This window comes from Neovison vison, chromosome 4, assembly GCF_020171115.1.
Source record: "Neovison vison isolate M4711 chromosome 4, ASM_NN_V1, whole genome shotgun sequence".
Classification (NCBI taxonomy): Eukaryota; Metazoa; Chordata; class Mammalia; order Carnivora; family Mustelidae; genus Neogale; species Neogale vison.
The window spans coordinates 163663095-163735183 of record NC_058094.1 but is presented as its reverse complement, the minus strand read 5'-3'; the positions used below and the strand labels follow the sequence as shown (position 1 = coordinate 163735183).

The 72089-nt window shown below is 36.4% G+C and overlaps 1 protein-coding gene across 1 annotated transcript; it reads left to right on the top strand.

Moving 5' to 3' along the window:
* The first annotated feature begins 13752 nt into the window (after window positions 1–13752).
* Window positions 13753–40643, top strand: SEM1 (SEM1 26S proteasome subunit). Its single transcript, XM_044246083.1, has 3 exons — window positions 13753–13965; window positions 33505–33598; window positions 39708–40643. The coding sequence occupies exons 1-3, from the start codon at window positions 13890–13892 to the stop codon at window positions 39748–39750; spliced, it is 213 nt and encodes a 70-aa protein (XP_044102018.1). The 5' UTR covers window positions 13753–13889; the 3' UTR covers window positions 39751–40643.
* The last annotated feature ends 31446 nt before the right edge of the window (window positions 40644–72089 follow it).

Below are 72089 nucleotides of genomic sequence, written 5' to 3'. Positions count from 1 at the left end.
GCGCCTGGGTGGCTCAGTGGGTTAAGCCGCTGCCTTCGGCTCAGGTCATGATCTCAGGGTCCTGGGATCGAGTCCCGCATCGGGCTCTCTGCTCAGCAGGGAGCCTGCTTCCCTCTCTCTCTCTCTCTGCCTGCCTCTCTGCCTACTTGTGATTTCTCTCTGTCAAATAAATAAATAAAATCTTAAAAAAAAAAATTAAAAACTTAATGATAACTACGTGAGGAGATATGTTATTCTGTTTAATTGTAGTAATCATTTCACCATGTATATGTACACCAAATTATCATGTTGTGTACTTAAATATATATAGTTGCTATTTTAAAAAATATATAAATTACAAGATTAAAAACTTTTTGCTTCAATGGACACTGTCAAGAAAGTGAAAAGACAACCCACAGAATGGGAGAAATTGCAAATCATATATATCTAATAAGCAACTTGTACCCAGAATACATAAAGAATCGTTCTACCACAAAAATAAAAAGACAACCCAATTTAAAAATGGGCAAAGGATTTGAATAGACATTTCTCCAAAGAAGATATACACATGTCCAATAAGCATTTAAAAAAAAATGAACATCATTAGTCATTAGACAAATGCAAATCAAAACCATAATGAGACAATACTTCATACCCACTAGGATGGCTGTAATCAAAATGACAATGACAAATGTTGGCAAAGTTATGGAAAAACTGGAGTCTTCATACATTGCCAATGGTAATGTAAAATAGTACAATGGTTTGGAAACAGTTTGATAATTCGTCAAAAAGTTAAATATAGAGTTACCATATGAGTCAGCAATTCTATTCCTACTGGATTCACTCCTAGTTATATCCCATGAAAAAATGAAAAAAAAATCCACACAAATTCATAATAACCAAAAAGGGGAAACAACCCAAATGTGCATCAACTGAGAAATGGACAAAATCTGTGCACCACAAAAAATGGTACAATTTTGTATTATTTGGCCATAAAATTAAGTATAAGTAGATGTTAAAACATGGATGAACCCTGAAAACATGATGGTAAGGGAAAAGAAGTCAGACAAAAAGACCACACATTATATTACTTCATTGCATGAAATGTCCAGAATAGGCAAATCGATAGAGAAAGAAAGTATATTAGTGGTTGTCAGAGCCTGGGAGAGAGGGAAACGGAATGCTAACAGGTACTGAGTTTCTTTTTTTTTTTTTTTTTTTTTCAGGTACTGAGTTTCTTTTTGGAGTGATGGAAATATTTGGGAATTAGATAGCAACAATAGTTGCAAAATTGTAAACATACTAAAACCGTGGAGTTGTACTCTTTAAAATGGTAAACTTTCTGGTATATGAAATATCCATATTTAAGGTAAAGAAATTATGGTTCGAAAAGGCTGAAGACTCCATTAACATTGGAGGCTGGTGGTATAAGTGCACTGAATTAGGCTAATGGTTCTCAAAATGTGGTTTGCAAATCAGCAGCATCAGTGTCACCTGGAAATTCGTTAGGTATGCACATTCTCAGGTTACACCCCAGATCAAATAAGTCAGAACCTCAGGAGAGGGAGCTCAGCAATCTGTGTTTTAACAAGTTCTACCGGTGATTTTGATGAACATTCAGGTGTTGAGAGTCACTGGATTAGTTACAACTTTAAAGCCTTCCTGCTCTCCTGGTCGCTAGATGTGTAGCCTTTGGCAAGTTTCTTGACCTTTCAGTGCCTCAAATTACTCAACCAGAGAAATCATTCCTCACAGGGTTATTATGAGCACTAAATGTTTAAATACAAGTAATCTGCTTGGAAGAGAGTTTGCCACTCAATGAGCAGAGTACTCATAATAAGCTATTATTATGCAATAGTACTGAGCTGACACAGGAAACAAATACAGATCCCCTCTCTTGGGGAAATTAAGCCACAGATCTAAGTTTAAATTTTCTAGTAGCCATATATAAAAAGTAAAAAGAACTAAGATAAAGTAATAGCATATTTTATTTAACCCAATGTATTAAAAGTATTATTATTTCTTGGGGTACCTGGGTGGCTCAGTGAGTTAAAGCCTCTACCTTCGGCTCAGGGCTCAGGTCATGTTCTCAAGGTCCTGGGATGGAGCCCTGCATCAGGCCTCCCTGCTGAGCAGGGAGCCTGCTTCCCCCACCCCACCCCGCCACCTCTCTGCCTACTTGTGATCTCTGTCAAATAAATAAATAAAATCTTTTTTAAAAATTTAAAAAATAAAAATATTATCATTTCAACATGTAATCAACATAAAAAATGTTTAGATAGCTTGCATTCTCTTTTTCAAACTGAATCATCAAAATCCTGTATATTTTTTACTTAGAGAACATCTCAATTTGGACTAGCCACATTTCAATTGCCCATGGCTGATGCCTGGTGTATACGACCACAAAGCTCTTAATTCAAATGCAGTGCTCTTTTCCTTGCCTAAAGTTCCTAAGACTTCAGCATGTTGTCTGCCTGAGGGGAATAACTAGATGGGGAAAAGTCACAAAGCATCCTTTCTTGACATATTCCATCTTAAAAGGTGATACTGGTTTGCAGATGAGCCTCCAACCTATGTCCTCAACTGCATATTGTTACACAAGGATGATCTGGTGAACTGTCTGAGGTGAATCTTAAGGGAGAAACATAGTAGGCTGCAGGCTCTCCTGTACTGCTCCCTCTTTTATCCATAGAGTCTAGAAAACTTGTCAGATACAAAGCAGGCACTCAGCACAATTTTTTCAATTAATAAATAAACATTAAGAGTGCTTTTCTAACTTAATTTTTAATTTTATTATAATTTTTCAAATACCTGAAAACATCTAATAATTTCTTTCATAATGTCTTTACTTCTCATAAGCAGATCCAGTTTTTTTTAAAAATTGATTTGCTTATGCTTCTCCTTACATTTAAATATTCATCAAGTGCTTAATAAAGATTAGGTTTCAAAAGCATGAGCCCATAATAGTATTGCTGATATTAGGGGTGTATTTTCTGTTACAGAAGACATATTTCATATATATGTAAATAACATACAAATATCACAAATATAATTTTGTCTGGATTTTTTTATTGTGATCTAAGAATAAACAGAAGGAAATATCCAGAGTTTCAGTATTGATGAGCATTCCTCATTCTCAGTAGTAGTAACTACAGGACATATTTTTACATTAAGGGGCCATATGCCTGGATAAAGCTGACATTACTACAGCAAGTAACCTGCAGAAACACTGTTGACATGTGGGTGGAGTGGTTTCCCAGGGAGGATGCTACCTGGCATGAATTAGTTTCTTACTGAGTTCCTAGGACCCTAGAAGCAAGATGTTGTGGGTAGTTGACTCAGAGTAAAAGACAAGGTCCTAATAACAACCCAGAAGGCTTCTTTGACTCACTCTGTCCTTTTCCTTATGCTCATTTTCCTCCAGCCACACTAGCCTCCTTCCTGTTCCTCAGATACACCAGGTTTTCTCCAACCTTCCTGCTATGTTGAATGTTCTCCCCCCCGCCACAAATCTACCTGGCTACCTCCTTTCACTTTCAACCTTGCTCAGATGTCACCTCCCTGAGTTCTATCCTGATTGCACTATTAAATACAATCACTTCCCCACATTCCACCCCAACCCCTCATTTTCTTAAGCCTACTTTTTACCCCACTTAGCACTTACCACCCCTTAATATATGACACACCACCTGTGTCGTTCCTCATACTAGAAGATAAGTATCTCAAGGTCAGAGATCTTGTCTGTTTTGTTCGCCTGTACCGTTTCCTAGAGTAGTGGCTGGTGTACAGCAGGCACTCCATAAATCCTTGTTGAATGAACAGTTCACTCACAGAACAGATTCTTTAATAGATTTTTATTCCGTTTTCACTTTTTAAGCCCGCTCTGGTATTAAGATCATCTGGGAGGTTTTGCAAGCCTGACTGAGAAGTTGAACTCTCCCCACTTTTTGGTTGGGCTTGCTCACTGAAGGGTCCTGTCTCTGGAATTCATTTCTCTGGGCAGGTTGCCAGAGCCTGAATTTGTCGTCTTTGGTGTATGATGCAAGATTTAGGGTTTTTGTTTTTCTTTTTGGAGGGGCGTGTTTTAATTTTGGCTACCTTTATTGTTTTGTCTGGGGTTTTATTCTTGTGCTGAGTTTTGTTTGTCTGAGTTGATCAAGCAATTTAGCAACTATTCTTCAGAGCTATGGAATACTAGAAATTAGAGCTGGAAAAGACCTCATGGTTGATCCAGTCCATCCCCCTTGCCATTGAAGTCTTGCTCTCCATAATACAATGTCCCTGGCTTTGTTCAATGAGGTTTTAAATGTCCTCAGAGATTCCTTTAGGCGCCGACTCAACTAACCTAATACTCTCAACAATTAACAAAAATTCCCAGAGTATGTCTAAACTCTCCCTTTCATATTTTCATTTTATTTGTATCTGTAGTCCAAGGTAGCAGGCCTTTTCTCTTACAGGATTTTACATCTTTCAAAGAAGTGTGGACTTAAATTTCTGCTCTTAACAGTTCTTTAGTCGAACTCTACATGTGTTCCTACTTTTCTTCATTCTCTTCAATGTTGGTTTTGCTTAGTAAATTCTTTCAAACTCCTCACCTTGATTTTTAGTATGTGTAGTTTCACTAGTCATCCACTGAATGACTGTAAAACAATGATTTTCCTTCTGAAACCTTAAGACAATGCACTGCCATCTACCATATGAAATTGCAAATATATCCAGTTTGCTGCCATAATCAAGCTAGGCTGTTTTTATTTTATTCATCAGAATACTAAACAAGTTCTGTGCAATGCTCTTCCCTTGCCTTTAAAATTTTGATGGTAATTGTGTAATATCAGACATCTCACTTAAGCCCTTTGTACTTTTGTTTTTATATCTGCAAAAGGAGAGAATAACAGCAGCAGCCTCCTTTGCTATAATCTTACGAAAATAAAGATGTTATTATAGGGCTAGAAAGAGACCTTTCAGAGATAAAAACCTTTCATTTCCTAGCTTTCAGACAGAATCACACAGGATAAATTATTTTCAATACTATGAAGTTCAAATGGCACTCTTTTTTCCCCTGATTTATAGTAATTTATGCTAAACCAGTGCAACTCAAACTAATTGAAGTGAAGGGCAAATTTCACAAGTTTCCAAATGCCATGGACTGATTTTTGTAAAATACAAAAATCACAGAGTTGGGTGAAGTGGCAATGTCAAAGTGCTCTAAGAGTCACTTTTTGTATTTATCTTTTCCTAGACAGGCACTGGTCCACAGACCCTATTTTGAGTGGCCCTAACAATCATTTTCCTCATTTTCAGATTCAGGTACTTTATAAATATTTCTCTTCTGAAGATTAACATAATACTTGCTTTTACTTTTCAGCTTGTTTTCTGCCTCACTTGAAAATCAACTTTTAGAAAACAGAAGAGCCAATCAATTAATCATTTTCCCAAAACATTTGGTTACATATTTCCCATTTATTTTCACTTTTCCAAAGTGTAATAATCCCTAGTTTACTTCGTAAAATCAAATCTAATGAAAAATACTTTTACAAAAGAAAAAAAAAAAACACAATCTCTTGGGGTTATACCAAGTCAGTACTCTACAGGATAGTCTCTTGGTCAAACAACGCAGCAGCCTCACTTCTCAAACTGCCCCTCGTCTCTAGCAATCCTGACCGATGCTAGAGCAACACTGTTAACAGCAGAAATCCACCAACCCAAGAAGGTAAAAAACACTCTCACTTATTCCACCCTGCCTGGCACTCTGCCATTAACCTGCACTTTTTGGATTTAAGACATAGATTATATGTCAGCAATAACTGGAGTAGCTATTACATAAGCTGGTTATGAGATGCCATGTGCTTTCAACTGGCATCTTTTATAGTTTGGACATTACAAAAATTTAGCTTTAGCACTCTTTTCTGAAATAAGCTTCTCTTATTTTTAGTGGGTTTTAATTACTTTGAGAGGGAATTAAATAAAAATATACTGAAATATCATTTCTCCAGGGAATAAAAAAAATAAAGTTTATAGGAAAACATGAAATGTGAGGAAATATTAAATATAGTAAACTGCACAAATGTAATATATAACTTACACATTGGGCTTTTTATGATCTAAAAATCTATTCCAAGAAAAAGAAAAAGTGAAATTTGAAGACTTAGGAGCTTGTTTCAAAAAATACTAAAAATAAGTTCCAGCTGGTGTGAGAACATGGCAAAGGTATAACATGGTACCAGGGTAAATAATAGCACAGGATGGGTGAGGCACTGGAGAGGGAAACTTTAAATGCAGAACATTTTATACTGCTTTTAAAAGGGATTTTTACAAAAGTAAGAAAACATATACACACACATCAATAGCAGAGAAAATGTACTAAAACAATATATCAGATGATGTTTTCTTTACACAATTTTCCAAGGGTAAGCACATGGCTAATATGGATTAATCACTAATGAATTTAATGAAGTGAATAGATTATTAGGTCCTAGAGCCAGTTATTTCATTTTCTAATGTTTCAATGTGCCAGATGTTTCATAAAAGTAGTTTTTACTATTTAAAACGATTTATGAAGCTAGAATGCCCAACTTTTATTTCTGTGTTAAAATGTAAGAGTTAAAAATCATTAACAAACAGAATTTGCAGTTCAGTTAGCAGTCACTGAATGTAAAAAGAGTTCTTAAAATGCTCCTCTTCAGAGCCATTCTCGTTCCCATAGAAACCAATGTGAGATCCTGGAAAACAAGGTAAGTTCTAAAATAATCACCATTATAAATACCCATTATATAAATGTAAATACAGGCAATTGAAATGATTTAGATGATTTTGAAATTGCATATCATTTCCCAAACCATAATGATTCCTTCAGAGTGGTTCTTGTCTGTCATATAAATACAGCATTTACAAAATTTTTAAAATTCTTATGATTTACTTGTAAGACCATAATCGCCTTTTCAAACAAGTCTTGGGCATGCAAATATCGATTTTTGAACATGTATTTTGGTGCAAGATGGAAATTTTGGCTGGGCTCTTCCTTTGTGGTAGATTACGTACTTATCATTATTAGTATTTCAATTTTATATAACCATTTTTTTATTCATTATTAATTGTTCTACAATGAGATCTAGATTTTTGGAGAGTTATTTTACAATTATAATTTTCACATTTTTACTTATGCAAGCATTTTGTCACATTAAAAGAGCCAAGAACTCTTCTTTTATTGAGATAGTAATTCTTCCGAGAGTCCAGAAACAGCCACTGAGTATAGAGCACTCATAATATTAATGAAGATGTGAGTGTGTGTTCACAGATATATACGCCTCTAACAGATAAGCTCCTAGGGATAGGAACAAGAGCATTTCAGGAGTAAAGCTCTAATAGCAAGAAACAAGCATTTTAATTTAGTATGGCTGTTGAAGGAGTTCTGAACATGCCACCCCAAAACATGTCACTTTGGTATAGTGATTATTTTGAGGGAAAGGCACCTGAAAAACAACAGATATAGGGGGAGGTTTCCTTTGAACTTCCTTTTTCGGCCTAAAGACAGCACCTTCAAAAGGAATTCAGTTGTCATAAATCCCCTTCCTGGGACTGACTCCTACCACTGGGAGGGAACTAGAAGTCAAGTCAACACACAGACACACTTAGTCATAAATTATCATATTTCCTATCTATTCTTCTAACAGCCCATTCATCTTTCCTAAAAATAACTTCCTCTCCCCTAAATTGCCTATATCCCCTCCTTCCACTGTTAAAGATGGCATACAAGCTCTCAAATCTCACCACTTCTTTGGGTATTCACGTTTTCTTTTCCTGTGAGGCCCTGGTGTGCATAATAATAAAAATTAATAAGTTTGTTTACCTTTGCTCCTGTTAATCTGCCTGTTGTCAATTTATTTTATAGACCCAGTTATTGAACCTAGGAGAACAAAGGGAAAGTCTTTTCTCCCCTACACCATTAAAAGAGCAAGTTATAGACTACTCATGCAGTATTGTTAGCTGGATCAATGATCAGAAAGTCAGGTATTTTCTCTTCATTTCATCTAAACACTTGCTTCTTAAATGTAGTCTCCAGGCCAGCAAAATGAAAGCTTGTTAAAAATGTAGAATTTCAGGGGTGTCTACGTGGCTCAGTGGGTTAAGCCTCTGCCTTTGGCTCCAGTCATGATCTCAGGGTCCTGGGATGGAGCCCTGCAAGGGGCTCTCTGCTCAGCGGGGAGCCTGCTCCCCACCCCTACCCACCCCCCCGCCTGCCTCTCTGCCTACCTATGATCTCTCTCTCTAATAAATAAATAAAATATATTTTTAAAAAATGTAGAACTTCAGGCCCTAGGTAGACCAGCTGATTCAGAAGCTGCATTTTAATAAGATCACCAGAGCTGAATGCATATTAAAGTTTAGAAACATAGCCAGTCTCAAATATTTGCTCCAAACAAATTCTAGCTTTATTCCAGGTGAACTGATGGAAGCTAAAAAACCTACTAGGATGTTAGCTCTAAGAGGGGAGGGGCTATGTCTGCATGTGGCATCTGCATATCATATAGTTTAGAGCAAAATCCATAAACAATTGTTAAATAACTTTGAGAAAAGAGAATGGAAAATATCCCTTTATTTCAAAAATGACATATTTCAGGTTTTATGTTTAAAAAAAAGTTCTTATATTTCATTTTGTTTTTACTCACTCCCCCAAACCAAACCATTAAACATACAGTATCACATACAAAAATCAACTCAAAGTGGATGAAAGATTTAAATGTAAGACCTGAAGTTGTGAAATTCCTGAAAGAAAATGTAGTCACGAGCTACATGACATTGGTCTAGGCAGTAATTTCTTGGATATGACACCAAAAGCACAAGCCATAAAGCAAAAATAGAAAAGAGGGACTACATCAAACTAAAAAATTCTGCACAGAAAAAAATAATACACAGAGGCAAGCTACAGAATGGGAGAAAATATGTGCAACCTATATGTAACTAATAAGGTGTTAATCCCCAAAATATATATGAACTCCTTACAATTCAATAGCAAAAACCCCAAAAACCAAATTAAGAAATGGGCAAAGGAGGGCACCTGAGGGTGGCTCAGTCAGTTAAGCTTTTGACTGTTGACTTTGGCTCAGTTCATGATGTGAGGGTCATAAGCTCAAGTCCCACTGAGTTCTGCATTGGGTGTGGGGCCTGCTTAAGATTCTCTCTCTGCCTCTGCCTCTCTCTCCACCTCATACATGCATGCTCTCTTGCTCAAAAAAAGAAAAAGAAAAAGAAAAATATGAGCAAAGGACTTTAATAGACATTTCCCTAAAGAAAACATACAAATGACCAATCGGTATGTGAAAATATAAACAACATCATGAAACATCAAGCAAATGCAAATAAAAACCACAATGAGATATCACCATCTCATATCTATTTGTCAGGGTGGCAATAATAACAATAATGATAATGATGATAATAATAATAATAAAAATAATAAAGAAGTAACATGTATTGACAAGGATGTGGAGAAATTATAACGCTTATGTACTGTTCTGGGGAATGTAAAATGATGCGGCCCCTATAGAAAACAGTATGAAGATCTTCCCAAAAATTACAAATAGAACTATTATACAGTCCAGCAATTCCACTTCTGGGAATTTATTTGAAGATTTTATTTATTTATTTGACAGAGAGAAATCACAAGTAGTCGGAGAGGAAGGCAGAGAGAGAGAGAGGGAAGCAGGCTCCCTGCTGAGCAGAGAGCCCGACGCGGGACTCGATCCCAGGACCCTGAGACCATGACCTGAGCCGAAGGCAGCGGCTTAACCCACTGAGCCACCCAGGCGCCCTGGGAATTTATTTGAAAGAACTGAAATCAGGATCTCAAGAAAATATCTGCACTCCCATGTTTTTTTGCAGCACTGTTCACAGTAACCAAGATATAGAAACAACCTAAATTCCCATTCACAGGAAAAGGGATGGAATATTACTCAGCCTTAAAAAAGAAGGAAATTCTGCCACATTCAACAACATGGATGAACCTGGAGAACATTATGATAAATAAAATATGCCAGTCACAGAAGGACAAATATTGCATGATTCCACTTACATGAGGTGTTTATAATAGTCAAACTCATAAAAACAGAATAAAATGGTGATTGCCAGGGGTTGAAAAAAGAGAGAAATGGGGAATTGCTGTTAAAGTTTCAATTATTCAAAATGAGTAAGTTCTAGTGATCTGCTGAACAGCACCATGACTATAGTTAATACCGTATTGTGCATTCAAAAATGTAAAAGGGTAGATATATTAAGTGCTCTTACCACAATAAATTTAAAAAAGTAGATCACAGCAGGGCTTATAGCTAGCTGTAGGTGTTCAGAGCCTGACCTCACAGTTATAGTCCACTTTTCTTAAAGACCTTCAGGATCTGTTTTAGGGGAAGGTGAATAAATTTTAAAGGCCCAGAAAGAATGAAAATGTGAACACAGAGCTATAGATTTATATGAAATAAAAGATGTTCTACAGAAGATATACCGAAGTCTACTTTCTATATCTCATCCTTTCTACATTTCCCTGCTTTTAGGTCCCTTGTCACAAATCGCATATGGTTTAGTATGCCCCACCCTTTCAAATTTCCATTTTCTCCTAACAGAGTTACACTTGCCTTTATCACAAATATATGTGAAATTTTGATGATCTTGTTGGTTAAATGCCCGAACATTGTGACCTGGTGGGAAGAGAAAGGTCCTGAAGGTCTGCTTTATGGATTTAATTTCATCCATGACCTGTCCTTTGGACACTTAGAGGCTCCAGCAAACAACTGTGTTCTGGAGGTTAGAAAGGACAGATTAAAAGATAGATAGGGCACAGCAAAAGTTGAGTATTTCTTGATGACAAGCACAGCTGGAATTAATTTTTTTTCTAATCTCAAGAAGTGGTGTGAATTGCTAGAGGGTAGGAATCAACATCGTCATTCTTTTGATTTCAAACTATTACTATTTATTGCTTCAAACTCTTACTATTTATTGTTCATCGTATGTCAGGCATCCTTCTGAGTGTGTTTTATACGAAATAGTTTATTTAATCCTTCCCACAACCTCATGGAGAAGGTAACTGATTACTCCCATATCAAAGATGAGTGAACTGAGGCCCAAGAGAAAAAGTAATTTTCTAGGGCCCCATAGCTGGTAAGCAGCAGAGCCTGAATTAACTTGAGTGATTCCGTCACCAAAGCTTTTTACATACCCCGGAAGGACATCCTAGAGACTTGATGTGTAGACGTCTCCTCAGTTCTTCACGGCTGGCTAATTAGCTGTACCTTCCTGAGGTCAAATGAAGTGACTCTGAAATCAGTCCTTCCTCCAGATATCAGGCATTTAGCAGTCCCTGGCCATTTCTTCCTGGATAGAGATAAATATAGAAAGATCAATCTTACAGAATCCATTCTGCTTAGTCACTGATAGTCATTCTATAGGAAACTTAAGGATTCAGGTATTTGTGGTATAACTATAATTATAAAGATCCCAAACAGGACTTTGAGGAAAAAAAAAATTTGCTAGAGACAAATTCAATCATCTACTATAAAATATGCTGCTATCTTGATTTCTTGTGAAGTTAAATATAATCGACCAATTACAGATATGATATATAGGAAAAGGCATAATTGTGACTGCAGTGCTTCTCTCTAATGTTATAGAGGGTTTCCTTGCTACTCACAGCTAAGACAATCTTAAGATGCCATTTTCTTCCTCATTCTACCTCTTTGCCCTCTCTACTTTTGTCTACATTTATGTATTTCTGCCATTTTCCTACATATGTACATGTTCAGTAGTGTTAGAAAGAAATGATTTCAGGGGTTCTTGTGTCAACTATCTGTCTCTACACACTGAGGTGTTTTTTTTTTTTTCTTTATCCTTTAAAAAGCCAAATTTTTAATAGCACTTTTAAAAATTCAGATACACTTCACATAAGATAAAATTTATCATTTTAAAGTGTACACTTCAGTAGTTTTTAGTATATTCACTGTTTTGCAACCATCATCATTACCTAATTCCAAAATATTTTTATCATCCCACAAACCTCATACCTGGTAGCGGTTAGTCCCAATTCCCCCCTTCCTCATCTCCTGGCAGCCATTAATTTTTCTGTCTCTATGGATACATCCTCAGGCAAATCTTTTATCTCTGTGCAAAATGGCTGTCTCAGATCTATGACTGGTTTTTTATTCTTTGCTGCCTAAATCAAACTGCCTGCCCAAAACTTTACCTTGGTGTGTCGTTCCCAGTGGCATATGTAATATATATGATAGATAGCATGAAAGTACAAAATTTTAAGAGGTCCCATCAGAGTTAGCAAATGCTGCCATACTTAAAAATTTTAAGATTTTATTTTATTTATTTGAGAGAGAGAGACAGTGAGAGAGAGCATGAGCGAGGAGAAGGTCAGAGGGAGAAGCAGACTCCCCATGGAGCTGGGAGCCTGATGTGGGACTCGATCCCGGGACTCCAGGATCACGCCCTGAGCCGGAGGCAGTCGTTTAACCAACTGCGCCACCCAGGCGTCCCCATACTTAAAAATTTTAATATGAAGAAATATACCATATATTTTCTATATTTCCACAGTCCACATTTACTTAGAGTTTTAGTTTACTTCTAATTTTAATTCCAATTTTAGATTTTCCTCATCTTTTCCTTCTCTTCTTTTGGTGTTTATTCATATAACATGTCAAATTACATACATTTTGAACTTAATTTGAAGACTGCTAATGTTTTCAGTAACCACTATAAATCAAAATAGTATTAATAAGGGCCATCTCATTTTTTAAAAAATATTTACATCTCATTGAGGTTCCCAAATTCTGGTCCATATCTGTGCTATATTTACTTGCTGTATTTTCTGTACATCCATACGCTCTGTTCATTTCTCGGGTAATTTCCATTTAAAATAGAAATTCAAATGTATAACTATGTTCCACTGTGATTTATCCGTTTACATGTCTCTGAGTGGACTCTGAACTCCTGGAACAGAGGGACTTTGTTTATACCTGTTTGATTTCCAATATGGTGCCTGGTGCATGGCATGAACTAATACACCTACTGTTGTTGAATGAAGGAACACGATTTAAATATACAAGCAAGCATATGTGTCAAAATTTATACAACTAATTATATGTTATATTACATTATAATATTACATACACATGTAAGTTTTATAAGCTCACAGCTACATTAAAAATACTTAATATTTGAAAAATTCAAAATGATGTATGTGAACACCATAAAGTATTAAATATATCGATTTTTACATTGTTTGATTTTATAATAACCTTAAAACTAGTTATTTCACACAGAAACACACAGCATAATTGCAAGATGGAGGAACGACGACAAAGGGCAGAGTGGAGATGCAAGTCAGGTAAACAAACCTGTATTTGGACTGTGTAGCACTACTTGACTGACTTTGGCTATTTTTTTCTGAATCTGAATTTTCTGTGACGTGGAGATATTTAATACGATGCTTAGGGATCGGTTTAAGATTGGGGCTAATCAATATGAAGGGCCCGACACTTAGCAGGCCCTTCGGGAATCTTATCGGGCACTTTATCCCTCAGACTTAAGTAAAGGTGTTTAATTTTTCTACACATTGTGAGTCTTTTCCAATGAGGAAAACCTACCCGGATGCCAAATTTGCCAATTCAGAGAGCCCCGATAAAACAATAAAGGCATAAAATGATCCAACTCTTAACTCCGACGGATTGCTACACCCGCAGGAAGCGCTGGGCGGACCTCCAGTATCCCAGCATTCCTTGCGCTGCTCCCGTTGCTCTTCTACCGCGTCTCGATGGTAGAGCCGGCCTCAGAGGCTCCTCGGCGTTGGTGCCTTCGGTGAGCAAAAGTGAGGGTTGCAACTTTCCTCTTGGCCTGAGAGGTTTTTGGCGCAGAGCGTCGTCATGTCAGAGAAAAAGCAGCCGGTGGATTTGGGTCTCTTGGAGGAGGACGACGAGTTCGAGGAGTTCCCTGCCGAAGGTAACCGGCCAGGCCCCGGCCTCTGGGCCGCGCGGACGGTGACTCAGGCCTCCGGGTAGAGTCGGCGCGGATGCTTGGGCTCGGCCCGGGGGCGCCGGCGGGAAGTCCAGAGCCCTGCGTCCGGCTCTCGAGGCTCTGCACGCGCGACCTTCAGTGCGACCGGCTTTGGGTTCGGCGTGTCTGGGTGGGCCTCGCTAGTGAGGCTGAATGCCTTCTGCTTCCTCATTGGGAGGAGCCATGGTGACCCGAGCCTCTAGCTCCGAGTCCGGGATGGTTGGTCTTTTTTTATTTATTTATTTTTTTATTTTTAAACCCGCCACCTCGTTCATATCTACATATATCTCTTTTTTCTTTATTTTTTTGTAGTGTAGCAGCGTTCCTTTGTCCTTAAACCACCCAGAATTCAATTGCTGTATCTGGTTAGGCCAGTATTGCTTACTTTTAGGACTTCACAAATGAAGCCACTTAAGTAGGATCAGGTGTTGGTGGGTAATAACACGTTGTTACCTTATCCTTGTTTCTCATTTTTGATCACTTCAAGCTAACAGAAAATCGTAAAGCTTTACATTTTTATTAGTTTCATGGTTACCAAGAGTAGTTTTCTCATTGTAAGTGATAGCAAATAGCTAACATTTATCGAGTAATTACTTGTCTAAGTGCTTTGCTTGTATTCATTTTAACAATTCTAGCAACTACGTACCAGTATTACCGTTTTTCAGATAAAGAAATTGAAGTTTGTAACTATTAAAGTTTGTCGAATGTCATATAGCTGGCTAGAAGTGATGGATACCTTCTAGGAATGATGTACTGCTTCTGTTTATCTTTTTATAAATAAAGACCAAAATTTATTAATTGTTGTTGCCAGGTAGGTTTCCAGAATTACTTCCTTTATTATTTGTTATGTGTAGGATAAAGATTTGTTCTTGTAAGTAAAGGCTGCTATTGGTGGCCTTTCTGAAGGTGGTAGGAAGAGAATTGTGATTAATAGTGTACCGATCTGTTATGCTAAGCAATTACAACTTCGCTAAAATTGTCCTAAGGTGTATACCCCATTGTGATCCTATTGTGCATAAAAAACCACATAGCTTGAACATTTTTTCTTCTTATTTATGGTGTACTCTGTTATTTTGCTTAGTGGAAGAAGACATTAGTGTTCATAGGACTCCTAACACTAACCCAAAGCACATTTCAGTTATGGGATTCATTATATATTGAGAGGATTGTTTTGTGTTGTTGTTGTTGTTTTGGTAGTGATTTATCTGTCCAGACATGTTTTCTCTCTCTCTCTTTTTTTTTTTTAAAGTAAGATTTTATTTATTTATTTATTTGAGACCGCACAAGTGGAGGTGGGGGAGGGACAGAGTGAAGACAGAGAAGCACACTCCTGGCTGAACAGGGAGCTGGAGCAGGTTTGGATCCTAGGACCCAGGACCCGAGGATCATGACCTAAGCTGAAGGTAGATGCTTAACCCACTGAGCTACCCAGGCCCCCCAGACTGTTTCCTTTACCTCACTGTCAAGTTGGTTTGTAATCTAATACTGAGCTCTTCAGTAGAGAACTGGCTTATTGAGGGCAGGATCAACTTTTTACTCAGACTTCATATTTCATATCGCTTTTACCCATGTTTATCACATACAAGGTAAATTGTTTACATTATATAGTGTATATTGTATACATTGTACATTGTATACAGTGTACATTGTATAGTGTATATTGTTTACATTATATAGTGTAACTGTCCCTACAGCTCTGAGGAAATCCATGCTTAGATTTCAAAAGCTTGCCATTAAGTAGTCAAGCCAGGATCTGAAAGGTCTGTGTGACTCCCCAACACAAGCTTTATTTTTAACATTTAACAAAGTGCCTGGCACATATAAGTGGTTAATAAATGCTTGTTGAGGAGCACCTGTGTGGCTCAGTCATTAAACCTCTGCCTTCGGCTCAGGTCATGATCCCAGGACGCTGGGATCAAGTCCTACATCAGGCTCTCTGCTCAGTGGGAAGCCTGCTTCTCCCTTTCCCACTCCTGCTAGTGTTTTGTCTCTCACTGTGTGTCTATCTGTCAAGTAAATAAAATCTTTAAAAATAAATAAATAAATGCATGCTTGTTTAATGAATAAACTTGCATTTTAAAGTAAGTAGGTGAGGGACATCTGGGTAGCTCAGTTGGTTAAGCCACTGCCTTTAGCTCAAGTCATGATCGAGTCCTGCTTTGGGCTCCTTGCTCAGGAGGGAGCATGCTTCTCTCTCTGCCTTTGCTGCCACTCTGCCTGCTTGTGCTTCTCTCTCTCTCTCTCTCTCTCTCTGACAAATAAATAAATAAAATCTTTAAAAAAAAAAAAAGTAAGTAGTTGAGAATTGACTGCTTAGAGAGTTCTAGAGATAACTGAGTACCCAATGATACACATGATTTTTCTCAGCAACTTTGATTTCATCAGCTTTTTGCAGAATATGTAGTTTGTTCTTATTCGAAGTTTATGTTGTGAGGAGCAATTTGTTCAAAGTCTTGGTAGTTATATAGTAAAGAATTCATTAAAGTTAAGAGAAAAAGCAGAGAATGTTTTTTAGGAAGGAGGGTCTTAGGGAGAGAGAATTTTAAGCAGGCTCTATGCCCAGCACAGAGCCTGATACAGGTCTTGATCTCACGGTCCTGAGATCCTGACCTGAGAGTCGGTTGATTAACTGATGGAGCCATCCAGATACCCTGAGAATTCTACTTATTTATTTACTTATTTATTTTTCAGACAAGAGCCTGTCGAGATCAACCAGTTTATTAAAATTAAGTAACTCAGCACTTAACTGGTCTTTATAGGATATTTGTTGTCTTCAGGTTTGAATGTGTAAAACCTAATTTATTTAGGAATATTTCCATTTAGAATGAGAAATAACATTGAAATGCCATTGTTTTGCTTAGGTTTCTGTGTTTCTTCTGTGGTTCATAATTTAGACAGGTTTTTCTTTCATGTTAATTTGAATTGAGATTTTGGTGGGTACAAAATTAGCCCAATAGGTGAAACCAATAAATATTTACTAATAAAAACTGCTCTTATAAAAAAAACAAAACTAAGAGAAAAAACCTGGGAAAATATCACCAAGGAATTATTGAATTATTTCCCTTTTGAAACTATATGTTTTTTGTTCATTTTTTATGGCCCAGTCATGTTTCAGTCTTTATTGCTGTTCATTGTGATCCATAGACCAGCAGTTTTGGCATTAACTGGCGGCTTATTAGAAATGCAGTTTCTCAACCTAGGCCTACTGAATTAGTTTGGACTTTACCAAGATCCTTCAAAGATTTGTATGCACCTTACAGTTGGAGAATAACTAAATGGCCCATTTTGAATTTTTTAGTATTTGAATTTTCAGTTCAATGATTATGACCTGAATTATTTTCCAGGTTCTCTGCTTTCTTTGGAGATTCTCTTTCTTGTGGTTGTCTTTATAGTAAATGTGCCATTGTCAAACACAGTAACAGATACAACATAAAATGGGCTATAATCATCTTTTCTATCTATAGGAGTTCTGATTTTCACAGGCCTTGTTGCCTCATTGCTCCAGAAAGTGGGTGATGGGGGATACCCATTGTGTAGGGTAGCTCGCAGTTACAAGAGACTGCTGCATGAATACCTTTACTAAAGATTGGTATCCCTGGTTTGAGTAATGGATTATCCATCTTTTGGGGGAATGTTGTTGCTACATCTCATCCCAGATAAGAACTTGTTTGGTAGGATGTCATTCAGTCATTTTAAGGAAGGGGAATTTCTGTTTTAAAACGGAAGCTACGGTAATGTGTTTTTATGGAGCCTCTTTGTTTCTTTTGAATAGTTCTTCAGTGTGAGGTATACTGGTGGTGGGAGGGGTGATTCTCTGAAGGTCCAGAGAAACAAATGCTTCTTTTTTAAAACTTGTTATTTAGTCTGTGGATCTGTGTTACATTGGCAGTTCCTCACAGTTACTCTAACTGGTGGGTATATAATCTGGTCATTAAGAACTGTTTAGGGGCACCTGGGTGGCTTATTGGATTAAAGCCTCTGCCTTCGGCTCAGGTCGTGGTCCCGGGGTCCTGGGATCAAGCCCCACATCGGGCTCTCTGCTCAGCGGGGAGCCTGCTTTCCCCTCTCTCTCTCTCTGCCTGCCTCTCTGCCTGCTTGTGATCTCTCTGTCAAAAGGATAAATAAAATCTTAAAAAAAAAAACAAAACTGTTTAAAAATCATGTTTAGGATCTTTGTGAAATGCGCTCTGCAGCTTTTTGGCTATTTAAACTGAGAATAGGCTTTGTTCGGAAGACACTTAACATAGTGTGTGTGATTGATTATAATTAATTTTGGAGGCTTTGGCATGGTTAGAACTGGAAAGCAACTTAAAATCTAGAGAAGATAAAACTTGTTAAGCTCACATGGCTAAGTTGGTAGTACTAGAGCAGGGTCTAAAACTGAAATACTTTATAATTTATTTCAAATGTCAAAAAAATTTTCATCAGAGAGATATTAAAAGGATACTTAAAATATTTTCATTAATCACCTTCCTCTGACAATCAGAAGTGGGTGAGAAAAGAAAAGTGGAAAGAACAAGTGGGCCTTTTGGTTCTTTTAATCTCTTCTTTCTGTGCCAGAATTGAGAGGGGTTTTTTTGTTTTTTGTTTTTGTTTTTTTTTTTTTAGGGGAAAACTTTTTAGAATATTTAAAAGGAAACTGAGTTTGCCTCCAGAAGTAATGATATTTACAAGAGAATTCTATTATATTAAGTATTCTATAATTTTTCTATGATCAGTGAAACTGCTTTGTTATCTGATGAATTCAAGAACAGTGTACTACCTGCCTTCCAGCTCTCCTTGAAAAATTGCTAGGTAAGAGACTGTTACTGATGGAAATCTGTCTGTTGAGGCAGACAATAAACAAGCTGGTGGTTCCCTCTGGAATAACTGAGCTACTCTCACCTAACAAAGTAAGACATCTTACAGTGGTTCTTATCCAGGGAAGTATTTTTGGACATCACATTTACCTGACAGATGCAAATGTGAAGTAATGACATTTAGGGGTAGAGGAGGATTTTAAATGCTTATTTTGTATAGACCAGTATTGCATAAGAATTGTCCAGTGAAAAATGTCATGGAGAAATATTTACATTGATTGGATACCAATTGGACTAAATCATCAATGGGATTCCTGAAAATTGTAAATATAAGGATAGATACAACTGATAATGTGTCATATAATATATTAGTTAACTAATGCTCAGAGGACTCTGCTATTTTCAGTTATTAAATGTAATATAGTGGACACATACATAAAACTATCACACATTTAAATTAGTTACGTGGTGGTGGCAAGAAATGGAGAAATTGTGTTACTAAAAATAAAAAATAAATATGATGAATGGCAGAGTGCTTGTTGCATGTCCATTCATGGTAATTATATGCAAGAAGAAAGTTTTTGAACCCTGGGGTAGAAAAAGCACAATGAATCTAAGATCAGACCTAGTTTCAGAATCCATCTCTCATCAACTTGTAGCTTATTAGTTCATGTTAGTTACTTAATTTCTTTAAAATGCTTTTATAGTATTACACATATGATAATTGTATAAGTAGCTGCTTATAGCAAAAATTTAAACCTATAAAAGGGCATAAAGTAAAAAGTAAAAGCATTTACTTGCCTTTCCCCCAAATCATTCGCCATACTCCAGGGATAGCCACTGTTAACTAGTTTTTGTTAGTATCTTCCCAAAATTCATGTATATATTGTGTGTGTTTATATATATATTTTTAAAAAATACAGAGGACCATATTATATATAATATTTTTCATTCTAGAGCAATTCTCACTTTGTCTTTGACTTTCATGATTTTGACACTTTTGAAGTTTACAGACCAGTTATTTTGTAGGATGTTCCTTACTTGGGTTTCTCTGATGTTTTCACCTGATTCAATTCAGGATCTACACCTTGGGTATCAGGAATATCATAGTTGCGATTTTGTGTTCTCATTACATCCTGTCAGGTAGAATATGATTCACATTTGTTGTATTACTGAAGAAGTTCACTTCAATCACTTTATTAAGGTATTTTCTATGAGGCTCTTCCAAAATTAGATTACTCATTTTCCCTTTGTAATTAATAGGCATTTTGTGAAACTATGAAAATACTAAATTCCACTCATTATCAAACTTTCAGGTTATTAATTTGGTTATTTATATCCATACAGACTCGGATTATCATTTAAGGGGTTATAATATGGTGCTATTATTTATTTTGATCCTCAGATTGTCCTATATTTGAACATGGGGAGCCCTGTCATACCTAATGACCTTTGACATTTCGCCGTCAATTGTGCGTTTCCAAGCATTCTGACACAAAAAAATATTCCAAGTTATTCTTGTTCTTTCCCTGCTCTAATCCTTGAATCAGCTCTTTCTCCAAGGAGCATTTCTTTTAGTGGAGAATAATAATCAGAAAGCAGGATCTTAACTCCAGCTGTGCTAGTTGCTTTGGGGACCCTCTCAGTGGAAGGAACAAAGTACACAAATGTGTGCATAAATTTATACACTTGTATTTGTATATGTGTATATATAAAACCATAAGTTCACACAGTGTCTCCAGTTACAGTTCAGCACTACGGGGTTCATTCTAGCTCATTTTCTTTCCATATTTGTATCTCCCTTCCCTAACAGGGAGAAATCTGGCTTTCACTGTCTTAAATATATTGTCTGTTTGGTCATCCTGCTCCCTAGCCAATCTTTGTTGACCCCTTCACCCACAGTTACCTTCCTTATGTCGCTTGGGCTTCAACATTCTTTGCCAGACCACCCTCTCCCCTCCTCACTAAAGCACCGCATGACTTCTTCTCCGTGTTCACTCTATGTTCTGCCTCTGTAGAAATGCCCTCTTGGCTCTGCCACCTCATTTGCTACCAGGTGCATTTTGAATTTTGACATAGAGCCTTAAATTGCCTTTGAGAATGGCTATACCAATTAAAATTTCTATCACAGTTTACTTTTTCCCTCATAAGGTTGCCTATTGTCCATATTTAGCATTTTAGTCATTGTGAACCTGATGGATGAAAAATGAAATGTCATCATTTTGATTTTGGGATTGAATTAAGTGAGATTGACTGTTATTTTTTCCTTGAATTTTTACTGTCTTTTTTTTTTTTTTAAGAGTTTATTTATTTATTTGAGAGAGATAGCGTGCCTGCACACAACCAGGGGGAGTGGCAGGGAGAGGGAGAAACAGACTCCCAGCTGAGCAAGGAGCCCTATGCAGGGCTCGATCCCAGGACCCTGGGATCATGACCTGAGCCAAAGGCAGATACTTAGTGGATTGAGCCACCCAGACACCCCAGCTGTTACAATCTAGGGGCCATAGCAAAATACTGTAGATTGAGTGACTTAACAATGGAAGTTTATTTTCTCAGCATTCTGGGGGCTGGAAAGTCCAAGATCGAGGTGTTGGCTGATTCAGTGACTGGTGAGAACTCTCTTTCTGGCTTGCAGACTGCCACCTTCTTATTGTGTCCTCACAGGGTGGAGAGAGAAAGAGTGAGCTGTTGGTGTCTCTTCCTGTAATGCAGTAATCACATCTTGAGGACTCCACCCTCATGACCTTACACAATCTTAATTACCTTCCAAAGACCCCATCTCCGGATACCATTACATTGGGGTTAGGGCTTCAGCGTAACTGTTTTGAGATGGAGGAGGACACTCACATAACAGTGATACATATGAAATGGCATAGCACAGAGTTTCACACAAAATGGTACTCAATAAATATTAGTTCCCTTTTCTTCCCTCCAGTCTCCTTAGGGAGTTGGATTTTGGATATTTGGTATTTACTTAGAATTTGAATTGACAGATATTTTATTTGTAATTTTAGGAATATCCAAAATAAAGCTTGACTTCGTTGGTTATTTAAAAATTGATTAGTTTTTTAGTATTGAAAACTTTTAAATTAATTTCCAAAAGTGCTCTAAAAATAGTGTATTCATATAAAATATAAAGATACATAAAATAATAGCAAACAGTTGTTTAAGGAAGCATACAGATGTGCAGGAGGTATAAAGAAATACAGTGAAGTTAAGAAAACAAAAAATCAACATACTGGTGCTTGGGGACACCTGGGTGGCTCAGTGGGTTAAGTGTCTGCCTTCAGCCAAGGTCGTGATTCCAGGTTCTAGGATTGAGTCCCACATTGGGCCCCCTGCTCAGTGGGGAGTTTGCTTCTCCCTTTGCCTGCTGTTCTCCCTGCTTTTTGCTCGCTCTGTCTGACAAATAAAATCTTTAAAAAATTCTTAAAAAAAAAAAAAATATATATATATATAGTGCTATACACATACACACATACACACACATATGTATATGTATGTGCTTGGGAGGATTTAGTGAGAGGTGTACTCCAGGATATTAAACAGTAAAAATTACTTTGAAAAACTATTTGGATTAGCTGTTTCACTATCCTGTAGAATAAACAAGCAGTAAGCAATTGCAGCTTCAGTATTTAATATTATTACTGGATTGTTGTTAAACATCACTCAGTGAAAGATGTGATGAATTGTTGAAAACATTGAGGAGAAAATAAAAGTTTCAAAGAATACATTTAAACTCTTGTGAAGTATTAAAAGTTCACCAAATACATTTTTTTCCTGTGTTGTGTACATGTAATGTTTGGTAGAAATAGTATTGTCTTTATTCTGGAACATGTTTTCCTTCTTACTTTCCTTACTCCACAACTTCCTGTGAGGTGATTGGTGCATAATAAATGATTTATTCATTCAATATGTATTTGTTGAGTGCTTCCTATAAATGTGGTAGTGAATGGTGCAGAGAGAATGATGTTAGCTGCCGTTTATCAATAGTAAGTGCTTTAGATACATGGTCTCATTTAATTCACATAGCAGATTTATAAAGGTTTTATGCTTAGGGCTCTGCAAAATTTGGTAATTTACCAAGTCACAGTTAACTAGATGCTGTACTGAGGCAAATTTGACTCCTTAGGTGATAACTTACCTTTGAACTTAGAAATACCATGGAGTCAGGGCACAGTGATTTTCATAGTAAGCTTGAGGTTTTTAGTATTTTGGAGGTGCTTATCTTGGGAGTGGAACTCTAAGCCCTTCCCTCAATACCCCCAATTAAATCAGAGCAATTTTGCTTTTGCGTATCTTTATCTGTTGGGCTTCTGGGTAAGATTTCATTGAGTTTCCTTCCAGTGGTGGGGGCCGGGATAGGGAGGGCAGGGAATTAAACAGCTGGTAGTAAAGTGTAACTAACAGAAGTTGAAAAGAAGGGGAAATCATTTCCAGTTCTGTACAAGCTGAGAAAGCTTTGAACAAAGCTTTCGAAAGACAGAAGTGTAGAACAAGGGTTTCCAAAAGAAAGGGAAAAGAGTAGATACTTGGAGGTGAAAAAATAATATGTGTGTTTTATTTGACTATGAAATAGTGGTTGTAAATGCAGGTAGTTTGGGGCCTAATATTGTAAAATTTTAAACCAAAAGTCCAGTTTGGACTTTATCCTTAGATACATGAGAAGTAGATTTTTTTGTTTGTTTGTTTGATATGTGTGGCCCTCCTTTAAGCTGTAGGTAGTTTAAGATCAACTCAGCTAAATTAATTTGGAAAGATAGAAAAGAGACTGAGTCAGGGAAGCTGATTAGCAATATGTTGAAATAGCTTAACTGAGGATTAAGGGCCTAAGAAAGGTTGTTATTAGGAAAGAAGTGAAGAGAGTGACACAAGAATAAGCGAGCTTTGGCAACTGGTTTGATAAGGACTGTTGGGAATAAGAAATTGGAGGTTGTGATTTTGCACTTGCATGTCTAGTGGAAGACAGGTGCTGGGGTTCCCATCTTAACTCATTAATATGGAGGATCAGAATGAGGGAATTGCGACAAGTGTGGGCATGAGGCCTTGTTAAAAATGAGAGTAGTGGCTTTCGGCAATGTACAGAGAAAAACTCTAAGCGCTAATAAAGAGAAGCAAAGTCAGCATGACTTTATTGTGGAACCATTCTCCCAGAGGCATGTATTTTTAAATTATCGATGAAAGGAATTGTGTTTGAATTTCCTTCTTTTAAAATATATGAAAAATTATAAATGATTATTTAGCTTATTTTGAGCCTCTTTCAGACTGCTGACCACAAATAACTGAAAGCTTACCAGTAGTCTGGTAGCAACATCATTTATGACTTGTATTTGGTTGGTTGGTCTAAAGTTCCTCACTGACATTTTTGGTCCTTATTGGAGAAAATACAGTAATAATATGGTGCTGTGCTAGGTACTGATTTTTTAGCTGTTGAATAGACATTAGATCTCTAGGGTATAGTTGTTTTTGTATCATGATAACCTGTAAAACTTAAATTTTTGTTTTAATCTATTTTATACAGTTTAAGCAGGGACATGTATATTCATCTCAAAATGACTAGATTTAGGGTGCCTTCATTGTTGAATTCATGAGCAGAATGATGGTTTTGTAACTGTTGCTGTTCACTTTCACTTACCTATGATGATAGGTAGTTCTCTGTATACTTTACTCTTTACAATTAAGAATTTTTCAAACTTCCATATGTTTTTAAAAATCTTTTTCTTCATATAATGTTCTGCATATAAATGCTCAGTTTTTATTTGAAGACACTTTGTTGAAGATTAGTTTGTTTATACTGAGGGTAGCTTTAGTATTAAGGATTAAATGAAAATTTGATGCTCCTATACATTGGTATAGAATAAGGCATTTGCAACCCTATTTAATATAACGAGAATTTCTTTTTCACTTTTCTTCAAATAGTATACTTTATACTTTTAGGGAAATTTTGGAATGTGTATTAGAGAGTGGGGAGAGTAATTTCAAAAATACTAAGTTGAGAGAATTCCCTTTCCCATACTTAAATTTCAAGGTGATACTTAGAAGAAGTATGTAGGATCTTTGATGGTTCAGATTTGTGAAACTTAAGGCTAGTCACAGATATAATTCTCACTGGCAGATGTGAACAAAGCCATATCAGGGGGAAAGTCTTAAATAATTTTCTAGAATTCCTAGAAACTTATGTATTAGGCATCTGTTACTGGTTACTTCCAATTCTTCTTAAAATATGGTATTTTTTTTTTTTTTGCCAGTACACATCTGGAGGCCTGCACACTGAAGTAAACACAGCTGTAGTTATTTAAATGATTAATCACAATCCTGGCAATGCACTTAGTGTTGAAGATAAAGTATATACTTTATAAAGTCAGCTATGTATTGAAGGAAAGCATTAGACATGAATCAGGTATCCTTTGTTTCATTTTATTATTTTGCCCTATATTTGGGTTTAAGCCTTTAAAAAGGAGTGATTAAATAAAATTGCATAGTTATCAGTGTAGAGTTATAGTTGAAAATTAAAACACAAATCAGGGATATATTGCAAGAAATGCCAGATACCGGAGATTACAACATCATTGCTTTTTAATTTTACACATTCCCTTAGTATGAGTATACATATATTATAATTTATATATAATGTAACATATGTACAGTATGGAGGATTTATAAGTGTTTGGAAATAATACTTGGGTGTTATTTTACCTTATAACTTAAACTTTTTACATAATATATTCAGTACATTTGTTAATAAAATCTTTAAAGTTTCCACCTAAAATAGATTATGGATTCCCATTTGTCAGTGTGAATGAACACATATTTCTTCATTGGTGCTTTTGTTAAATAGTTTAAAGTGCTTAATAAGTTGTAATTCAAAAGATTATATATTGGATTCTTCACCTGTGATAATTGGAAGGATAGTTCAGTGTGTGTGTTCACTTCATACAGAGTTCAGTGTGTCTTACTCCTAAGATAAGGCATTAAGGTTAAAGAGCAAGACATTGAATTTCATATGATGATTTGTAAAGAATTTAACCAGCTTTTCTAAATTTGTATCTCTGTATACTCAATAGTATCAAAATTATAAAGTACTGTATAATACTACTAAAGAAATACAGAACTATCATTATGATTTTTTTTGTGTGTATTCTACCAAAGATTTTGCTCACAGTACTGTCATGCCCAACCCTCATGAGCTGCTTTCCTTTTTTTTTTTTTAAAAAAAACTTTATTTTTACCTTCTTTTTCCTTGCCTTGCCATTAAAATAGCACAAGATGGTTTTTAAAGGAGGGAGAGATACTTTATCTGTATGCTAAATTATCATCAGAATTCACCTCTTCTTTTTTTTTTTTTTTTAAGATTTTTATTTATTTATGACAGAGATAGTGAAAGAGGAACACAAGCACAGAGTAGTGAGAAAGGGAGAAGCCTGGTCCCTGCTGAGCAGGGAGTGTTATATTGGGCTCTCAATCCCAGGACCTTCGGATCATGATCTGATCTGAAGGGAGACACTTAACAACTGAGCCACCCATGCACCCCAGAATTCAGCTTTTTAAACCCAACCTTGTACCACTCTTAACTTTTTAAGACACTGTTCAAACTAGTGTCTTTCATGGTAAGAATTTTGACTTTTTCTATCCTATGTAGAGTTAAGAATTGGGAGCTTCTATAAAACAAGTTATTGAATCTTTTGTTTCTTATTGGTGATTCTCTGAGGAAGTTGGATAGGTATTAACAATTTGATTTTGTGTTTTGTTTTGTTTTGTTCTGTTTTTGTTTTTTTAGTCTCTTTAGTTAAAAATTCTTGAGTTAAAAGCCAGATTGAAGAAATTTGAATGACATCAAATAATAACAGTACTGAAATCAGCATTTTGAATCAAGTCATAGTAAGATTAAAAGTTCCTTGGGCAGGGGGAAAACTGTGTTTTTATTCTTCTTGAAAGGGTAGGCCTACAAGATTAGCAGAGAAATGTGAAAAATTTTTCTTTTATTTTAGATTTCTAACTTAAATCTTTTGACACATTATTGTTTATTAGGGAGTAGTATAAATAGAAATAACTTGGTTATGTTTAATTAGAAGTATTGTAGGCTGGTAAGAGACTTTGTGTCTTAGAATTTTAAAACAGTTCAGTTGTTACTTAGTTATATCACCCCTTTTACTCAAGAACATATTATTTAGTCTTAATATTTTCAGATTATTTTGTGGGACATTATACCCCACTAGAGGGGAAATGCTTAAAGTATCAGTAAAATAAACACTTAATTTAGCAATTCCTGTTTCTTGGCTTAATACAAATATCAATGTTTAAAGTCTAGGATTTTGAAACATTGATAGAAAAAGTTAAATATTTTCTTGTAAACAATATTTACCTTCTTTGTTTTATTGTAGTGGTAATGGTGGTGGTTTTCAAATGAAGGGGGGTATGATGTGCTGTGATCTCCAAGAGTTTCTCTAAAATTCTGATTTTAAACAGCACTTCATCTTAGACATTTTATAAAAAACTTGAAGTGTAGAGCCATATCTTGCTACGTTGCAGTGTAAAGATATAGTTAGTTTTATGTGGATTTTTTATACTGGAAAGCCTTAGTGTGTGCAATTAGCACAACACAAGAATCATAAAATCCTAGACTGTCCATTAATACTATTAGGTAGTTATGGAACTACAGGTTATAGTAAGACTGGAGAGGATGTGGATGAATGCATATAGTCAGTGTTCACTTGCCATAAAATGAATTATGAATTTAGTTGTTCCAATACAAGTTCAACATACAAGAATACATATTTCTATGAAAGTTAAATTTGAGATTATTTGAAGTGCTTTATTTAGTTTTAATTTTAAAATGAAAATCATTCAGTATTGTAGAGAGATATATCTGCTGTTTGAAATGAGGCTCCTTTTTAATTTAAAATTTTATCTTAGCTACACCCAGTACCACCTTTACTTAATGTTCCTCTCATGTACTTAACATTGCAGTTTCTGCCTTTTTATATTTCCCTTAGAATACCTTACTTTCTGAGATTTTCCTCTTAAAAGAATAAAAAAGTTTATTCATAATATTATGACGTATATAATGAACAGTTTATTATTGATTGCAATGGCAATATGGGAATTAAAAATACTATTTTATCCCAGTACCTGATGATTAACTCTTAACTCTTAACTCACTTTTCTGGTCTATAAAGGTACAAAATGTTTTTCTCTCAGTTTATTTTAGCTTTGGGAGTGCGTGTGTGTGTGTGTAAAAATGGGTTGGGTGCCTTGGTGGCTCAGTTGGTTAAGCATCTGCCTTGAGCTTGGGTCATGATTCCAGGGTCCTGGGATTGAGTCCTACATCAGGCTCCCTGCTCAGCGGGAGTCTGCTTCTCCTTCAGCCCCTTTCCCTGCTCGTGCGCACTCTTTTTCTCTCAAATAGATGAATAAAATCTTTAAAAAAGTAAAAATAAAAATGGGTTGCAGTAGCTTTCTAATCACACTTGGCTCCCTTAATGTGGTTCCCCAGTTTTTTTTAACGTCTTAATCTACTCATGATAAAATATAGTTAGTTTCACAAACAGAATAAAAATTTTCAGTTTGAGTTACAAGGTACTATAGGAAATGTAAGGCTATTTCTAGCCCAGTCAATTGAGATATAATTAATACTGCTATTAAGTATTATTGTTGTTAAGGACCTCAGAGAATAGTTAGGATTTGAATTTAGGTAATTATAGTATTCTCTGCTTGAGAATAATATGCTAAGAGGTACAAGAAAATTTATTTGTGTAAAAATACTTTTGATTATTGAGAGCTTTTATTAATGAATATACATTCACTGCCCTATATCCAATAATTAAAGATGGGTATACATCGTGTGTATGTGTGTGGGGGGGTTAAGATTTTATTTATTTATTTGGCAGAGAGAGATCACAAGCAGGCAGAGAGAGAGGAGGAAGCAGGCTCCCCACTGAGCAGAGAGCCCGATGCGGGGCTCGATCCCAGGACCCTGGGATCATGACCTGAGCTGAAGGCAGAGACTTTAACCCACTGAGCCACCCAGGCGCCCCTGTGTGTGTGTGTTTTAAGTAAGCTCTGCACCCATGATGGAGTTTGAACTCAGAGATCAAGAATTGCATGCTCTGGGGTGCCTGGGTAGCTCAGTGGGTTAAGTGTCTGCCTTTGGCTCAGGTCATGACCTTAGGGTGCTGGGATCTCATCGAGCTCCCTCCTCAGCAGGAAGTCTGCTTCTCCCTTTGCCACTCCCCCTGCTTATGATCTTTCTTGCTCTATCTCGCAAATAAATAAATAAAATTTTAAAAAAAATCACATGTTCTACCAACTGAGCTAGCCAGGTGCCCTAACGTTGGGTATACATTTAACTGAGCTTCTTAACAATCTGAATTAAATAGCCTAAGAGAAACTTTTTCATGTTTTCAAGCACTAGGGTCTTAAGTTTTCCCCATGATTTTTCCTTGGGGAGCATTGGATGAAGTTATCACTATTCTCAAAGACATTCTCAAAGTATAATTGAGAATTTTACATTACCAGTTCATAATACATGAGCTTGTTGATCTCTTCTGTGTTGAAATAGATGCTCTTGGCTTTACTGAGATCGCACTGGCCTCTGTTTTCTTGAGATTGACCACACAGAGGGCACTTGAGAAATATAGTCCATTTACCCAGTGTTTTATTGAATGTCTGTGGTGTGCCCAGCACTCAGCTAATCATATCAGAGTTGCAGATTTAATAAAATGTGGTTCCAACCTGTTGGTTTTGAATAGTAATGGACAGAAATGGCAGTTGCATTTTAGGCATTGGTGGTGGTATAAACTGTGTACCACTGGGGAGGAGGGGACAGAAAGAAGACTACAGTATTATTTATGAAGGGAATAACCCTAAATTAATAAGTGGCAGTAAGAATAGGGAAGGGGAGACTTATTCTGGAGATAATTGGGAGTTGAAATGGAAGGGTCATAATGAGTGATTGTGGTAGTTGAAGGAGAAAGAGTAGTTAAGATGTCTCCCAAGTTTCTGTCTTGGGGGACCAGATAAATAGACGTACTTTCTTCTGTTCTTAAATCATGATGATGACATGTATTGCATTCAAAAATTTTTGTTAGGTATATAACATAATGAGTAATATACCCATATTATAAACAATTGTTGAATAGATTTTAATTTATATGTACAAGAAAAACCTAAATCATACATTTTATTATTTCTCTTTTCAAGTTGAAATGTTCTTAGCCTTGTCTCTAATAAGTAATTACTAAAGTGAAACTTAGGCTAAGACATACTTAACAGAGAGTATAACTTTACTGTTTTGGGTAGGGAGGGGGTTATACAACAATATACAAGGTCTGATTTAGAGTTTTATTTTTCATAGCCATTTGTTGTGCATGATGCTAGGTACTGTTTGTAGTTTAAGAATACAAAGGTAGGGTGCGTCTGGGTAGCTCAGTGGGTTAAGCCTCTGCCTTCGGCTCAGGTCATGATCTCAGGGTCCTGGGATTGGGCTCTCTGCTCAGCGGGGAGCCTGCTTCTTCCTCTCTCTCTCTCTGCCTGTCTCTCTGCCTACTTGTGATATCTGTCAAGTAAATAAATAAAATCTTAAAAAAAAATCTTAAAAAAAAGAATACAAAGGTAAATAACACAGAGTTATTAATTGTTAAGGAGCTCAGACTCCAGTAATGGACATAGACATGTAAACTGATCATTATGGTTGTACAGTATGTAATTGCTGTAATAGAGATAGACACAAAAGAGGGGTCCTAATCCCCGAGGGTAAGGAGGAGGAGATGGGCATAGGGAAGGCTTCCAGAGTTGATTTCCAAAGTCATTTTTTTTTTCTTTCTGTTATTTCACACAAAGAGAGATCACAAGTAGGCAGAGAGGCAGGCAGAGAAAGAGGAGGAAGCAGGCTCCCCACTGTGCACAGAGCCCGATGTGGGGCTTGATCCCAGGACCCCGGGACCACAACCTGAGCCGAAGGCAGAAGCTTAACCCACTGAGCCACCCAGGTGCCCCCAAAGTGATTTTTTTTTTTTTTAAAGATTTTATTTATTTATTTGACAGAGAGAGATCACAAGTAGGCAGAGAGGCAGACAGAGAGAAGGAGGGGAAGCAGGCTCCCCTGCTGAGCAGAGAGCCCGATGCGGGGCTCGATGCCAGGACCCTGAGATCATGACTCGAGCTGAAGACAGAGGCTTAACCCACTGAGCCACCCAGGCGCCCCCAAAGTGATTTTTTTTTAAACTACGTTTCCCACCGTTTAATTTTGATACTTTCAACCCTATAGAAAAGTATTAAAAAAGACAAGATGGGGCTGAGCAAAATGGATGAGGGGTCAAAAGGTACAAACTTCCAGTTACAAAATAAATAAGTCATGGGAATTTACTGTATATAGCATGGTGACTATAGTTAATAATACTGTATTGCATATTCAAAAGTTGCTAAGAGAGTAAATCTCTCAAAATTACTCATCACAAAAAATTTTGTAACTATGTGTGGTGATGGGTGTAACTATACTTATTGTGGTTATCATTTTGCAAAATATACAATTATTGAATCATTATATTTATACCTGAAACTAATGCAATGTTATATGTCAGTTGTGCGTCAGTTAAAAATAGGCAACAAATACCTAAGGATTATCAGTTGCTAGTATTTTGCCCTGTTACTTTACTTGTATCATATATATCAAATATATTTGAGAACCACCTGCGAATAAACTGTTGACAAAATGACACAACTCTTACATATTTTAGCATGCATGTTTTAGTGGGGGACATGTTCTCTAAAACAGTTTTACAGTCATGTTTAAGAAACTTAACATTAATTCATTGTCATCCAGATACAGAGTCCATATCCAGATTTTAGCAACTGTTGTAGAAAATGTCTCCTCACTTTTTCCCCCATCCAGTTCAGCCCCTTCCTCATTCTGGATTTGCCTGGTATTTCCTTCATGATTAGATTAATTAATTCAGCATTTTTAATGAAATCTACATAGATGATGTTTATTTCTCACTGAATTACATCAAAAGATACATGTCAAGTTGTCAAAATTTATTGGTGATGTTAAGTGTAATCATTGGTTAAGGTTGTGATTTCCAGATCTTTCCAATTTTCCCTTCATTTAGTAAGTACATAATCTTGTGTAGTTTCAGCTATTTTTCACTCAATAGTTTAGTATCCATTGCTGATCCTTGCCTGAATTGTACTGAGGTTTGCAAAATGGTGATTTTCTAATTCTGTCATTCTTTCTCCATTTATGTACCTGGGAATTGTGAGCATCCCCTTCCCAACAACCCATCCCCCAAAATACTGCTATGGACTCATGGGTTTTTTCATTTAATTCAGTATGTCATTCTTTGTGATTCTAAAGTTGCTCCAGATTTGGCCAGTAGAAACAACTTTAACCCAGTTTTAGTACCTTCTGACATGTTTATAAAAAGGAATCCCAAACTTACCTGTTAACTTCCTTATTCCAGATCTGATATTAGCCATTTCTTCAGGGATCTATTGTTCCTTTTATTGGGGAATGGTATTTTAACTAATTAAGGTATTTTAATTAAGTAGATGTCAGGCCAACTAATAGGTTCGAAAGATGGCAGAAAGTCAAAGAAATGAGCAGCATATGTTTGATGAATAGAAAATTTTAAGCAATTTCAAAATGTGAAGTAAAGTTAGAACTGAATAAAAAGGAAGATTTTGTGAATTGCTCTTCACTGTTATTTTTTACAAGGGGGAAATGTGTATAAGAGAGTACTTGAAGCTGCATGACTAACATGAGTGAATCATCCCAGTGGATTTAAATTTAAATAATTAAAATACTTGTTTTAAAACAAATACATTATGCAAAATCATACAATTTTTTGTAATAAAGCTATGTCAAGATTATAGCAGGCGGTGCATCTTAAATAGGACAACAGAGTATGCATAAACTCTCTTCTGGGATGGTTTGATGACATTTAAAAAAAAAAAAAAAAAAGAAGACTATATAATGACATTATAACCCAAGAGGCTAGATTTTTATCAGGATCAAGAGAGTAGAAGCAAGAAGAGCCTGATAGAAGAATATTGCCATTGTATAGGTAAGAAATGATAATGCGAATGTCTGAGGTAGGGAAGGAGATGTTAGTTCCATAGGTTTTCTGAGTATTCTAAACAAAAGCTAAAATCTAACCCCTCTCCCCATTGTCAAAGGGAAGAAAGCAAAAAAGGAAATTGAGAAAATTAAAAACGGTAGCATTCCCCTTTGTACATATCTATATTTGTCCTCCCTTTAAAAATTTTCTATTGATGATAGGCAAATGTTAGTGATGCTTGGTCCATTTTTTATGTATGAGTTATCATTTTTTATGTTTAGCAGTTTCTCCTCAGTTTACTTTCACATCCTTGGTGCTGTATTTTAGAAGATTGTATAAAAATTAGCCCAAGGTAAAAATCAGGAAAGTAAATATCCTCTTGAAATTATAATACATTTTCATGGCAAATAGAATTTTTTTTGTATTAACTTCTGCTTTAGATTTTCTGCAAATTCAAGAATTGAGAGAACACGACAGCATAAATTGAGATTTAAGGAAGAGGGTTACCATTTCTTATAGATACGGTATTAGATGTTTTGAATTGTGTCTTAAGTGGCAAACTTTCTGAAGTTTCTGTGTTTATGGAAATAACATGTGAGAAGTATTTAGACAGCATCTGTTTCTGTTTTTAGACTGGGCTGGTTTAGATGAAGATGAAGATGCACATGTCTGGGAGGATAATTGGGATGATGACAATGTAGAGGATGACTTCTCCAATCAGTTACGGTGAGTTTTAAGTCAGATTTTATATAGCTTAGTATTAATTATAAAGATGGAATGTGTAACTTACATATGATGATTGACCTCTTTAAAAGATCATTAATCTTTGAAATTTTTGAATTACGAAAAGGAAAATCTACTACCTTCATCTGTGTTTCTGAACATGAATACTTTGTGTAATTGCATAGAACTTTTACTCTTTCTAGTTTCTTTACAAAGGTAGTTAAATAGAAGCATATTTGCTATTTTTTATTTTTGTGGGTTTAATTCTATCAACATTAATTTTCCACCAATGTTGAATAACTCAGCAGAAATTAGAACCAGAATGCCAGGACCAAAAGATTGGTGATTCTCAAACTGGAAAGGAGATTGGGGTGATGGGAGTGTACTTTTTCATATTCGTGTGCAAATTTACCTAATATGATTGATTGAAGTAAAATTCATGTATCACAAAACTAATCATTTAGTGTATAATTCAGTGGCATTTTGTATATTCACAGTGTTCTGCAGCTATCATCTCTATGTAATTCCAAAGCATTTCTATCACTCCAAAAGGAAACACCATACCTGTTAAGCAGTCACTCTGCATTCTTCTTTTCCTGGCCCCTGGCAACTACTAATTTCCTGTCTATAGATTTGCCTGTTTTAGATAAGTCATAAAAACAGAATCATATAATAAGTGATCTTGTGTGTCTAGTTTCTTACAATTAGCATAATGTTCTCACCTTTCATTCATGCCACAGCATGTATTAGTACTTTGTTTCTTTTAATGGCTGAATAGTATTTCATTGTATGATATGCCACAGTTTGTTTATCCATTCATCAGTTGATGGATGTTTGGTTTGTTTCCAGCTTTTGACTACTGTGAACTGTGTTACCATGAGTATTCATGAACAAGTTTTTGTTTGAATATCTATTTCCAGCTTTGGGGGGTATAATCCTAGGAGTGGAATTTCTGGGTCGTATCATAATTCTCTTTAACTTTTTGAGGAACTGCCAAATTGTTTTCCACAGCAGCTGCACAGTTTTACATTACTACCAATAGTGTATGAAGGTCCTAAATTGTCCACATTCTCATCAAAACTTTATTTTTTTATTATAACCACCCTAGTGGTGTGGATTGATATCTCACTGGGGTTTTGATTTGCATTTCCCAAATGACTAATGAAGAGCCTTTTTTCGTGTATTTGTTGTCAATTTGTATATCTTCTTTCGAGAAATAATCTAGTCAAGTCCTCTGCCCATTTTTAAGTTGGGTTGATACTCTTTTTGTGTTGAGTTGTCAGAGTTCTTTATATATTCTGAGTACTAAGCCCTTATCAGACCTCTTACTTACAGTTATTTTCTCTCATTCTGCTCATTTCTCTTTTCATTTTCCTCATAGCGTTCTCTGTACATAAGTTTTTAATTTAGATGAAGTCCAGTTTATCTACTTTTTAAGAATTTATTGCCAAAATCAAGGAAAATTTATCATCATATTCTTCTAACAGTTTTAGAATTTTAGTTCTTACATTTAGGTCTAAGATCCGTTTAAAATTAATTTTTGTACATGGTTTGAAATGAGTCCAACTTCATTCTTTTGTTAAACCAGTACCATTTGTTGTAGAGATAATTCTTACCTCCCCAGTTTTATTTTGATTCAATCCATAGTAGCTATCTTGGCTGCAGAGTTATCTAAGTAAACTGTCATGCTTTGCTCAAATCAAGATCTAGCAGTTCTACTGCAGTCTTCTAATTTTCTAGTCTAGTACATTTATTCAAAAAGAGAGATGTTTTATAATAAATTTAATGATGCAGTACCTTTTGTTCTACACTGCATTTTTCACTGGCTCAAAAACCCTACATTCTAAAGATATTTTAGGATTTTGCTGGAGACTAATAACAATTTTATCTATCACCTTTCTCCCCTTTTTGGAAATAGCACAATTTACCTTTCCCTTTTATTCTGGTACTTTTACAATTCTCCATGATTTCTCAAAATGGCTGACTCTTTTTTGACTGTGTCTTTTCATTCTTTCAGTACGCTGAGATGTAATTATTCAGAGCCTAGAGATTTTAAGCTGCTTTAATTCAGTTTAGAGTTATCTCACCTGTCTTAGTTTTCAATTTTGTATTAATGATGTTTTTCCTATTGCAGTTTTATGAACAAGATAGGAACAACACTGTTGAACAATAATTCTGCTTTTTCTCTGAGTCTGTTAATATTACATCTCTTCCAAGCATTGGATCTGTTCTCATTTCTTTTTATTCATATATGGCTCTCACCTTTTTTGTTCTTTCTATAGCTCTCAATCCATTCTGTGGTTAAATTCTGTGTGCATAAGCTCTTGCCACTTTTTGCATTAATTTTTGGTTCATATTTTAAAACTGAGCAACATCAGAGAACACCCTGCTACCTTTTCTTTTTTTTCTTTTTTTCTTTTTTTCATTTTTTCTTTCAGTAGGCATCCCCCTCTTTCTTCCCTCACTAGAATCACATTATACTCTTAGAATATTTTCAGGCCTTCCGGCTCTGTTGATCCCCATTCTGAGTTCTTAATCATTATCATTTTTTTTCTTTTCTGTTATCTTGAAACTTTTCAGGTTGGAGCTGAATGAGTTTTCTTCCTTTGCTATTCATAAATTAAATTTCTTCAAAATGTTTTCCTTTTTTATCTTTCAAAGTCAGAAAATAGCACTTTTCTCATAAAAAATTAAACCAAGACATTATTAAATACTGGGTCACCTGGGTGGCTCAGTCGGTTAAGTGTAAGCCTTTGGCTCAGGTTATGATCCCAGGGTCTTGGGATTGAGCCCCACATTCAGGTTCTCCACTCTCCCTCTGCCTCTCCCCCTGCTCATGTGTGCGTGCTCTCAAAATAAATAAATAAATATATTTTTTTAAGACGTTATTAAGTACAGTGATCTTACCAGGAGACTTTTAGTAGTAAATACATTGATAATTGGATTTCTTGCCACTACTGCATCTTAACTTTTTTCTAGCTTGGAAGTAGAGCATTATTCATATATTATTTGTGTCCTGTTGTTTTTATAATATACTTACACAATTCTTATGTTCTCTTTTGTTCTGCCTTTATGTTTGTGGATTTCTATAAGAGTATAAGTTTTGATACCTTTATTAGTGAATAAGATTTATTAGTGAATAAGATTTTTCTTTTTATTTCCTGTTTGAATCACGAGTTTTTTTTTTCTACATGTGGGTTGATAAGTCTCATCAGCACTATAAAATAGAACTTCTTATATTGATAGAAATGTTTTGTAAGCTGCCCTATCCAGTACAGAAGCCACCAGTCACATATGGCTCTTGAGCACATTGAAATGTAGCTAGTGTAGCTAATGAACTGAATTTTTCATCTTACTTAATTTTAATAAATAGCCATATGTGATTACTGTATTGGACATTGCAGTGTCAGATAATATTTTTATCTTTGCTTTAAAAAAGTTGTCCTGATTAACTAGCTCTGCAAAGATGTTCTTCTTAGTCTTTGTAAAATATCTGGAGGTCCTTAATGTGATATTAAAAGCCATAGTAAAGAACATATTTTACTGTGTTCTGATATTGTAAATAGGTTCTAATCCCTAGCTTTGGAGAGGCAATACATTTTCTAGAGTCACTGTGATTCCTTGGGTTCCAACTCTGAATCTGCCTTTTATTAGCTACATGTCTTAGCCTTCTGCTTTCCATGTTTTTTTCTTTCACTGTAAATACCTATAACAAGTAGAAGTAGAAAGAAAAAGGTCATCTGTATCTCCAAGTAACTAAAAGTCATAGAGAAACAAATAATCAGAAGCAGCAAAAACAATGACTCTTAGTTCTTCTTGGAGTTATTTAGAGACACATTCAGTAGAAATGGGTGGGATTAGTTTTCCTGACCTTGCATCACATGTTACATAAAAAAAGCCAAGAAGCTTGGGCGTCTGGGTGGCTCAGTGGGTTAAGCCGCTGCCTTCGGCTCAGGTCATGATCTCAGGGTCCTGGGATCGAGTCCCGCATCGGGCTCTCTGCTCAGCAGGGAGCCTGCTTCCTCCTCTCTCTCTCTGCCTGCCTCTCTGCCTACTTGTGATCTCTCTCTGTCAAATAAATGAATAAAATATTTAAAAAAAAAAAAAAAGCCAAGAAGCCAATATTGTTCTGATTTCCAGGTCAAATATAGCCACTGTCCTATAGCAGAGTAGTTTCTTGGATAATAAGAGAGTTCTCAAACCTACCAGTGGCTATTTGTCTTTCTGTTTTTGTTGGAAAAGGAAAGGTCCTGTTCTTGTTTCAAATAGTGTACAGTCACTATATGTGTCCTGTGATACTGTTCCAATTGTGCTGGATTTCTTTCTCATCTCTGTTAGATTGTATAGATTAGATTGTATAATTTTGTGCTTTGTACTTAGTACCTTGATTTGTTTTTCCTTTTGATTTTTTATATGTCTTAAATTCTAGCAAAAAACCTTTTCATCTTCTCTAAAAATAGAGAAGCATATCATATTCTCCTTTGTATGTGTTAATAATTTACAAATGTAATTAGTCACTACCTCCTTTCAGGAAGGCAGATGCAAACCTGGACAGATTTGGTGTACCTGTTAACTAAATTGTAGGCTGACTTTCCAGGATTTTTGTTGTTGTTGTAGAATAAGAGAATTTGAATAATCTACATTGATTCTGTTAAAGAAGGTAGAAGACTGTTAAGAAACTTTAAAAATTATTTCCTTTTTAAGTAGAAAACATGAAGAATAGATAAAATCTTTTAATCTCCTGGAAGGGGATGGGGTAGGGGGGCAAAGGAAGCATTTTGCTTAAATTTAGCAAAGGAAGGAGCAGAAACCTGGGCTGATCTTTTGACTTCTAAAGGGGTGATTTACCACTGGCCCATACTATTCTCTACACCTGAGCAGAAGATAAAAATGTTTTTTCTGAATAATCTCTGGATTTAATATTATTCATGGACTTTAGATCCGTGTTTGTATTATAAGTAACTGTAAATATTTTAGTGACATTTGGGTAAATGAATAGTAAATATACATCATTCCTACATGTGTTTTTTTTGTTTTGTGTTTACATTGGATAGTGTGATAGTGTACAAGCTAAATTATACTTGAGAACAAATGTCAATTTATCTTACTAGATATAAAGGCATGGGGCACATTAATCATACTTTACATTTATACAGTGTTTTATCATACTTTGGCCCTGAAATAATTTTGTTATAAACTTCTATAAAATTGGATTGTGTCAGAGAAGTTACTGATCATACTTGGAGTAGTAGTTTAGCTGAAATTGACTATAGAGCTAAACTTTTTTGTGCATCTGTTTTATGCAAAGCAGATGAAAAGTTGCAGTATATGAGGACGACTGAAAGTTCAGGTTGAATAAATTAGTTAAATTATAAAATATCTATATTTATATAAAATATAAATTAAATTTATGTTGCATATTTACAATATATATTTGTATATATTGGGTATATATTTATAAATTTTTGAGGTCTTTAATACACATTTAAAAATTTTTTAAGTAAAATCTTGTTTAGTATTTTATAACTTATTATATATGTTTTGTCTACATATAGTTAATGCAGAATAAGTCCCATGTACTTTTAAATTTAAGAAGTTTTGTCTGGGTTAGAGCAGTAGATATATGTCAATATGGAAAGCAGTCTGTTTATTCTTTATGTGTAAATAGCAGTAATACCTACTAGGATTATAAAATTCCTAAAAATTTGATACCAGATGTTTTGTGTTCTTAGCCATATGGTTGATAATTGTTAAAATTTCTTTAAATATTAGGAATAGGACATTTGTATGGTATTTCAAAGATGTTTGGAAGATAGTAGTTAATCGATCACATCTTTTCCTTAAATAGATTTATTAGAAAATTAAGGAATATAAAATTAGGTTTACTTATGGGAAAGCAGAATTTTATTAGCATTAATGTTTATTCACATTCAGCTTCCTTCTTGCACAGATTTCTTTTAAGGGTGTAAAGTAAAAGCTACTTGGTAGTGTTTTATATTTGTGCGTAGGCTTAGCTCATTGTTTAATTAATTGTATTTCTAAAAACATTGTTTCTTTAATTTATCATAAAGAATGTCCAGTGATGTTGTTCTTCTTTTGTGTTTTATTATAGAGCTGAACTAGAGAAACATGGTTATAAGATGGAGACCTCATAGCATCCAGAAGAAGTGTTGAAGCAACCTAAACTTGAACTGTACTAAATTCTAAGTCAGAGAACCCAGGATGGGACACTTAAAAAAAAAAAAAAAAAATTATTTCATTACCTGCTGGGATTTATTTTTGTTTTTGTAACACAAAAAAATAATAAATGTTTTGATCTAATCTTGGTTTGGTTCAGAAGTCTTGATCTTTTGCTTCCCGTCATTAAATTTCTTACACTATTTATGATTTTCTAGGACGTTATTATATAGAGACAGTAAATTCATCTGATCCCCGATTCAGCACTTTTTTTTTTAACCACATCAATTTAATGTTGATCTTATTCATAAGGTTACTTCTTTTAAGTTACATTTAACCTTAATCTCATCTGTATTTTGAAAGCTTAGGAAACATTTGCTGACATCTCTAAGATGACCCTTTAAAGCCTGTGTTTTAAAAATATTAATCGTTTTCAATTGATGTAATTAGTTCCTGAGCCATTAATAATAGTATTAATAGGTGATAGAGTATTATTAGTACTGAAAACCAAGTGGTTTGATCATAGTCAGTGTCCTCTGTCAAAATTGGTGAAGTAGGATCAAGAGACTTTGTTAACAGGCATATTCTCAGGTACTACATAATAGATTCATTTAGTATAAGATTCTACAAAGTGATTATCATTGCCACATTTATTTTTGGGAGTGGGAGATATAATTTAGTTGGTAAAAGGATTCTTCCTCGTTAAGTCTTAGAATGAAGCTAATGTATAGGTTTTATGAGGAATATTTTCAAACTTGAATGTGTTACTTATTTAGAAGGAGAATTAGCAGAACTGTTGAGTAATTTAAAGTGTAAAATTTATGTAACATGATGTATTAACACCAAAATAAAATTGGGTGCCTGAAATATACTTTAAGTTACGCCTCAAAATGATTTTGAACATGTTTTTCTCCTAAGACAAGCTTATATCTGCCTTGCCTACCTGGAGAACTGCTGGGTGATTTAGGTAGACTAAGGAATAAGAAAGAACTTTGGAAAGTGTAAAAGCATCTTACATTTTTGTAATCCTGTAGTGCAGCACAGGCAGCCATGCTACTGTTGTGGCAAGTGAAGAAATACTTTGATTTATATGTTCTCAGTACTCTGGTGGGTGATTATCTTTAGATGCCATATCAGTAGTCACTTTGACAGTGTCAGATATTAACCTGGGAGGGTTGCCACCTCATGTGACTTTAAATTGGTGCAAGGTACAATTTTGAAACCTTATAGGAATTGGGCAGAGGCTTTAATGGGTTTTCATTAATATCTGGTGTTTTGTTCTTAATGAAATTTCAAAATTTAGTTTGGGTATTCTTTTCTGTTAAGGATTGAGTACCTGAAAATTGGTATTTAGTATCAGGATGATGAAGCCGTCAGTGGTAGAAAGACAAGCAGCTGAAGAAAAATATTTTTGTGGGACTTTATAGTTAATAGATTTCTTTAATTTTGATCTTCACAACAGCCCTGCCAAGGCAGGTAGGAAGGGCCTGTCTATTGTAAACATTTCATCAAATAGAAAACCACCTCGGAAAATAAGGCAGTGAAAGGGGCCATGGTTGTATAGCTTGTAGGTGTCCGATAAAGCCTAGCATCCAGGGTTGTTTTTTTTTTTTTCTTTGTCGTTTTCCATAATCACTTAATTCCACTTGAAATAGTTTTGAATTCAAATTGTAGGTATAATAATGGTCAGTATTTTTCATCAGGCCTTCGATTAGAATTGCCACCACTGGATGCCATGTCTCTTCTTCCTATTTCTACTAAATGTTTAATTTAAAGAATTATAATAATGAGCCAACACTCTTGAAAAATTGTATGGTATGTTAAAAATGCCATGTTACGGCATATCATGATCTATCCTGTACTTTTTAAAGATAGCCATATCATTTCTGCTCCACAGCTAAGTTGAGAGAGGGAACATCTTCCATTCTTTTAGCAGAGAGCTAATAATTTTCGCTACTCTCTGTCTACTCAGAAGATGCTGGGGAGTTAGACTTGAGTTTTCTAGCTACCTTAATGGCTCTAGTTGTATTCCAACTTTAAATCTTGGTATAGGTCTAGATTCTATCCTGTATCCACTTCTTGCTCTATTATCCATACTATATTCTCTTCAGTAATTTTGTCCAGTCTCAGTTGCTTAAAAAAGAAAAACAAAACTGCATATGTATGATTTCATTCTCTATTTTCAGTCTTTGCCTCTCCTTGTAGTCCTAAATTTTCTTAGCCACTAACAACTTGATCACCTTTCCAGTATCTAAAGGGTATCTCCAAGTTAACTGGGTAGAAACGGAAGATTTGATTATTCTTCTCAAACCTGATCTTTCATCCAGTCTTTACCATCTCAGTAAATACCCCATCTTCTTCCCAATTGCTGAAGCCAACACTATTAAGAACTGTTCTTGAAATCTTCTCTTGGTATTTAATCTAGTGGCAAGCCCTGTCAACTCCACCTTCAAAGTGTATCAGGTTGATAGCACTGCTTGCCTAGCATCTATTTCCCCTTACTCTTTTCAAACAAACCATTTTTTTCCCTCACATACTACCTTTTCATATATGCCATCTAACTCAAGGCAATGTCAACTCCATTCCCAGTTCATGATGGGTTCTGCTTTAGTCAATCATAACTTCATCTCTCATATAGATGAGTGGATGAGGATGGGCAAGTTGAAATAAATATGGGCCAATAAACAATTGGCTAGGGGCATCTGGCAAAGAGGGATCTTGGCTTTTGAAATAGCAAGCCTCTCTATTGGTATGAATAAGGAGCATGTAGTCTTAATTGCTAGTGGCAGTTACCTAAGAACTATTCCAGTTTGAGGCCAAAGATAATTAGTCTGGAAGAATGTGATTCTTCGATAATATCCTTGGGGCTGCTCTGGCACTAAGCTTCCTGCAAAATAAGCAAATATAAGGCATCTTGGGTTGGATATTTTGTTACTGGTATCCAGAAATAACTGATAATTTCAGAATCTATCTACTCCCACTTTCTAGTACCTTAATCTAAACCATCATTCACTAGGATTTTCTGTAATGATCACCTGACTAGTCTCCCTGCTTTTACTTTCTCTGCCCTACAGTCTTTTCCTGTTAAAAATAGGGATCTTGTTGAAATTTAGACCATGTCATCCCTTTCTTTAAATGCCATCAAGGACTTCTTAAAGCATCATAAAACTGAACTCAAAGCCGAATATAATTAGCCTCTGCCTATCTCAGCTTACATCAGTTGATTTTCAGTTAGTGTCATATTTTGGTCACTTCTGAAAAGTAAATGAAAGTTAAATCACTAAGCAGAAAGTCATTATACTCAATTGCTTGAATGCACCAGGTGCCTTTCCACCAGTTGGTACCTGGAAGGCTTGCCCCCCTCATCCTCACAAGTTAGTCCTGAGCTCAGAAGGGTCCAGCAGAGTCAGTATAGATGAGGAGATAGAGGAGAGACTTTTTTTTTTTTTAAACAGAGAGATGACTTTTGCCTGCCTTCTTGCTTGTAAGACAAATCCTTGTAATAGGCCCATGTCATCTCATTGGTTGTACCTAGACAATTCAAAACTTGTATCTTGCCAGAAGAGGTCAGTAGGGTCACCAATGACTGAAATATATTTTTTTGTTACTGCCTGCAGTGAATGTCTTACAGAAAAATCTTCATAACTTTTTACTTTGCCCAAAATATGACATCATTTTCACTAATTATTCAATACATTACTTACATGAATCTTACGTTTTCAAGAGTAATCCTTTACCTAAGGTAATGTTCTCTTCTGTACATTAGTGTTAATAAAGATAATAAGGATGGGGCACCTGGGTGGCTCAGTGGGTTAAAGCCTCTGCCTTCAGCTCAGGTCATGATCTCAGAGTCCAGGGATCGAGCCCCGAATCGTGCTCTCTGCTCAGCAGGGAGCCTGCTTCCCCCTCTCTGCTTGCCTCTCTGCCTACTTGTGATCTCTGTCTGTCATATAAATAAAATCCTAAAAAAAAAAAAAAAGATAATAAGGATGTTTGAACTTTGCAGATCTCATACTCAAATACTCATTGCATTGTGTGTGTAGAAACCTGTGATCTAAGTTGATAGGGTATATCTTAGTGATTTTGATTATCATATTTCCAAGTCGAGGAATGGATAGATTTTATGAGAAGAGCAATTGTTCTTTGCTAGGGCTAAGGTCACTATCTATTCACAAAGATGACAATTTGTGTTTATGTCATTTAATATTTTTCAGTAATTTCCCCTTTGGTGATTAAGAACAGGATGTTCTCTACATATAGATAGAGATATATACAGATATATAGGTAGATACAGATGCATAGATACAGATATGCTAAATTACTTTGGCTTTGGAGAATCACATCTTTCCTCTGAAGCAGAACTGTAGGAAAAACATTTAGTGGGATAAAGAAGTCATGCTATAAGTGTACAAAAATTGTAAGCAAAGTTTTAAAATACTTATGATTTATATATTGGAGAGGTTTCTTCTTACAATTTAGCTTGTTAAATTATTAAAACATTTTGGAAGCTAAGTTTTCACTGATACAATAGTCTCAGTCTGTGTATTACTAGTTGACAGTAGCATAGGAGATTAACTGCTGTTAGATTTTATTTTGTTTTCAAATTAAAATTGCTGATAGACTAACAATTATCTCTTTTAATATCATTGAAACAGAGCATATATACTTTTCCTTAATTTTTCTTGCATGAATGAAATTGGTAATCTCATTTTAGAACAGTCACAATGCACAGAAAAGTCTAGGATATTCAGTCGAATTTGATGAGGGATTTCTAATAGTATTCCTAGGAGCTTGTGGATTAAGGCGTGAGGATAGGGGTCCACAGATCCCTCTTTGTTTCATTTGGACCTTTTTGACCTTTACTTGTGTTAGACATTGAGATTCAATGTAGGATTTCATTTGAAAAATCGGTTTCGTTGCCTTTTTTTAAAGTTTGATAACAGTGATCTAGATTTTCTATGATATTGGCAATTTCTCCTAAGTACTACCAAGTAAGTTAGGTTTTGCTTTCTGTCCAGATTCAGGGTAAAACCACTACATACTGTGAAAATTATAAACATTTTTTTTTCTAAATTTGCTGAGTCTTTGTCATCTTTATATTTCTGACCATGATGTTAGATTTACAGAATTGGACAGATTCTTAAAGAGCATCTACCTCTACCACTTCATTTTGCAGTTAAAGAAATAAACCCAAAGCCATTATGACCTGTCCCCAAGGTCACATAGGGAGAAGCAAGAAAAGCTCCAGTACTCTCCTCACTGCATTGAACTTTCTCTTTTGGGGGTTCTACTTCATCAATCTAGAATAAGGGATACTTAATAAAAACTAGGAAATATAAATGGCATTAAGGAAGGATGAGAACAAATAGCACTGAAGAAGAAATTCATTCAAAAAAATATTTATTGAGGGATGCCAGGGTGGCTCAGTCATTAAATGTCTCCCTTTGGCTCAGTTCTCGATCCCAGGGTCCTGGGATGGTGCCCTGTATTGGGCTCCCTGCTCTACGGGAAGCCTGCTTCTCCCCTTCCCACTCCCTCTGCTTGTATTCCCTCTCCCTCTCGCTGTCTTTCTCTCTGTCAAATAAATAAATAAAGTATTTTTTAAAAATTGAGTAGCTACCATGCATCAGGCACTGTGTATTCGCTGAAACTAAGTTGTGCTCTTTGGGTCAAAAAAATTTGTTTTACCGCCATAGTGGACATTGTTTTCAAGTTGGCCACCTACAATACCATGCCCTTATGTTGATAACAATACCCAAAATTCTTTATGGGTAATTAACATCACCACCTCTCCACCATCCCCCTCCAGTCTTAATGAAACCAAGAATTGAGGTCCCCTGTTCAGCCCAAGCCAAAAGGATGAAAAGTCTATGGCCAATTCTAGGCCAATTAGACTCTTTTCTCATAATTTCTATCTCAGATCAAAAGGTGGGGAAAACTGTCAGAATTCATTCCTGCTTCTGAGACTCTTCTCCCTAACAGGGTATCTTGGATTCTTTTTCAAACTTGGGAATTCAACATCGTCTTTGATTCTCTTAACTCTCACTTCCATTAAAGTCCCTTTTAAGTTAGGTAAAGTTGATTTCTTTAACTTAGAACCTGTTAACCCCAACTGGTGTTCATGTTTGTGAAAGATACTGCAATTCTTTATTGCATATGACAACACAAACTGCTAGAGAAGAACGGGACCTGTGAAAGCTTAGGCTTGTTGTCTCAAAGTCCAATACCTGAGTCACTGTACTGAGAGATGGTAACCCTAACCTCCAAATGAAACTTTTAGCTCTTTGTTGCGTGAACTGACTTAGTACCAGAAGACCTGCATAATAAAGATAATTCCCTTCCCTCAATCATCCCCATTCCTGCTTAGAGGCAACTTCCTAAGAAGCCATACTAGGCCTCTTAGGACTGTGAAGCACAGCCAGTTTTTTCCCCCAGTCTTGCTAAGTACTATTGCACCAATCCTCTGTGGAGTGTTGTTGACCTTGCTCGCTGATTGCTTTTAGTGATTCTTTTCGTGATTGGTGGAATGACTGGACAGTAATGAAAACAAAGTTGGTTCACTTTATCTTATCAGGATTAAAGCCTGAAAGCAAATCTAATTTCCTTTTATGGGAAGGAGAAGTAGAAACAAAAGATTTTGATCATCTTAAAGTAAATTGAAAAGAAGAATGGAGGATTTAATAATGGTAAAAGGAAAAGTAGCATAACTGTTAGATTCCTAATGGAAGAACTGGTGGTGCTCTAATTTCCTTGTTAACAATAAATGTCATTTGCATACCAGGTACGGTATAAATACTTGAGAGTCTCCAGATAAATCTGTGATCTAAAAGACATGTGAGAAATGTAAAAAACTATCATGGGAATATTGAAGAGATTAGGATAAGAGTTTGGACAACATAATTGGAGAACTTTCTCTTTCCACAGTACCTCTATAAAATTGGAAAAATTTAGTTTATAGGAAATTAAAATACTTGGGAAGTTCTTGAGTTCTTTGAGTTGTTTTTCTGCCAGTGGTGATGAATATGAAGGGTTAATTCAAAAACTAGTATAACACAGAATGTTAGATATTTGTAAATATATTTTTAATTAAAATTCCAACCATATTAATACTTGAATGCAAATTATAAGTACCTGGGACTGTGGTAAGCTCAGTTATAGAAAGATGAATTGTACAAGAACATTCTTGTCCTTTTATATTTACCTTGCAGGAATAAATAGGTGGTTCAACCTACAGGTAGAGAGGCAGCAGAATAGTCCATTGTAGTATTATTGCATCACTGTAATCATAGTTTATATGTCAATGACTTAATCTCTAGGCCTCTGTTTTACAACTGAAAAAAGGGGATATATCAGTCAGGGGAAGGGCCCCTGCCCACCTATAAATGCCTCTAAGGAAATTGGAAAATGCCACCCTTTCCTTTAGCAGAATATAGCCCCACAAACTCAGCAAGTGGAGCACAGGCTGGATTTTAGCCACACTTTCTTCTGCTGGGTTTGCTTGTACAAAGTAAAATTTCGATAGCTGTATATAGCAGCCATGGTCTGAGTTCTTGGTTGCCTGCAACAAAGATCAACCCTAAATATCTTAAGTCAAAGGAGAATTCACTGGCAGGGATTTGGGGCTGTAGGACTATAAGAAAGTGGCAAGAGCTAGGGCATCTCTGGCATCAGTATCTTAGTTAACCAAAGTTTCAACTCAGGAGCTTCCTGATTCTTGGGCCCTGAATTTGACCCAGTGAATTTGGCCTCTGTTTGTGCCCTCTTCCTTTTCATTGCTCACTCACTGGGATATACAGCCCTAAGAGTGATGTTTGATTGCCTGGTACAGGGTGTACCAGGTAGTTAGTGAAGGAAGGAATAAAGGAAGAAACTGGCTCCCTCTTTGGAAATGGGAAATGGTAGTGAGAGGTGGCACTCGGTAGCCCCATAAGACTACACACCACTTGAATTATCCCCAAGGGGAGATGCTATTAGGAAGGTGGGTATATGTGGATACATTTAGGTGCTAGATAAATACAAAATGGTAAATGTCTGGTATAGGACTTAGGTATTTATATTTGCTGTTTTTGCTTAGGTAACATATTATCTATTCCCATCTTCTATCAGATTCAGAACCTTCGAAATGACCCTGTCCCCACTCCTTCCTACTGTGAAATACCACTAGTGCTTGTAGACAGGATTACCAAAATGAAAGAATAGTAACAGTGATCTGGTTTTCAGTACTTGCCCAAGACTTTGATGATTTTCCTCTTAGATGTGAATTTTTTATGCCGTTGAGTTTCTTCTGTGTACAGAACTTTTGTAGTCAAGTCTCTGTACAAATTTCTAGCCTAGCACCTAGTCCAGTGGGATTTGTCTTTCTAATGCCATTGCCCATATTATGGAACAACAGACTTCCTTCTTCTTACATGTAATTCTTTTGATAGAATGATGTTCATTTACTAAAAAACAAAACAAAACAACAAAAAAAACCCACCAACATTGTTCTAAGACCTAGTGATGTTCTAAGTTCTAGTTTGTCTAGATATCTAGTTTGTCTAGTTTGTTTAATATTACTTATTAAAAAAATAAGTAAAACCTAGATGGTCTTATAGATTTCTTGTGTGTTACATTCAGTCTACTGATAGAGACAAGAAAAAATAAGTGGACATATTTATAAATATGCAAGTATAAATTATGAGGAGAATAATTTTAAGTAAAAAACGGCTCAAAAATATAGGATATCAAGGGTGAGATCTTAAGAAAGGATGGCCATTAGACTTCTCCAAGAACAGATGAGTCATGATCTGAAGATTGACAAGAAACCTCTCAGACAGGTGGGTGGTGAGGTAGAGGTCAAGGATGTAAGGAGTAAGTTTAGGGTGGAGCTGGGATGTAAGTAGTGTATATTATTCAGTGTGGGTCAGGCTTAAGCTATGGTAATAAGTAGCACCAAAATCATAGTATCTTAACCCTTGAAAGTTTATTTCTTGCTTATGCAAAGTCTTTTCTCTGGGACAGCTATACACTTTTGGTGACTCAGGTCTATCACCTGGACCCTCATAAACACACGTGGCTGTCATGTTCTCCACCAAAATGGAAGAGCAAGGGGGAACATTATGCAATGCTTTTCTCCACTGTTAACAGACCATTGACCTGAATGAGTTCATAGCCCTATTTAACTGCAGTAAGCTGGGATGCTGAGGGATGAATGGAGAGCTGTGTATTGTGGGGCACTAGTTATGCTTTTCTCAAAGAGTATGAGCGTAAGGGGGGAGCTAGAGCATTCCAGGCAGAGAGAAAAGCCTGGAGGAAGGTCTGGAAATAGGATTATGATTAGCATACTGCAGTACTGTTGGATTGTAAGAGATCATGCCGCCTTCTGTAGTAATGTAGAAAGTGCACTTGAAGAATGACACTTGAAGAATTGTTCCAGTTACTGGAATTCAGTGGAAAATCCTATAAAAATATGGCTTCATATAAAAATATGGCTTCATATAAAAATATGGCTTCTAGGACTTCTGGGGAAGATGACAGAGTAACAGGATCCTAAGCTCACTTTGTCCCATGGATACACCTAGATAATGCCTACATTAGTGTAAATAACACAGAAAATGACCTGAAAACTGGCAGAACAGACTCTGCACAGCTAAATTAGAGAAGAAGCCATATCAAGAAGAAGAGAAAGCGGAGATGTGGTTGGAAACCAAGCTGAACTGTGAGAATATCCACAGAAGGGAGAGACACTGCAGGCACAGAGAAGGAAGATGAGCAAACCCCACACCAGGCACCCCATGCCAGGGGGAACCTGTATTGAGAAGATGAATCCCATAACATTTGGAGGATTAAAAAACAGAGGGGATTTAACATCACGAGTTCTTAAAATCAGTGACACTTAACACCTAGAATGTTAAAAATCAGCAGGCTTGGCTCTGGAAGAACCTGAAGGTGATAGGAAACAATCCTGCCGTTAAAGAGACAGTATAACAAACAGCCCTGCTGAGATGCAGCATAGAAATGTCAGTTTGGAAAACACTTGGGATATATCGGAGGGAGATTTGTTTTACTAATCTCAGACTCTGTGTTGGAGGGGCAGTGATATTGGGAGACTTATCCAAGAACAAAGGAGCTGGAGGGCACCATTTTCCTCCCCTACCTCCCAGACTAGATACATGGACACCTGTGGGAACCAGCACAGGGCAAAATTTCTCTAACTAGTTTGCTGACAACATACCCTGCCCCTGTGCTTTTTTATGGACCCATCCCCTCCAACCCAACCTCAGAAAGTGTTCTCTGAAGTGGCTAAAGATCCCCTCCTATACCAGACCTGCTCAAACATTACTAACACAGGGCATCGCCCCTGTGTGTTCTCTTGTGGACCCACTCCCTCCAACACACCCTTGGCTGAAGCCAATCCAAAGCGTCTCCACAAGCCTGGCAGTGTGTAAGTAGTCACAGTGGGGCCAGCACCAATCCAAAGTAACTCCTGTCCTGGGGAAAGAAGAGGATAACCACACACATTATTTAGACTGCAGCCCTAACAGTGGGCTGGAGCAGATGTCTGGTCTGACTCCAGGCCCTGCCCACTTACAAAAGCTTCTCAAGAGACAACACAGGGAGAGCTCCCTGCAATTTAGTGTGTCTGGAGTTCTGTCAAATGCCTCGTCTGACCCAACCTAAGCCAAAGGTAGCCCCAGACTGGCCCATTAACAACACAGGGATGAAACCCTACTCACAATAGGTAAAGAGAGCATTGCAGATGGGACTGAATTGAAGGCAAACACAGCTCAGCTACAATAGTAGGACACATGCAACACAAACAGGAGACACCCATGAAATTCAGGGTTCTGGTGAACAGGTGGCATTGCATTGCAGGGCAGTACAAGACCTCTATTTCATGAATCCAGTACTTTCAAGAGCAGGAGACATAACTAACTTACCTAAAACATAGAGAGAGACCTAAGGAGTTAGACAAAATGAGAAGACAGAGGGATATGTCCCAAATGAAAGAACAGGACAAAAATCACAAGAGAATTAAATGGAGATAAGTAATATGCCTGATAGAGAATGTAAAATAATGTAATGTAAAATAATTCCCCGGACTTGAGAAAAGAGTGAAAGATCTCAGTGAGATCCTCAACAGTGAGGTAGAAAATATAAAAAAGGATGAGTCAGAATGAAGAAATAAATAACTGAAATAAAAAAATACATCTAATGGAATAAATAGTAAACTCGAGGATACAGAAGGATGGATCAGCAACCTAGGAAGATAGAGTAATGGAAAACAAACAAGCTGAACAGGAGAAAGAAAAAGGATAATAAAAAATGAAAATAGATTAAGGGAATTCAGCAACATCTTCAAGCATAACAACATTTGCATCATAGGGATCCCAGAAGGAGAAGAGTGATAAAAGGGGGCAGAAAACTTATTTGAATAAATAATAGCTGAAAACTTTCCTAATCTGGGGAAGGAAACAGGGATCCAGACCCAGGGAACACAGAGAGACCCCAACAAAATTAACCCAAGAAGTCCATATCAAGACACACAGTAATTAAAATGGCAAAAAGTAGTGATAGAGAATTTTATAAGTAGCAAGAGAAAAGAAAACATTTACATTTAAAGGAAACCCCATAAGGCTATTAGCTGATTTTTCATAGAAACTTTGAAATGCCAGAAGAGAGTGGCATGATATATTCAAAGTGCTGGAAGAAAATAAACCTGCAACCAGGAATACTCTGTTTAGCAAATCTATCATTCAGAATAGGCAAGATACAGTTTCTCACACAAAGTCAGAGGAATTCATCACCACTAAACCAACCTTATAATAAATGTTGAAAGGAACTCTGAGTAGAAAGGAAAGGCCATAAACAAGAGTAAGAAAAGTAGGAAGCACAAAAGCAGTAAAATGAAGTATACCTATAAAAATCAGCCACGGGGTTCACAAAATGAAGGGATATAAAGTACAGTACCATATATTTAAGATGTGCAGGGGACAAAGAGGTAAAAATTTGGTATTTTAAGAATGGGTCCAAACTTAAGGGACCATCAACTTAATATAGACTGCTATATCCATAAGATGTTATATACAAAATTAATGGTAACCACAAATCAAAAAGTAGACAAGGCATGCAAAAAGATAACGAGAAAGGAATCTCTATATCTCTATAGAAAGCCAGGACACTGTGAGAGGAGAGAGCAAGAGAAGAACTACAAAAACAATCATATAACAAGTTACAAATGACAATAAATACATAATTATTTTGAATGTAATGGACTAAATGTTCAATCAAAAGATGTAGGATGATGAAATGGATTAAAGAAGCAAAACCTATCTATATGCTGCCTACAAGAGACTTATTTCCAACATAAAGACACATGAAGATTGAAGGTGAAGGGATGGAAAAGCATTTGTCATGCAAGTGGAAGTGAAAAGAAACCTGGGGCAGCAATACTTACATCATACAAAATAGACTTTAAGACAAAGACTGTAACAAGAGACAAAGAAGGACACTATATAATCATAAAGGGAACAATTCAACAAGAAGTTTTAACAATTATAAATAGATACACACCCAACATGGGAGTACCCAAATACTTAAAACTGTTGATAACAAACATAAAGGAATTAATCCATGCTAATACAATAATAGTAAGGGACTTTGGTACCTCACTTACATCAATGGATATATCATCCAAACAGAAAATCAACAAGTAAACAGTGGCTTTGAATGACATATTTGACCAAATGGATCTAACAGATATATGCAGAACATTTCATCCTAAAACAAGAGAATACATAATTTCATGGAACATCTCCAAAATAGATCACATATTGGCCCACAAAACAAATTGAAAAATGTTGGAGTCTTACTATGCATCCTTTCTGATCATAATGCTGTGAAATTAGAAATCAATCACAAGAAAAAATCTGGAGAGAGCACAAATTTATGGAAGTTGAATAGCATTATACTAAACAATGAATGACCAACCAAAAAATTAATGAGGAAATCAAAAATACAGAGACCATTGAAAATGAAAGTACAATGGTCCAAAACTTTGGGATATAGCAAAATCTGTCCCAAGAGGGAGGTTTGTAGTAATTCAGGTGTACCTCAAGAAAAATCTCAAATAAACAACCTAATCTTACATGTAAAGAAGCTAGAAAAAGAATGACAAGCAAAACCCAAAATGAGTTGAAGGCAGGAAATCAGAGATTAGAGCAGAAATAAATGAAATTGAAACAAACAAACAAACAAAACCACAATAGAAAAGATCAATGAAACCCGGAGCTGGTTCTTTGAAAAGATCAACAAAATTGATAAACCTTTAGCCAGGCTCATCAAAACAAAATAAGACAAAATAAAAGAGAGAGAGAGAGAGTGAGAGAGGACTCAAATAAACAAAATCAGAAATGAAAGAGGTGAGGGCCCCCTGGGTGCCTCAGTTATTAAGCGTCTGCCTTCAGCTCAGGTCTAGATCCCAGGGTCTTAGGATCAAACCCTGCATTGGGTTCCCTGGTCTGTGGGAAGTCAGTCTGCTTCTCCCTCTCTCACTACCCCTGCTTGTATTCCCTCTCTCCTGTCTCCCTCACTCTGTCAAATAGATAAAATAAAATAAATAAAAGAAGAGAAATAACAACCAACACTACAGATATATAAAGGATTATGACAGAATATTATGAAAAATTATATGCCAAAAATTCAACAAGTTTGAAGGAATGGGTCAATTCCTGACAACATATAACCTTCCCAAGCTGAATTAGGAAGAAATAGAAAATTTGAACAGACCAGTTACTGGCAGTGAAATTGAATCAGTAATCAAAGAACTCCCAATAAACAAAAATCCAAAACCAGATGGCTTCACAGGTGGAATCTACCAAACATTTAAAGAAGAGTGAATATCTATTCTTCTCAAACTATTCCAAAAAATAGAAAAGGAAGGAAAACTTCCAAGTTCATTCTATGAGGCCAGCACTACCCTGAGACCAAAACCAGATAAAGATACTGCAAAAAAAAAAAAAAAAGAGAGAGAGAGAGAACAACAGGCCAATATCTCTGATGAATATAGATGCAAAAATCCTCAACAATTTTCAGGCACTTAATATTTGAAGTCATTGAGTTTCTATTTGTCTTTCCTGGTATTACAGCAAGCTTTCAGTCAAAGATGGCACTAACCTGAGAGCAGGCAAGAGCCATGTCACCAACCAGGAGAAAAAGGAGCATTTTAGTTTTCTAAAAACAAATCAAGTTTTTATTTTATGTTCACAATAGAGTGGTTTTTGATGTAGTGCTCCATGATTCATTGTTTGCATATAATACCCAGCGCTCCGTGCAGTACATGCCCTTCTTAATACCCATCACTGGGCTTACCCATTCCTCCAGCTTCCTCCCCTCTAAAACCCTCAGTTTGTTTCCCAGGTCCATGGTCTCTCATGCTTCATCTTCCCTCCGATCCCCCACCACTTCATTTTTCCCTTCCTTCTCCTAATGTCCTCCGTGCTATTCCTTATGTTCCACAAATAAGTGAAACCATATGATATTCAACTTTCTCCGCTTGACTTATTTCACTTAGCATAATCTCCTTCAGTCCTATCCACGTTGATGCAAAAGCTTGATATTCGTGCTTTCTGATGGCTAAGTAATATTCCATTGTATTTATGGACCATATCTTTATCCATTTGTTTCTGTTCTTTCCACAGTTTGGCTATTGTGGGCATTGCTGCTATGAACATTGGGGTGCATATGGCCCTTCTTTTCACTACATCTGTATCTTTGAGGTAAATACCCAGTAGTGCAATTGCTGGGTCATAAGGTAGCTCATTTTTAATTTTTTGAGAACCTCCACACTGTTTTCCAAGGTGGCTGTAACAACTTGCATTCCCACCAACAGTGTAAGGGGGTTCCCCTTTCTCCACAGCCTCTCCAACATTTGTTGTTTCTTGCCTTGTCAATTTTTGCCGTTCTAACTGGTGTAAGGTAGTATCTCAATGTGGTTTTTATTTGAATTTCCCTGATGGCTAATGATGATGAACGTTTTTTCCTGTGTCTTTTAGTCATTTCTTTGTCTTCTTTAGAGAAGTGTCTGTTCATGTCTTCTGTCCATTTTTTGACTTGATTGTGTTTTTTTGGGTGCTGAGTTTGAGAAGTTCTTTATGGACCTTGGATATCAGCCCTTTGTCTGTAGTGTCATTTGCAAATATCTTCTCCCATTCCCTGGGTTTCCTTTTTGTTTTGTTGACTGTTTCCTTTGCTGTGCAGAAGCTGTTTATCTTGATGAAGTCCGAAAAGTTCATTTCAGCTTTTGTTTCCCTTGCCTTTGGAGACATGTCTTGAAGGAAGCTGCTGTGGCCTATGTTGAAGAGGTTACTGCCTATGGTCTCCTCTAGGATTTTGACAGATTCCTGTCTCACATTGAGGTCTTTCATCCATTCTGAGTTTATCTTTTTGTGTGGTATAAGAGAATGATTGAGTTTCATTCTTCTGTATGTAGCTGTCCAATTTTCCCAGCATCATTTATTGAAAAGACTGTCTTTTTTCCATTGGATAATTTTTCCTGCTTTTTCGAAATTTAGTTGACCATAGAGTTGAGGGTCCATATCTGGGGTCTCTATCTATTCCATTGATCTGTGTGTCTGTTTTATGCCAGTATCATGCTGTCTTGGTGATCACAGCTATATAATATAGCTTTGAAATCAGGCAACATGATGCCCCCAGTTTCATTTTTCTTTTTCAGACTTTCCTTGGTGATTCAGGGTCTCTTCTGATTCCATAAAAATTTTAGGATTGTTTGTTCCAGCACTCTGAAAAATGCTGATGGTATTTTGATGGGATGGCATTGAATGTATAGATTGCTCAGGGCAGCATAGACATTTTAACAATGTTTATTCTTCTGATCCATGAGTATAGAATGTTTTTCCATACTTTTGTGTCTTCTTTGATTTTTTCATGAGTGTTCTGTAGTTCCTAGAATATAGATCCTTTACCTCTTTGGTTAGGTTTATTCCAAGTTATCTTATGGTTTTTGGTGCTATTGTAAATGGAATTGATTCTCTAATTTCTCTTTCTATAATTTCATTGTTAGTGTATAAGAAAGTAACTGATTTTTGTGCGTTGATTTTGTATCCTGCCACATTACTGAATTGCTGGATGAGATCTACTAACTTGGGGATGGAGTCTTTTGGGTTTTCCCATAAAGTATCATGTCATCTATGAAGAGAGAGAGTTTGACTTCTCCTTTGCTAATTTGAATACATTTTATTCTTTTCATTGTCTGATTGCTGTTGCTAGGACTTATAGTACTATGTTGAACAAGAGTGGTGAGAGTGGGCATCCTTGTCATGTTCCTGATCTTAAGGGAAATTCTCTCAGCTTTTCCTCATTGAGAATGATATTCACTATGGGTTTTTCATATATGGGTTTTATGATATTGAGGAATGTTTCCTCTATCCCAATACTCTGAAGAGTTTTAATCTTGAAATGATGTATTTTCTCAAATGCTTTTTCTACATCAATTGAGAGGACCATGTGATTCTTCTCTCTTCTCTTATTAATGTGTTCTATCACATTGACTTGTGAATGTTGAACCACCATTGCATCCCAGGGATAAATCCCACCTGGTCATGGTGGATAATCCTTTTAATGTACTGTTGGATCCCATTAGCTAGGATCTTGTTGAGAATTTTGGCATCCATATTCATCAGGGATATTGGTCTGAAATTCTACTTTTTGATGGGGTCCTTGGCTGGTTTTGAGATCAAAGTAATGCTGGCCTTAGAAAAAGAGTCTGGAAGTTTACCTTCTGTTTCTATTTTTTGAAACAGCTTAAGAAGAGCAGCTATTATTTCTTCTTTGAATGTTTGGTAGAATTCCCTGGGGAATCCATCAGGTCCTGGACTCTTGTTTTTTGGGAGGTTCTGGATCACTGTTTCAATCTCATTACTGGTTATTGGTCTATTTGGGCTGTGAATTTCTTCCTGTTTCAGTCTTGGAAGTTTATAGGTTTCCAGGAATGCATCCATTTCTTCTAGGTTGCTTAACTTTTTGGCATATAGCTGTTGATAATAATTTCTGATAATTGTTTCTATTTCCTTTGTCTTAGCCATGATCTCTCCTCTTTCATTCATAATTCTATTAATTTGGGTCCTTTTTCTTTTCTTTTGGATAAGTCTGGCCTGTGGCTTATTGATCTTATTAATTCTTTCAAAGAACCAGCTTCTAGTTTCATTAATGTGTTTTACTGTATTTCTGGTTTCTAATTCATTGATCTCTTCTCTAATCTTAATTATTTCCCTTCTTGTGTGTGGGTTAGGCTTAATTTGTTGTTGATTATCTGGTTCTTTGAGGTTTAAAGATAGTTTGTGTATTCGGGATTTTTCTGGTTTTTTTTTTTTTTTTTTAAAGATTTTATTTATTTATTTGAGAGAGACAGTGAGAGAGAGCATGAGCGAGGAGAAGGTCAGAGAGCGAAGCAGACTCCCCATGGAGCTGGGAGCCTGATGTGGGACTCAATCCCGGGACTCCAGGATCACACCCTGAGCCGAAGGCAGTCATCCAACCAACTGCGCCACCCAGGCGTCCCTTTCTGGTTTTTTTGAGTGAGGTTTGGAATGCTATGTATTTCCCACTTAGGACCACCTTTGCCATATCCCATAGGTTTTCAACTGCTGTGTGTTCATCCTCATTAGTTTCCATGAATTGTTTAAGTTCTTTGATTTCCTGGTTCACCCAAACATTCTTGAGAAGGATGGTCTTTAGCTTCCTAGTGTTTGCATTTCTTCCAAACTTTTTCTTGTGATTGAGTTCCAGTTTCAAAACACTGTGGTCCGAGAATATGCTGGGAATAATCTCGGTCTTTTGGTGTTTTTTGAGACCTGATTTGTGACACAGTATGTGGTCTCTTCTGGAGAAAGTTCCATGTGCGCTTGAGAAGAATGAGTATTCTGTTGTTTTATGGTGGAACGTTCTGTATATCTATGATGTCCATCTTGTCCAGTGTGTCATTCAAAGCTCTTGTTTCTTTGTTGATTTTCTGCTTAGACGATCTGTCTATTGCTGAGAATGGAGTATGAAAGTCTCCTACAATTAATGTATTACTATCAGTATGTCTCTTTATTTTGATTAACAGTTGGCTTATGTAGTTGGCTGCTTCCATGTTGGGAGCTTAAATGTTTACAATTGTTAGAACTTATTGTTGGATAGACCCTTTAAGAATGATACAGTGTCCTTCTGAATCTCTGACCACCATCTTGACCTTAAAGTCTAATTTGTCTGATAGGAGAATTGCTAGCTCAGCTTTCTTTTGTGATCTTTTGGCATGAAAGATGGTTCTCCATATTTTCACTTTCAGTTTGGATGCATTTTTATATTCAAAATTAGTCTCTTGTAGACAGCATATGGGTGGGTCCTGTCTTTTTATTCAATCTGCAACCTTGTGGTGTTTTATAGGAACATTTAGGCCATACACATTGAGAGTGATTATTGAAAGATATGATTTTATTGACATCATGTTGCCCGTGAGGACTTTGTTTCTATGGATTGTACATTTCTGTTCTATATCACTCTTGGGGTCTTTCTCCTTTTATAGAACCTCCCTTAATATTTCTTGCAGGGCTGGCTTAGTGGTCACATATTCTTTCAGGGTTTTTTTTTTTTAAGATTTTATTTATTTGATAGAGAGAGAGATCACAAGCAGGCGGAGAGGCAGGCAGAGAGAGAGGGGGAAGGAGACTCCCCGCAGAGCAGAGAGCCCATTGTGGAGCTCGGTCCCAGGACCCTGAGATCATGACCTGAGCCAAAGGCAGAGGCCTAAACCACTGAGCCACCCAGGCACCCCTTCTTTCAGTTTTTGCCGGTCTTGGAAGCTCTTTATCTTTCCATCTATTCTAAATGACAGCCTTGCTGCATGTTCATCTCATTTAGTACCCTGACTATGTCTTGTCAGCCATTTCTGGTTTTCCAGGTCTCTGCGGACAGGTCTGACATTATTCTAATATTCCTCTCTCTGTACATAAGAAATCTCTTCCCCCTACCGCCTTTAAGATGGTTTCATTGGTTTTAAGATTTGCAAGTTTTACTATTACATTCCCAGACATTGGTTTAATCTCCTTGATCTTGGAAGGTGTTCTCTGTGCCTCTAGGACACAAATGCTGTTTCATTCCCCAGATTAGGGAAGTTCTCACCTAGGATTTGCTTAAATATATCTTCTAGTCTCTAGTGGAGGTCCCTCTCCACTCCCTCAGGGATCCCACTAATTCTGACATGGGAATGTTTCATGGCATCATTTATTTCTCTAATTCTGTTTTCATTGATTCTAAGCTGTTTGTTTCAGGTCTCCTCCTGATTCTTCTTTTCTATCAGTTTGTCTTCTAGCTCACTAATTTATTCTTCTGCCTCATTTACCCTTATTAGAATATCCATATTAGATTGGATCTCATTGATAGCATTTTTAAGTTCTGCCAGATCAGGTCTCACTTCTGCCCTTAGAGAAAGTATGTTGCCATTAATGGTTTTCTCCAGCCTAGCTATTGTCCACATAAATTTTATGCTGAAATTCTATTTCCGAGGTCTTGCTTATATCCATATCCATCTGTTTTGTGTCAGAGGTCATAGTCTCTGAATTTCTCCTGTATTGGGTGTTCCTCCTCTTAGTCATCTTGTTTAGGGGTGGTTGAGGGAATATACAGAGTCCAGATTATTGACCACAACCCAAGCAAGATGCACCTGTTTTATAGGGACCTTAGGATCATCAGCCTCTTGATCTTTCATCCTGTCTTCTGGGGGAGGGGTCTATGGTGCTGTTATTTAGGCAACCCAGTTTGGGCAGAGTTGTCTTGCCCCCTGAGGGGGCTGATGGGCTAAATGAAAACCAGTTTGGGGGGTCTTTTGTTCTCTGGGGTCTTTCCCTGGTGACTTTCTGCATTTCTTCTCAGAGTCAGAGCAGAAGTAACCATAACCAAACTTTCATCTCAGAACAGAGAGATTGCAGATGAGCCCTCCAAGCCACACTGCCTCTGTTTTTTCTGTGCTGCTAAAAAACTGCAGCATCCTGGGTTGTGTACCCCACAGCAGCACTCTCAGCCCTCACTTCCAGGTCTATAGGTCCAGGGTATGTCTCTGCCCTTTGTGCTTCTTCTTCTTCTTCTTTTCAATAATCTTTCTAATGTTAATTGATCAAAAATTTTTTGAAGGAATATAAACTTCCTTTTTTTTTTTTAAGACTTTATTCACTTATTTGACAAAGAGAGACACAGCAAGAGAAGTAACATAAGTAGGGGGAATGGGAAGGGGAGAAGAAGCCTTCCTGCCAAGTAGGGAACCTGATTTGGGGCCCAGTCCCAAGACTCTGGGATCAGGACCTGAGCTGAAGGCACATGCTTAATGACTGAGCCATCCAAGCACCCCTGTCTGCCCTTTGTGCTTCTAAAACCACCAGTTGTCCCCTGTTTGCATACATGCCCTGGCAGCTCCAGGTTTCGTTCTGTGAGGCTGCCCTAAAGTCATTTCCCTGCCACTACTGGTCTTTGAGTCTGTGCCCAGTGCCCAGTGCGAGAGGCTTTTGCACTCTGGCAGCACAGGATCCCAAAGGCTCCCTCCCTCTTCCATTTATCTTCCAATATCTGCCCACAGAATCATGACTCCCTGCTTCATACCTTGAAACCAACCGCCGGAGATATTCTATTGGTATAGATCAGGATATATCTTCTTACATTTCAGGCTGATTTCATGAGTTTTCAGAGTGGTCTGGTAGACATCCAGCTTAATTCAGGGGACCAGTTGAAATAGGGTCCCCTACTCCTTCGCCATTTTGCCATATTGTCAAAATAAATCAATTTTCATAGACGTTCTAGGACCAAATTCTTCATCCTGATAAGGGCATCATATAATAGTGATAGGTTTCCCAGTTACAGCTTACCCTATGAATTTAAAATTTTTAAATAGCATTGTCCAGACACTTAATTTTTCGTGTTTAGGAAGGCCATGAATTAGAGTTTTTAGGCCAGTAGTTCTGGTCCCTTTTCTCAGAGCACACTCTCCCAACTTTCTTTGGTGTTGTCCCTTCTCCTGCAGTTTGCCAGGCTGTGATGCTCTTTCCTTTTTTCTTTAACTGGCTAAATCCTTTTGCCCCTTCAGGACTCCTTTTAGGCATCATCCCCTCCTGGAGGCCTTTTTTGGACTTCCAGGTTGTGCTTAGTGCCCCTCTTCCAGCTTTCCCTGGCACTCAATACCTTTATCTTATCCTTTAGCTTCACTTAATTGAAATTAACTGCTTTGAGAGCTCTTCCTCCCCCTTCATTAGAATCTCAAGTCCTTATGTGTAGGGTCTGTCTTTATTTAGCCTTTTCACTTCTAGATCTAGTAAAGTCCTTAATAAATAGCAGTTGAGGGGTACCGGGGTGGCTCCATCAGTTAAGCATCTGCTTTCAGCTCAGGTCATGATCCCAGGGTCCTAGGATTGAGCCCAGCATTGAGTCCATGTCTGGCTCCCTACTTAGTGGGGAGTCCCTCTCCCTCTGTCCCTCCCTTCCCCTGCTCATGCGCTCTCTCTCTCAAATAAACTAATCAAATGCTTAAATAACTAAATAGTTTAAATAAATAAATAAATAGTCAGTTGAACCACATTAAGTGGGCAAAAGCTGGTTTCCAGTAGGATGCTGTGAAAGTTTCATAATTCTGTTGTAGCCGTGGAAGTGAGAACTGATTATATATAGCCATCATTGAAACAATGAAGTCAAAACTAAGCTCCACAATCTTGCCATCCCAGAGACGGTAACTAGAAGACACTGAATCTTATTGCTGACTTTAATTCTAACCTGTTTTGAAGCAAATTGTTTATTTCATATGTCTTAATTTGCACAACTACAAAATAGCTGTGAATATTGCAAAAAACATAGCACATACAGCTTAATCAATGCAGAAGACCAAGAGTCTTAGATCAGTTGTACTGATTTGACATTTTCCTGGAATCAACAAGGAGGATGTATTTTCATGTGGCAAGCTACTAGATCTGCTCCCCCCTCCAAATTTCAAGTTATAAACACTCTTCTCGTTGACATTTATTAGAAAGTAACACAAAGCAGATTGCTGTGTTTGCACTCTGTGGAGATTTTATATAAGGCATATTGTGTGTTCTCTGCATGCCAGGCATGATGGCATCCTTGGAGGTTAAGCCTTCAAATCCTGTTCTACTATTTTAATAATTTCATTGACTTAACCTTTATATAGATGAGGTGTATGATTTCCTCAAAGAATACTTTGCTGCTCTGTGCTTGCTGAAAGAATGCTTCAGGTTAGAAATTTTGTCTGTGATCTGTCAGGTGATGATACAAAAGGTTTAACTTAAACACAAACACTAGGTCACAGAGGGACAGGATCCAGATGGTTTTGTATATGATTACAACATCCTCCCTCTCCCTGGCATGTCTATCCTTTCTTCTCTTTTCTGCCATCTATCAGTGCACTTGAATGAGGAACTTAATCACATAGGGTAACAAGAAGTTGGTTGTTGTTTTGTTTTGTTTTTTCCTGCTAACTGTTCTTTCATTGGGTGGTAAGAAAAGGGTATACAAAATAGTATCTAGTTTTACATATGTATTCTGTTTTCCTCAGAAAAAAAGTAGTTTAAGACCAAGGCTGTGCATTTGCTTGTGTAATTCCAGTATTGGAGGCAAAGAAATAAAATGTTGCATTTGGTCTAATTTAATGACTAGAATGAGGTACACTTCTTTATTCTTTGTTGTTTTCATGATTTATAGATTTGATTATTTTTTTAAGTTTTTATTTAAATTCCATTTAGCTAATATATAGTATAATTTTAGTTTCAGGTGTATAATACAGTGATTCAACACTTCCATACAACACCTGGTGCTCATCACAAGTGCACTCCTTAGTCCCCATGTAGATTTGATTATTAATGGTCATTATTTATTTGTTATTAATAAAATTGTGGGGTTCATTATTAATTATGAGAAATTATAATTTATTATAGTAAGTTACAATATATTTTTGGAATCTGAACATTTAAGATTAACCTTAACAAGAAACTAACAACAGTATATAAAGCAGTTTAAATCACAAACCTTATAGTAGGAATCACCTGATTTATTCCTGGCTCAGTTATGTATTAACTATGTGGCCTCAGGCAAATTACTTAATCTTTCTAAGCCTTATCTCTAAAGGGGATAAATGACTGTGTAACTCATGGGATTATTGTACAATTAATGAGATAACTGTGTACAGCATTTAACAGAGTACTTGGGACTCTGTAATTGTTCAATAAATGGTCATATTTGTTATTATTAATATTTGCTCTATTAAACTAACTTTTATCACTAAAGAGATAAAGTAATGAAATGTAGTTAAAAAAAAAACTATTATGTAGCCAAATTATGGAAAGAGCCAAATGTCCATTGGCTGATGAATGGATAAAGAAGATGTGGTATATATATGGAATATATATATTCCATATATATGGAATGGAATATTACTCCGTCATATAAATGAATGAAATCTTGCCATTTAAAATGACGTGAATGGAGCTAGAGAGTGTTATGCTAAGTGAAATAAGTCAGAGAAAGACACATATGGTTTGATTTCACTCATATGTGGAATTTAAGAAACAAAAACAGATGAACATGGGCAAAAAAAGAGAGAAAGAAAGGCAAACCAGGAAACAGAATCTTAACTATAGAGAACAAACTGAGGGTTTTTAGAGTAGAGGGGAGTGGGAAGAAGGGCTAAATGGGTGATGGATATTAAGGAGGGCACTGTTGTGATGAGCACTAGATGTTAAGTGATGAATCACTAAATTCTACATCTGAAGCTAATATGACACTGCATGTTAACTGGTGTTTAAATAAAAACTTGAAAAAAATATGCATTTTAAAATGTGATAGTTTTATAAAAATAGTTTTATTATGGAGAAATATAGTTTTCTGATCATAATTATCAGCATCCACATGAGGTCATGTTGCATAGCTCATGTATCTTGTATAAAAGGTTGCATATAGATTTTCTATTATGTTTTCTACCAAGTTGGCCAAATTTATGTTAACAACTTGAAGCAGGGTTTTGCAAACTGTAGCCTGCAGACCAAATCTAATCCCCTGCCTGTTTTTGTGTGGCCTGGAAGCTAAGAATGATTGTTGTATTTCTGTGTGGTGGGGAAAATTTTCTTTTAGAGAACAGTATTATGTGATATAAGGAAATTAAATGAAATTCAAACTTTAATGTCCAATAAGTAAAGTTTCATTGGAACACAGCCACATTTGTTTATTTATTTATTGTCTATGACTTTTTTTTTTTAAGATTTTATTTATTTGTCAGAGAGAGAGAGAGCACAAAGAGGCAGAGTGACAGGCAGAGGCAGAGAGAAGCAGTCTCCCTACCAAACAAGGAGCATTATGTGGGACTTGATCCCAGTACCCTGGGATCATGACCTGAGCCCAAGGCAGTGGCCCAACCGACTGAACCACCCAGGCGTTCCTGTCTATGACGTTTTTGATCAGCAGAACTATTTGTGACAGAAACCACATGACCTGCAAAACTTAAAATATTTATTACTTGCCCTTTAAAGAAAAAGTTTGTGGACCCCTGAATTCAAATAATAAATGTATATTTATTATACATTTGCAGAGTCCAGCCCTCTCAGTTTAAAGATTGTGTTTGAATTTCCTAGGGTTGCCAAAACAAAGTATTACAAACTAGATAGTTCAAGACAACAGAAATTACTGTCTCCCAGTTCTAGAGTATAGAAGCCTCAAACCAAGGTATGGACAGGGCCATGCTCTCTCTGAAATCTGTAGGGGAATCCTTCCTTGCCAATTCCTAGCTTCTAGTTGTTTGGTGACAGTCTTTGGTGACAATCTGACATTTCTTGGCTTGCGACTCTTTAAGTCCAATTTCTGCCTTTATTGTCACATGGTGTTCTCCATGTGTGCTTGTCTTCAATGGTTGTCTTCTTATAAGGATACTAGTCATGTTGGGTCAGATGCTCCTTCTACTCCAGTATGATCTCAACTTAACTAAACACTAAATAGGGCAAGGGCCCTATTTCCAAATAATGTTATATTATTAGGTAGTGAGAGTTAGGATTTCAATATATCTTTATTTCTATAGGGTTGAGGAGTACACAATTCACGCCATAACTGTCAGGAAGTTGGATCCCCAAAATGTGAAAGGATTCACCCCATGTCACAAAGAGAGTTAGTGACAGAACCAAGATGAGACTTGCAAGTCATATGAGCTTTTTTTTTTTTTTTAAGATTTTATTTATTTATTTGAGAGAAAGAGCGAGCAAGCACAAATGCAGGGGAAGGGGCAGAGGCAGAAGGAGAAGTGGATTACCCACTGAACAGGGAGCTAGATGTGGGAGCTTTATTCCCAGATCCTGAGATCATGATCTGAACCGAAGGCAACCAACTGAGCTACCCAGGCACCCCTGAAGTCATAAGGACTTTAACCAGAATCTGGGAAGCTGAATTTCTAATTGATGAATAAACTTTCCGCTATACCATAGGGGTTCAAAGTGATTTAATCTCTGATATCTAATGTATATGCAATACAGAACTGTTTTAAGTCCTTTTAGGACATATATATTTATGCATTAATAATGAAAAACACAATTTAAAGTTGTGGACTAAAATTGACTAAAATAGTCAGTACTGTAAGTTTTATTTATTTATACCAAGGGAGATGAGTATTACGAGTTCTTTTTTTTTCTTCCTTTCTATTTCAGGTGTCAGCTAGCCATTCTAGAAAATAGAATAGAATATATTCCTAACCTACATTAGGTGGTGACACTTTAATATTCTACTAAACTGTCAAAAGTTTATTCTTATTCAAAAGTGACATGGGTGTGAAACAATATTAAGAAGGAAAATCAGTAATATAAGTAATAATTTATTTAACTTCTCTTAGGAATAGTGTATCTGCTAGCTGCAAAATTTCTTTCTTTTCCCAATGACTATCATTTTTATCAACTATAAAAACTCAAGCTTAAAGTAATGTCTTTCTCAAAGCAACTGTAAAAGTAGTTTTTGTAGGTAGAGTCCTACTTATGTAACTGTTCATGATTATATGCAAGGAGCAAGTAAAATTTCTCAGTGTTAAAAATCATGAAAATATGGAGTATTGGAAAAAGATTCCTTTAGGACCCAAAGTAATAGAAAAATGGGAAATAAAGAAATATATTGGTGTTAACCTTAGGACTAAAAGCAGAGATGGACTTTGTTTACCTGTGAATATCAAACTAATATTCTTTAGAATATTTCTCAAATGATATCAGATTTTAAGAAAGATTTTAAAAAATGGTATCTGATTCTTATATTATGGGGAAGCCTGGACACTTTAAAGAAAGCCACCAGGGTGATTTAGCAATGCTATTCTCTTGAACTGAATCCAGGCTTTTGGTTTAATATTTTGGAAGATGCTGCTGCCTCCATCAGCCAGCCCTAAGGCATTTGGATATGTGGCTTAGTAACCCTAGAGGAAAAAAACCCCTGAATGAACCTCCAGCTGTAATGTTCAGACATCCCAAACCCAAAGTATCCTAAAGTATTCCTATACTTTGGAGGAAAAAAGCTGACAATAGCTTTGTTACTACATGGAAAGTTCTGAGTTTACTGTGGCCATGGGGTTAATTAATTGTCATAACATATGCCTTTGAAGTAGTTGGAAGAAAGAAAAAATTACCCCATTTGACTGATTGAAAAACTGAGACAAGGGCAGCTAACTTGTTTGTGGTTACCCAGGGAATAGTTGGCTGAGACTCCAGGATTCCTGACTCCAAATTCATTGCCGTAACCACCAGACTGAAACCGGCCGCCAAAGGCTGTAATTTGGTCTTGAGGCCGTGGCTATAGTTTAGAACCACAATAGTGAGGGAAACACACTTTAAGGAGGACCTTGAAAGTCTCTCAAGGGGATTATGTCTCTTTATCTATGTTGATTATGCAATGATTGGAATAAATGAGCATTCTGGCCCCACCATGTTTGTGGCTTTGGGTTAGACTGGAGTCCCTCTTAGGAAACTGGGAAAGTTTACCTTACCCTTGAACGCAAATTGTGTTGAGTTTATGATGCACAAATCAATGAATGTGTTAACATTGTGTTTTTATTTGGCAGAAGTTATAGGATTGGTTACCATGGATATAGCAGGATGGGCCAGAGAGAAGAGGATTAGAAACTTGGAGACTGTGACAGCATACTTCTTGGGGGTCATGCGGCGATCTGGAACAGACTTGAGGTGGGTGATCTGCAGGGATCTGAATGGGCATAGTCTTTGCTTTGAGATACTTCAATTATCTCCAGAAGACAGAGCATAGCAGAAGTGGGTTGTGACTGTGGGTACCGGGCTAACGTTCTAGAGGGCAAGCTTCAGATGCCATAGGGGTTGGGCTGTACATCTTTGGAGTTGAGGCTCAAAGAATGTGTTTCAATGGCAACATTAAAGCTATTTTTGGAAAGAGTAAAAACACTGTTAATTAGAACAGGGGTACCGGGTATATCATTACATTCATATCAATAATAACTATGTTACATTTATTCTTTATTGAGTACCTACTATTTATTATCTTGTTCATTCATCTCTACAGCCCTATAATATAGATTTTATTTTTTACATTTTATAAATGTAGAAATTGAGACTTGGAGAGGTTAACTGACTTGTCCAAAGTCACAAGGATGCGTAGTAGGGGGAAAAGGTTTGAACCCAAGGCTCTGATCCCACTACCCATGCTTTATACTCATATTAACTGGAAATAGGGGACAGGTCAATACATTGGTCCATAAAGCAAGAGCCTAGTTAACAGGTCCCAGTAATAAGGCTGATGTATGCACTGGGAAAACTTCGTATTTCTTTAAAGAACAAGATTGGTCCTAGAGATTAGGCCTTGGCTATGTCTTCATGTAGGAATGGAATGGCTCTAGAATGGGAAATTGAAGTTGTTAAGCCGGTCCTTATCTATATTTAAGTGTTCTTCCCCAAAATGACAGCTTTTCCTTACTTACTAATGGTTAAGTACATGGTTTTTGAAGTAATACAGATTCAATTTCAAATCTTGTTTCGGACCTTTACTAGCTGTGTGCTCAGGGGCTGGCTCCTCAGGGGTGGTTGGGGTAGAGCTGCCTTTCTGGGGTAGGGAATTGTGGGGACAGCAGGTGGGAAGTTGTGTGGCCAATGCCTGTAGGGGGACTGAGAGTTTAGAACTGAGAGCCCAGAGGTAAATGCTGAGTCCACTGAGCAGGTATGGGATTGTAAAGGATGGAGACTGAATGGAAACTGAGTTGAATCAGGAGGAGGTTGGAAACAACAGAAACAAGCAGGTTGGAAACAAGTAAAGAGATTGCAAAATGATTGTCTCAAATGCCACTGTGTATCTACTGCTCAACTCTGGGTGTTGGGCTGGTGTAATGGTCAAGGTGGGTTCATGATAAAAAGATATATATCATGGTGCTTAAATTACTCTATGACCAGTAATTTTAAAAAACTATCAACTGGCCTAGAAATAGTTTCCATAACTGATGGAAGAAACTGGTTGTTAAAAGAGCACAGAATGGAGTGAAATTAGGGTGACTATTCATCCTGACTTAACAGGTATGATTTAATTATAAATGGGACTCTTTCTCATTCTCAAAGGTGTCCTGATTTGGCACCCAAAATTATGTGCCCCCCCGTATAATAGTCTTGGGGTTCCAAATTCTTCTAAATTGGAACTGACTACAATAACTCTACAAATATACTTAATTCAAATTGCAGAAATTAGAGTCTGACAAACTGTGAGGAGAAAGGTAAAAATTATTCACCAAAATTTTTTGATATTTTGAGGGAGCAATTTCTCCACAAGTTGAAAACTCTTTATAGAGTAGTTGGTAGCAAAAATTATGTTTCATTCCTTTGGTCAAATTTATCTATTTCTGTGTCAACACCACACTACTCTAATTAATACAGTATATAATAATTCTGGTGGGCAAGCCATTCTTGTTCTTCTTCAGGAATGTCTTAGCATTATTGACCATTTGCTCTTTTAACATAAATTTTAGCATCATTTTGTTGAATTCCTAGAAGATTTTGAGTTTTTTTTTTTTTAAGATTTTATTTATTTATTTGACAGACAGAGATCACAAGTAGGCAGAGAGGCAGGCAGAGAGAGAGAGGGGTGGAAGCAGGCTCCCTGCGGAGCAGAGAGCCCGATGCGGGGCTCGATCCCAGGACCCTAGGATCACGACCTGAGCTGAAGGCAGAGGCTTTAACCCACTGAGCCACCCAGGCGCCCCGATTTTGAGATTTTGATTGAAATTACATTGAACTTAGAGAACAGTTTTGGAGAGAATTGATATCTTAATGATTTCTAAGAAATCAGAAATGTCTATCCCATTAATTTATTAGGTATGAATACCTTTCTTTTTTTGTAATTTTAAAAAAGATTTTATTTATTTATTTGTCAGAGAGAGAAAGAGCCAGTGAGCATAAGCAAAGGGAGCAGCAGGCAGAGGGAGAAGCAGGCTCCCTGCTGAGCTGAGAGCCTGATGTGGCACTTGATCCCAAGACCTTGGGATCATGACCTGAGCCACCCAGGTGTCCATTTCTCCCTTCTTTCCTTCCTTCCTTCCTTCCTTCCTTCTTATTTCAAGAATTTATTTATTTATTTGACAGGGAGAGAGAGATAGCAAGAGAAAGCACAAGCAGGGGGAGCAGCACAAGGAGAGGGAGAAGCAGGCTCCCCACAGAGCAAGGTGCCTGCTAAGGGCTCAGTCCCAGTACCCTGGGTTCAGGACCCAAGATGAAGGCAGACACTTAGCCGCTTAACTATCTGAGTCACCCAGGTGCCTCTGTGAATACTTTCTATAAAGCTTTATGGATTTCCCCAGAAAGATCTCACAATCTTTAGAGAAGTGGCAAAGAATAGGGGGTAAGCATGTGGAATCTGGCCCTGAACTGCCTGGATTTGAATCCTGCCATTTACCAGCTGTGTAAACTTATATAACCTCTCTGTGTCTCATTTTCTTCATCTTTAAAATGGGGATAATAATTATACTCACTTCAAAGGAGTAAGTAGTAAATTAATTAGTAGTAATTTAATTTAGTAGACTAGTATATAAAGCACATATGAACAATTCTGGAAAATAATAAGAAGCATGTAAATACTTGTTGCTAAGTTCCTTTTATTTTTCATCAAATGACCTGGAAGTTTTTTTGGTAATAACATTTTTATATTTCTGTGTATAGACATCACTTTTATGTATTGATTTTAAGCTCAATTTTGTTGTGGTCACATACCAGTTATTAGAGGAAATTTCTTGAAAATTGCTTTTTGGCCTACATTTGGTCAGTTTTCATAAATACTCCATGAGTTCTGTGGAAGAATTTGTATGCTTATGTTATTAGACACAGATTTTGTTCTATGCTCACTAAATCAAATTTATAAATTGTGTTGTTCAAATCTTCTATGTTAATATATTTAAAGTGAGTGGGTTTCACTAGGTTAGTGGATAAAATTCGGTTATAATATAGAAGATCTCTAAACAATTTAAAATTTTCAAAATGCCTACTGGAAATTATGCATACAATAACATGAGGCTTCTCAACTATAGAAAGCATAAGCTTCCTTGCTTTTTACCGGGCTTAGATCAAGTCCATATGTTCAGAGTGGCAGTTATTTGTATTTTTTATTTAAAATATGAAATTATGGCACAACAAAATGCCACTGAATCTCTACTAGTTTTTTTAATCTCTTTGACCTAGCAGGAATTGAAAGAGGTGTGTTGAAGTCTCCCACTATGAGAAAGGATTTGTCCGTTTTGCTCTATGATTCTATCAACTTTTGATTTATATCATTTGAAGCTATTTTATTAGTTATATGCAATTTTAGAATTGTTACATCTTCCTGGGGAATTGAAATGTTTCTTCTGATATTGGGACATTCTCTATCCATACGAATGTTTTGTTTTGTTTTGTTTTTTTGTCTCAAAGTCTATCTCATCCACTACTATTACACCTATCCCAATTCTGTTTTGACTAGTATCGGCATGGTTAGTTTCCCTTTCCTTTTATTTTCCATAGACATTTATTTTCCAAGGTCTGTGCTACCTCCTTAGGTATGTTTGTTGTGTACTACTTGTAAACAACATACAATTGGATTTTATTGTTCTAGTCTAATACTCTTATTTTTAACTGGCAAGATTAATACAGTTACACTTATTGTGATTACTGATCTATTTGGGCTGCTTTGTTTTTAACCATCTTACTATGTCCCTTCTGTTTGATTCATATTTACTCTATTTCTTCCATTTGTCTTCTTGACTTTTGAGGGTGGATGGAATATTTTGTTTGTTTTTTTATTCACCCACTTTTCCCTGGAGGAAAGTTTGAAAGTTATCATTTTACTTCTGTTGTTTTAGTGATCACCCTTGAAATTTGGAAGTAAGCTTGGCAAAGTCAGTAATCAATGCCTTAGTCTCTTTCCCTCTGGAAGAATACATTGATCCTTAATATACTTTAATTCTAATAACTCTCTCATCTTGAGTGTTTCTGTCTTTTTTAAGCCACCAAATTAGAAATTGTTACTATTTTATACAGGTGGTATTATCTAGATTTACCTCCCTGTTTAAACTATCTTTTTTCACCTTTCTTCCTGTGTCTCTTAGATTTTCCTTCTTGGGGTCATTTTTTTTCTTCCTGATAATTATCCTGTGGACCTTTTTTCATAAAGATCTTTTAGTGATGATTGCAACTTTTGTTTGCAACTTTTGACTGCAAATTTGTTTTGCTTTTGTGACTGAAAGACAGCTGTGTTGAGGATGTAAGTTGGCAATTATTTTCTGTCAGCACTTTGAAAATGTTATTTCACTGTTTTCTGGCTTCTGTTATTGCAGTAACAGGTCTACCTGTAATTTGTGGATTATTTTTTCATGTTGCTTTTAGGATTTTCCCTTTGTTTTTGGTGTTCTTCAATTTCACTAAAATAAATCCGGGTGTGGATTTCTTTTTATTTATTTTGCTTGGCTTGTGTCCTGCTTTTTGTGTCTGTGAACTCATGTTTCCTCAATTTTGGAAAACTCCAAGCCTTACTTTGGATGTTGACTTTTTCCGTGCTGTATTTTATCTCTTTCTGGGGTTCATTGCATGTAGTCTAGAGATGTTTGTTCAGAATTTGTTACAAATAGTTCAGAGATAGTCACTATAATACAACAAAGCACAACGACAGGTCCTCTATTTGTTCATATAGTGCCTTTTTGCAAATTTGAAAAAAAAATGCCCCATTCGGGCAGATTTGGGGCATTTTATTTAGCAGCCAAAAAGCAGCCAGGAAGCAGCCTCAGGGTGGGTTTTCGTCACTCCTT

Coding starts and splice junctions, on each gene's coding strand:
- SEM1 (XM_044246083.1), top strand. CDS start 13,890: ATGTCAGAGAAAAAGCAGCCGGTGGATTTGGGTCTCTTGGAGGAGGAC. Junction 13,966..33,504: donor CGAGGAGTTCCCTGCCGAAG/GTAACCGGCCAG, acceptor TTCTGTTTTTAG/ACTGGGCTGGTTTAGATGAA. Junction 33,599..39,707: donor GACTTCTCCAATCAGTTACG/GTGAGTTTTAAG, acceptor GTTTTATTATAG/AGCTGAACTAGAGAAACATG.